The sequence below is a fragment of the Melozone crissalis genome, unplaced genomic scaffold, assembly GCF_028551555.1.
Source record: "Melozone crissalis strain CALT ecotype California unplaced genomic scaffold, PUWL_Pcris_2 ptg000026l_1, whole genome shotgun sequence".
Classification (NCBI taxonomy): Eukaryota; Metazoa; Chordata; class Aves; order Passeriformes; family Passerellidae; genus Melozone; species Melozone crissalis.
The window spans coordinates 11,623,669-11,694,697 of record NW_026535804.1 but is presented as its reverse complement, the minus strand read 5'-3'; the positions used below and the strand labels follow the sequence as shown (position 1 = coordinate 11,694,697).

Below are 71,029 nucleotides of genomic sequence, written 5' to 3'. Positions count from 1 at the left end.
AGTGCCATTGTGGGTTCAGGAGGAAATGCTGAGGTTCTGAGGCTTCCAAATTGCTTGGGAGAGTTGGAGGGAGATGGTGGGAAGAGGACAGGTCAGTGAAGGTGGTGGATTTACAGACAGCCTAATTTATGGGGATGAGGTGGGGGTGTGTGATTGTAAACCATCAGCAGGGAAACTTCCAGGTTTAATTTGCTCAGAGAACCAAATCAGCATTTCTGGAGTTTTATGATGTGGAGCATCACTTGAGATGGAGTTTAGGTGTCATTTAAACACAGTGGGGAATAAAATCTGTCCTGCCCAGCCCAGGAGCTGAGTTTGGAAGATGGGCAGAGGGCTGGAGGAGAAGCAGAGGGAAAGGAGGAGAAAATTCCCAGGGCTGGGATGCAAATATTTGTCCTGATCTGCAATTCCCTGTTCCTGCAGCTCCTCTCCCCTCTGCTTCTCCTCACAGGTACAGGTTTATTGTGCCAGAGAATGGTATTTTAATACGAGCAGTGCTGATTATTTGTTCTCAAACACATATGTTCTTCCCTCCCCGGAGAGCAGGGGGAGGAGGACAGCGATGAGAGCCGGCGAATGTTTCACCCTCGCTGCAGTGACAGCTTTGATTTGTGAAACAGCTTGGAATAAAACCCCGGTAATTTTTCATGGAAAAACCAGCGGACATAATTTTTGTGTGTCTCAAAGAGAACAGCAGAGAGCTGAAATGCCTGGACACACCATTGTGTGAGTGCCAGAATCCTGGATGGATATAAAACTCAGTGTTTTGAACCCAGAGAAATAACATTACAATCATCCCTGGTTAAGCAGATTCTGCTTGTTTATTGTTTTCCAGTATCTGCAGCTCTGCTCATCAATTTTTCACATTATTCCTTGGCTGTTTCCTCGTGTTCTGTCTCTTTGCTGGTTTGATGTTTTGTCCTCTGGAGATTTCTCCCATCAATTTTTATTATTTCCTCCGAGAAATCTTTTTTTATGATTCCCAGGAAGAGCTGGGACTGTGATATGGTGAAGGGAGAGCAGAAAGCCGGGCAGTGGAAACTCCTTTAACTTAATGCCATGGAAAAACCCCTCTGGCTCCCTGTCAGCCAAAGAAGGTCAAAGGCAGCCTGAGCTGCAGCTGTGCCAATGGATCCTAAATCCACTATTTAATATCGATCTCCAGCTTCATAAACACCACCCTGACAGTGCTGACAGCAGCCCTGACATCAGCGTGATGACACAGGGCACAAAAATGACTTCACACTGCCAGCTCTGCTCCCAGCCAGCACGGGAACAAGGCTGGGAAGGAGCTTTGGTTTAATTAATTAATTATTGGTGATGAGCTCTGCTTAAAGGGCGAGGTGGGACTGAGGGGAGCAGAGCTGGGCTGGCTCAGTGCTTGGGGAAGGGGTTTAAAGCAGATTTTGGGCTCACCTTGGCTTTTCCAGGCACTTCCAACACTCACCACTCAGTAATGGTGGTGATCATCAGCTTTGGAGGAGGTTTTTGGAGATTCATCTTCAGTTTTCCAAGAGATTTCTGGAGATTTATTTCCAGCTTTGAGGGAATGCTGTAATTTTGGAAATCTCTGTGATCTGGATGAGGAAGGATCCCAAGGAGCAGAGTCAGAGCCTTGGTGCTGCAATCTCAAGGAAAACCAGAGTTAGGCATTCCCAAAATTGCTGGGCACATCCAACACCAGCCCATCACTCAGGTGATGAGCCAAAATCTTCAGCTTTTGAGAAGGTTTTTGGAGATTCTTTTTCAGTTTTAGAGAACATTTACAGAGATTTATGTGTAGCTTTGAAGGAGATTTTGGAAATCCATCTGTCTGTGACCTGGATGAAACCAGATAACAGACCAACCCTACACAGGGGAACAGGAAGGTTCCCAAGGAGCAGAGCTGGGCTGAAATCACAAGAAAAAACAGACTTAGACATTCCCAAAATTGCTGGGCACATCCCTCTGAAGAATGATGGACATGGGGTGTGCTGCCATCACTGCCCTGCCAGTGCTGAGCCTGTGGGTGTCCTTTTTGAATTGGTTTAAAATCTAGAACCACCACCATTAAATCATCCAAAGCCCAACAGAAATATTTAGGAAAAGGGAATGTTCCAAGTGACCTCAGTGGGATTCAGAGAAATGGTTCTGAGCTGACAAGAGTTCACAGGGTAACTCCTTTTTTAATAGAATGAAGGGAGCAGGAAGAGAACCATTCAGACTTGACAAAATCAATTTTTACCTATCTCAATGATCCCCACCATCACTCCATCCATGAAAATCTGTGCCCACAGAATGAAAAAAAACCCAATCCAATGGGAACAGCATGAGGCAGAATTTGGGATTGTGTGGATAAATCACTGAGGTGGCATCACTGGGGCAGCAGGGATTTATACCAGCTGAGGATCAGGCCCATCAAGTGGGAATAACTCTTCCTGCCCTGTGATTTATGCTCCCCAGTTATTGACTGCTCCAGAATAAGCCTCTGTTATAAACAACCCGGGCAGCAAAGAAGGCAATTGTGCCTTAATGAGCCCATGGTTCAAAGCACTGCCCTGCTACATTGACCCTCCTATAGATCAGAAAGTCTCCTTGATTTAATTACCTCACAGAACCCCAGACTAGACAGCTCCAAACCTCATTTAGGCCCTGATCTTGCTATTTTTTTTTTTTTTTTGGTGCGCTTTATAGTGATTTACAATTCAGCCAAGGGACTCTTCAGGCGGCCGAGGAGAATTGTTTAGAGGGGTTTGTGTGCAATTACATTTTTCTGAAGGAAAGGAAAAGGAAAAACAAAGCACATTTTGAGACTCAAACGTCTTGTCTCCTCTCCCAAGCACAAATAATAAGCATTTCTGCCTTTTTAAGTGTAAAGGACTAGAAGCTTCAAGGGTAGAATTAAGGGAATTTAAATCAGGGGCCAGACACTGCACACACTGGAAATGTTCCCATTTGGAAGTTCCCAATCCAGTCGTGCAGGCAGCTTTCAGCAGATATTACAGGATTGTTCCACCAGGATTATCTCAGCTACCAGGGTATTTATTTTCCCCTTCCAATCTGTGGCACAGAGCAGTGGAAACAATCCAACCTTCCCTTGCATTCACCAACGCCTCATCCCTCCTCTCTCAGGATGAGATGAGCCTCAAAACATCCTCAAAAATTAATCCAGAATTAATCAAACGACCAAGATTACTTCTTAATTTCTTCTGGAGCAATGCTGAACTGCAAAGGTGCAGCAAACATCCCTGGCTCCTCTCTGCTGCTTCCCTAGCGTGGAGGATTCCATCTCCCATCCCACATTCCATCTTCCAGTGGGATTCCATCTCCCACTGCAGGGAGGGGTGGGAGATAAAATCACAGATGGAAACCACAGAATTATGGAGCAGTTTGAGTTGGAAAGGACTTTAAAGCCCATCGAATCCCACCCCTGGGATCTTCCATGATCTCACGATGCTCCAAACCTGAGCTCCAAACCTGCGACCAATCCAAACCTGGCTTGGACATTGCCGGGATGGGGCAGCCACAGCTTCTGTGGAAGTTCTGCTGCAGAGAGCACCAGTGCTGGTCATGGATGCTGCTTCAGGTCCAAAAAGGGACCAGGACAGGCTCTGCCAGGCTGGAGGTTGTGGCTGGGATGAGTTGGGACCTTGCATCCACCTGGCCCAGGCCAGAGCAGCTCTGGCACCTCCTGTGCTGTCATTGTGTCTGACATTTGGTGGTTGTGTTTCACCCTTCGCATTCTTGGTTTGTGACACAATTGCATCACTAAAAGTGCCACATTATTCCCTTTCTTCCCCTCCCTCCCTCCTTGATTAGTAGAGACAATTATTACAGCTTTAATAGGGAGAAACAAGTTCCCTCTGTCCTTTCCCAGTCCTAAAAATACGAAAGTGTTTTTTTCCAGAGGAGCTGGTGATTGAGGTTTAAATGTTCCACCAGAATACATTAAAATGCTTTAAACATCCAGGAGAAAAAGGGAGCCCTGATACCCAGAGGAAAGTGGGGTGCTTGAGCTGACTTACAGCACTGTAATTATTGGAGCTGTCAGAGCTTCAAATCTACATTATTTTTAGGCCCCCGTCCAATCCACAAAAAGATCTCTAAAATAATTGCAAAAAGACCTCACTTGAAGACTGTTTGTTTTGGAAAAATAGAAATCTTTGCTCCATTTCAGCATATTTCATCTTGGAGAGCAGTAATATTTTATTTGTGTTGAAAGAAGGCAGGGGCTTATTCAATATTAATAAATGGTTTACAGCACGGGTTAAAGTTCTTTTCTTATTCTGCTCTCCAACCCTGCCCAGGAGGCTCCACTCCTGGGGGAGAAGATGTTTCTGCTGAAGGGACTTGAAATTAAAAGTAAACAATATCCACAGGGTACAAATCTGCCCAAATTGAGATGTTTTCTGCTCAATATTCTGCCGCGTTTTGCACATTGGTGCTAATTAGTGGTGTCAGCTAATTAAGAGCAGAATGTTAATAGGACACCTGGCCAGGACAAAGGGACCTGACCCATTCCTGGTCCAGGCTCTTGGTTTGGAACACTCTGAGCCCCAGACAGAGCCTGGGAGCTGTGCCAAAGTCACTCTGTGACACCAAAGACTCAAAGTCCAACTGTCTGTGGTCAGAGACAGGAAAGGGATGGAAAAGAGGTGCCAGGAGAGAAGGGAAAGGGAAAAACCAGATCCTAAATCAGAGGATGCACTTGAATGGATGAACTTGAGGGTCCCTTCCAACTTTAAGGTTCTTTCCCTTTTTCCAAAGGGGAAAAAACAGATCCTAAATCAGAGGATGCACTTGAATGGATGAGCTTTAAATTGTGACCACAGGGGTTTAGGAACCAAAACCCTGCAGGGCTCTAAAACCCAACCAAAATCTGCTTTTTTTTGTACCACAAACGGGACAGAAGGAGCAAACCCCATGGAGATGGACACTACTGACCATGTACCTGGGTTTTGATTAATTACAAATCAACAGGAGCCAGGAGAATTTCATAAAACCAAATCAGTTTTGGTGTTGTTGCTTTGAACATTACCCAGGCCCTGCTGCAGAACCCAGAGATGCTGAGGGCAGAAAGCTCCTTCCCCTTGATCTTTTACCTCAATTTTTATTTTTTTTAAGTGCTGCTTTTCAGGGCTCCCAAGTGCTGGGGACTCCTCTGCAGGCAGCAGCTGAGCGGGGCTGTTTATTTATAAGAGTCAACCAGAGCCACACAAAAGGTTATGGCCATGGGCCAAATGTCTTTGACATCATAGCCTGTCATTAATGGCATAAATCCTCCGTGATTTCATTTCCCAGCTGAGCCAACCAGCATCTCTCCCAGATTATTTCAAAGGGAAAAAAAGTCTAAACATTTACCTTCAAACCCCAAACAGATCGTATCATTCCATTCTGCCTGCCCCATGTTAAATATATTCTCTTGCACATGGCATTTTTATGGCAGGTTGTGACCACTCCTGGAGCTCGTTTCAGAAGGAGATAGGCTCAGAAAGAGAAATTTTCTCATTGTTCCCTAAGGGCAAAAACAAAAAAATGACATTTAATTCAACAAAACCTTTTCTACCCACTGCACTTTGCTGTTTTAATGTATTTTTGTCCCCCAGTACTCTGTCTGAAGGAGAGAAATATTTAAAAGCTTGTTCTCTGTGCCACAGCCTCTTCAGTGTGAGAATATTTAATGTGGAGAGGCTGGAAAAGTTTTCCTTCACACCATTTTTGTCCCATTTATTCCATCATATCCATAATATGCACATTATTATGATATTATAATATTGTTATTATATATTGTGATATTATTATGATATTATCATGTTATATGATATTATCATATTATTATGATATTATAATATTAATATAATATTATCATATTATTATAATATTATCATATTATTTATGATGGAAAAAAGGGACAAAAATCATGAGGTTATGTGATAAAACATTAGGAAACCACTCTGAGCATGAAAGGTCTGACTATACCTATAATACCTGAATATTTTCATTTTAATCCTTTGGGGTTTTAAATCTTCCTCACCTTCTACTTGATAAAAAGCCAGGTGGAAAATATTTGATAAAAATATCAGATCATTTTTGACCAGTCACTGCTTTTTACTGAACTGGGCCTAAAATGCCCAAGAAAAGTTTTCCAAACCAGGACTGCCACTAAACCTGCTGGGATAAACCAGCAATTCTACACATATAAATAGTCAGGGGGTTGGGATTGCCCTCACTTTTTGGAATATTTGCTGAAATGGCTCCAGATTGAGATGAAAAGAGCCTGACTGCACTCCTGCCCCCCGGGGCAAATGTCCATAAAGTCAGGGAAGCTCCGATTTATCAGCTTCCCTGCCAGGAGAAGTTAATTATCTGCAATTACAGATCCAAATGAGCTCAAAGAAGGTGAACTTAGGCTCAGCCCAAGCCCAGGTCGGGTTTTAGGGGCACCATTGGAGGTGATTTGGTGCCAGCTCCTGGAGCTGCCTTTGCTCAGCCCCTGGAGGGCTCTGGGTCCCAAGGAAAGGAATCCCATGGAGCATCCACAGTGCCAAGGAGGATCCCCAGGCTGAGAGGATGAATGTGGATTTTCCCAGGGCAGGAAGAACCCTCAGGGGTGAGAGAGAGAGAAACAAGGTCCCCCCAGCCTCAAAAGGACAGAGCAGGGGCTGGACAGGACAGCACAAAGGTCCCCAATGAGCCACCACTCCTGCCTCCACCCCACCTCCACCCCACACCACCACAGAACGGCAGAAGGACCTCCAGCATACCTGAGGAAATAAAAATTGGCCGTTTCCCCCATTTTTTTTGGAGTTTTGGAGCGGGCTGGGATCTCAGGAGGCATCGTCGAGCGAGCGCTGCCGACAGCAGGGCTGTGTCAGAGCTGTCCTGCCAGAGCCAGAGTGAAAATAGCCCTGCAAAGCACCAGTAGCTTCATGCTTATGACTAACACATCCCAAAGGTGCCATAACATGCAGGGAGGCAGGGAATTCTGGGGTGCTGGAAGGAGTACAGCGAGAGGAGGAGCTGCAGGCCAGAGGTTCTGAGCAAAGCCAGCGAGTTTCTTTTTTTCCACAATTTATCATCCTACTTTTACTCTGCTCCTCTTGAGCGCACAGATGAAAAGTCCCACAACTCCAGCACGGGCTGAGCCAGCCAAGAAAAAGAAAAGCAGCTTGCTCTGCTTCCCCAGGGCACGGATTGTGGCTGTTTGTTAATGGGTTTTGATACGTGCAGGAGACAAATTTCAAGGAAGGAATGTGGTCATCTCCTATCAGAGACAGGATCTCCCATGCTGGAACTGAGCGTGTCTCCTCGTGCTGGGGGCAGGCAGGGCTTGGGGTGGAATGTGGGTGGTTTTTGGCACAAATCTCCCAGTGTAGGGCTCCTTTCTGGGCAGCTCCTGGGCTCTCACAGCGCTGGTGGGAATAGTCACGGAATGGTTTGGGTTGGAAGGGACGTTAAAGGTGATCTTGTTTCACCTCCTGCCATGGCAGGGACACTTCCACTGTCCCAGGGTGTTCCAGCCTGGCCTTGGGCACTGCCAGGGATCCAGAGGCAGCCCTGTGCTAGGATCTCACCCCCCTCACAGCCAGGAATTCCTTTCCAATATCTCATCCATCCCTTCTCTCTGGCAGTGGGAGCCATTCCCTGTGTCCTGTCCGTCCACACCTTGTCCCCAGTCCCTCTCCAGCTCTTCTGCATCCCCTTTAGGCCCTGGAATGCTGCAATAAAATCACCCAGGAGCCAAATTTGAGCCCTTCCTCACAGGAGAGGTTCTCCATCCCTCTGGTCGCCTTTGTGCCTGCTGTGGACTCTCTTTGTGTCCCTCCTGAGCTGGGGGCAGAGCAGCAGGAGGCAGATCCCAAATGCTCAGCTCACAGACATTCCCTTGGATGATCTGTCAGCGAAACTCCACCAGCCTTTAGAGTGGATAAAGTCACCTGTGAAAATGCTGGGCAGGTTCTCCTTGGGCACCCACCACCATCCCAACCAATGCAGTGACATGAAAATATCCATGGAGGGAAACCTGCCAGACTTGGAGAGTGTGCGGCTTTCAAGCACCACCTAATTAATTACACCTCAAACATATGTAAATGGTTTTAATGGGTAACAAAACCCCTAAGTGTGAAAACACAGGACACAACAGGAGTGTTTTATTCTTTCTGGAGCAGTGCCATTGATGGTGATGCCTTCAGTTTTAGCTTTTAGCTAAAACTTTTTTAGATAAAACTTTATTTTAGGTTTAGCTTTTGTATTTTTCAGCTCCTGTGCTGCAATAATGCAGGACTCTGAGCTCCATACAGAGGGTTAGCAAGCTCTCCTCACAATTTGGGCAGGCAGAACAATCCCTCCAGGCCTGAGACCCAAGGACCTCAGACCCCAAAAATATAAACAAAAATGAATCTGGGGGGGAGAAAAGTGGGGGAATGTGACTTCATTACTGAAGCTGTAATTGGACAATTAACACCTGATATGCAAATAGACCAAGCTGATATCTGCCCCAAAAACTGGTGACCATCATCCATCTTGGGTGTAGCCTCTGTGTGGGAAATGAATTTATAGAAAATTTATATTAATTTATTTATGCAAATAGACCAAACTTTATTTATGCAAACAAAATTTATTTATGCAAATAGAACAAAATTTATTTATGCAAATAGACCAAACTGTCCCACAAATTGGTGACCATCGTCCATGTTGGGTGTAGCCTCTGTGTGGGAAATGAATTTATAGAAAATCCTCAAAGCCTCTCATTCTCAAATTCTCACCTCTGCAAGGCTTTGCACTGCCCAAGATGTAGTTATTGAAGGCCTTTAATAAAAACTCACTTTATTCTCTAACTCTGCCCAGCCCCTGTTCGAGGTGCCCCTCCAAGGCATCAATGGCACGATTCCTGCAGAGGATAGAAAAGAGGGACCAGACATGCCAATGCTGCTCCCATCTCCTTTTCCCTGCTCTCTCCCAGTGGTTCCATTCGTGGCTGATGAGAGCACAGCCCTGAGCAGCAGGATGGCTCCCTGGGAAGGCCACTGGGGATGAGAGAGCTCTCATTATCCCCACAAAGCTGCGCCTCTGCCTCAGCCAGAGCTGTCACAACATGCTGAGCTCCAGGGATTCCTGGGGGAGCTGGGCTGACACAGCTCCTTCTGATTTACATGGATTCATGAGTCTCACAGAATCTTTTTGTCCAGAGGTTCTGAAGATGTTTAGTCAGTGCATACCTGGAGTTAATTTGACAGAAAATCTGTCAGAGACAATGGCAGGGGACAGGTGGTGTCTTTTGGACTACCTAAAAACAGAGGTCAGGCAGAATTAAGGGAATATAAAGCAGTTTTATTTATTGAAAGGCCTTCAGGTACATTTAGGGCAGACAAAGCCCACTCAAAATGGACAAGGTGTCACGGGTTTTGACACTTTTATAAGTTTGGTCTATTTGCATATTGGGGGTTCACCTTCCAATTACAGCTCCAGCTAATGAAGTCATTCACCCCAAGTTTGCTGCCCCCAAGTCCCTTTTGTTTCCAAAAAGCAGAACCCTAAGGCATCAGGGATGACCTGGACAATGGCACCGAGCTGCCCCTGTCCCTGCAGGGCCCAGGGGTGACAGCAGGGCCGGGCAAGGCCACGGTGCCTGAGGAGGTGCAGGGGAAGCTCTGCAGGACACATTGGGGGTTCATCTTCCAATTACAGCTTCAGGAAGTCATTCTCCCCAAGTCTGCTGCCCCAAGTCCCTTTTGTTTCCATCTCAGTGCCTGAGGCAGTGAGGTGTCCTTGATTGCCAGGCCTGGAGAGGAATTGTTGTGTCTGCCCCAAATGGGAAAGCAGCAGCTCCCACTGTACACGGAGTTTAGAGTTACACACTGAAGAGCTGCAGGATTACAGATAGATGAAAAATACAAAATTCAAAATCCTGAGGCATCACAGGCCCTGCAATGCTGGCAGGCCTGACCTGTTAAACACCCAGGGCAGGGGCTGCAACAGGATTTCATCCCAGCACTTAATGAGCCAGCAATAAATGCCAGCACGCTCCAACTGTGTGGAAATGTTACAGCTCTGAAGGTAAATAGCAGAGCCAGCAGGGTCCTGAGATCACAGCCTGCTGTCCCTGCCAGGAGGCAGGGCTGAGGGCACAAATGAACTCCAGAGAGCACTGGGAGAAAGCCTTGGAGCATTGGAGATAAATGCTCTAACAGAGCTCCGATATTGGCTCTAATTAGGATAAATCAGAGCTTCCCTAATTGCTTTTTATCCTTTGGTGTCTTGCTGACAGGAGTGACCATGGCCAGAATGTGGAGAAGAGGATCCATGGGGGGATCCACATCCTCTGTGTCCCACTGGCACTCCCAGAGCCCCATTCCCACCTGGATCAGAGCTGGGATTGGCCAGAACAGAGGGAAAAGGGAGCCCCAGGAGCCCAAATCTGCACCAGCACAGCCTCTGAAGGCAAAAGTTGGGGCATTCTGCCCTCTCCCATTGAATTATTTACTTCCTCCAAATCCTGCAGACAGAGGTCCTTCAAATTACAATTTTGAAATGCAGAGTGTGACTTTGAGCTGCTCCATGCTTCTGTTCACTTTATTTTTCCTTTAAAGCTTTCCTTCTTTATTTTTCAATCAGCTGAGGGGTTTTTTAGAGCACAGGCATCTCTTGCCAGACTCTCCTGCATAAGGCAGGATGGAATTCCCTCTGTTTCCATCCCAGAGGAATCCTGAATCACCTGCAGCAAGCAAAGCTCTCTTGCTTTAGGTGTAAACAGAGAAAAAATAACAACTTTTGATCTGCTTCCACCTTTCCAGCAGAAGTGAAGGCAGTGCAAGTATCAACATGGGAAAAAAAGGGGGGGAAAAAAGGATTTCTGGGCTGTCTTGAATTCTGTGAGTGCATGGGAAGGATCCCACAGAAAAACAAGGAACTTATCTCAGAGGTGACATTCACCCTCCCAAATCCAACAGCCACTGCCTCAGTTTTCACAACATTAAAAAGGCTTCAAAAAAGAACAGAGTAAAGGAAAAGAGGCTTCAAAAAAGAGCAGAGAAATAACCCAGAGTTATTTCTCTGGGTAACCTCCGTGCCCTGGGGTGAGATGCAGCCCTGCCATAAAGATCCTGTGCTGCTCAGCCACAGAAATCCATCCTTTCCTATTCCACATCAATTAAACTCTGCTAATTACCTCAGGGGAAGGAGGATTGTGGAGTTGGGCAGCAGCAGCAGCAGCAGCAGCCAGGTTTGTCTCAAATCTCAATAATCAGGAGATTTCTGAGTGGTGACCTCAAGGTGCTCTGGTTTGGTGTGTTCTTTATTTAATGCCTCTTCTGCCAGTTCTGTCAAACACAGTAGAAAAGGGAAAGCAGTGAAAATTATAGAAAAGTCAGGAATAAAATTACAGAAAACTCAAGACTAAAATTAAATTTTAGTCTTAAATGTCAAGACTAAAATTATAGAAAAGTCGAGAATAAAATTATAGAAAATAATATGAAAATTATTTTTTAAAAAATTATTTTCTTAAAAATTCTTTCCAAGTCTTGAAAAGATGTATTTTTTCCTCCTTCCAAACTTTTCACTAAAACACAGATTATAATCCAACAGCACGTTTTCAGCTTGTTTGGATATGTAAATCCAGGGTGTCACATGAAAACAAATGCAGCTTGGAGTTTTGGGTGGGCAGAACAAACACACCTGTTTCAGCAATTTATGCATTTTACATTATCCTTTAAAAATAAAAATGCTGTCCTTGCCTTTCCCTTCCCTGCTGGCTTGGATTTCAACCCACAACAGGTTTTATTTTAAAAAATACCCACTGAGGCTTGTGGAAATTGATATATCATTGAATATATTGAATATATCATTGTACAAATCTCATTAAATTGAGACATCTCTGCTGAATCTCTCTGCTTGGGAAGCTGTGTCAGGATGGGGTTGGATCCCCTCCTCCTTCCACATCCCAGCTGCAACAGATTTCAGGAGAACTCAGGAACTGAGGTCTAAATGAAATTTTAGGTCTCATCTGACCAAACCTGGCCTAATTCTGATTATTCTTTGTAGCAGGAACAACCAGATTTAATAAACCAGCCTAACTCTGGTTACTCCTTGTGGCAGGAGTAACCAGATTAAATGAACCAGCCTAGTTCTGGTTATTCCTTGGAGTAGGAATAGCCAGGTTTAATAAAATAGCCTAATTTATATTTAATAAACCAGCCTAATTCTGGTTACTCCTTGGAGCAGGAATAACCAGATTTAATAAACCTGGCCTAATTCTGGTTTGTCCAGTGTCATTGGAGAAGTGGCACTGTCACCTTCCAATCCGCTGTCACTTTTGGAAATCTATAAATGTTGGAGTCAGCAAATAAATAATTCCCTTTTTTTCACCTTGAGAACAGCAGTGTGTGCACATCTTTGTGTCCCATAGTGACAGGAGAGGGTGCTCATGATTTAGGGAAGGGCCAGGGAGGGGTCGCCAGGCTGTCCCTGAGGGAATCCAGGGCAGGGCGCTGAGCAGCTGTGCCCCAGGATGCCTTCAGCAGCAGGGAGAAGAGGCAGATGCAGGCAGTGGCAGCTAATCTGTGCCTCTAAATCCAGCCCTGTAATTATGATGATAAGCTTTCGATTGGATTCAAAAAGTAAATTTGAATGTACAAATAGAGTCCTGCTCAGCGGGGTCAGGGCTGCAGCCCAGGCGTGGATAAATGGCATTACAGGCTGATAAAAGGGTTGGGAATCAGCAGAGGGGTCAGAGCTGCACTGAAATGTTCCCCTCAGCTGGGGCAGCAGCGTTTGATCCCAGCTGGATCAAGCCTGGCAGCTGAGTCATGGTTGTGCTGATGCCTCAGGTTTGAGCTTTTCTATGTTTCAGGTTCTGTGCTGCTTCAGTGTGTGGGGCTGGGCTCACATCAGGGGATGCTGAGCTCTGTGCACAGAGCAGGGAGACAAAACAATTCCTGCTCCAGCTGGGCACCAAGGACAAATGATCCAAATCTCAGCCCAGGAGCACAAACACCGTGGGCTGGAGAGAGAAAAACAAGCAGGGTGGGACTGGATGGGCTAAAGCTGGAATGGGACAATGAACTGCAAGGTGCAAATGGAGCAGAACTGATCCAAGGGAGAGACCCCGTGCCCGGCCGTGCATTTTGGGACCATTTTGGTTCATCTGGGGTTCATTTTGTGACCATTTTGGTTCACCTTGGGTGCAGCCCTGGCTGGGCTCTTGTGCTGCCCAAGGTGGATCCATGGAGGAAATGCTTTGTAAATCCCTGCTTTATTCTGTAACTCTGCCCAGCCTCTACTCCAGCTCAGCCTTCTCAAGGCATCAGTGCAGCCTCAATATCTGCCCTGGAGGCCACACAAATCAGGATTTCACAGCTCCTTGTGGCTCCTGGAGGCTGTGCTCCCCTGTCCTGGTGACACAGGGCTCAGGGAAATGAGGGATGCAGATTACACCCAGCCTCTTTGGAGCTGAGCGTTCCAACAAGGAGATGTTTCAGGCAGACACGAAACACGGGGATTTCAAGATGACTTTCCTGCTTAATTTTTTAATCCCTTGCTGATGCTCTGGGTGCTTTCATCCCTCCCCCCTTCCCTGCTTTGGAGCTTTTCTTCCATTTCCACTCGGAGCAAGGAATGACCTGGAGCTCTGCAGTCCCAGGTGTGACCTCAGGAAAGCTCCTGGGGCAGATTTTCCCTGTCCAAGTCTCGTTTGTGTTCTCCCCTGGGAAATAACGCTGGGATCACCTTTCCTCCTGCCTTTTGTGGAGACAGAGAACGAGCTGTCTGTTCCTCAAGAGCTCCAGACAATGCCTGTGCTCAGACAACCATAAACACAGCTCAATATCCCCCTCCAGACCCATCTCCCTCCTCCTGTACACACACAGGCTGCACACACCGAGCTCATCCTCAATTTGTTGGTTTTTTTTCTCATTTTTTTCATTATTTATTTAGAAATAATAAAATAAGACATAATATATAAAAATCTGTACAATCCACAATTTGTGCAGTACATTAGGAAGACTTCGATACAAAAAGGCTGCAAACAGGAAAATAGTCATGGACAACTGTCTGATGCCGAGATTGTTCGTCTCACAAGAGCCGCAGGCCAAAAAAAGTCCTTACAAAATCAGCTTCTGATGGGCTCTGGGGTGGTCACTATGCAGCACCTTCTACTCCACAATGTGGTGAGCAGCCAGAATTAAAGACATTACAGTACTTCTCAGTTTTACCTTGTGTAATCCATCGTGACAAAGAAAAACTAACAGAACAAATTAAATACCTGAACCCTTTGTCTTTTTCCGAGGGCTTCCCCTAACACAGGAGTGTTTTCACCGTGAAATTCAATTAATTAAAGCCAGCTAATGAGGGAGGATTCCTACCCCCGCCACTTAACCCAGGAGAACTCACACGGAAGAGACGGAGGGAGGGAAACATCCCCAGCCACCTCTGCTCCTGTCACTGTACACAGAATTATGGGTCAGACAATGTGTCTCATTCAAGTATTTTCAGGGAAGGGCAGAAATAACATATTCCCCCCCAGCCCCTAAGCAAAAGACAGGATAAAAGCTTCCGTGTGAGAGCCGGGTGAGCCAATTTATCCTGGATAAAGAGGCTGAACCGAGGCCTGGGGGAGGCTGTGGGTAGAGCTTTGGCAGTTTAAAGTTTAAAACATAAGGTTTAAAGATTAAGGTTTAAAATGTGAAGTTTAAAGTTTAAGGTTTAAATTTCAAGGTTTAAAGTTAAAAGTTTAAGGTTTGAAGTCAGCCCAAGCTTGGCCCACGATCCACGGGAGCTGAAGGAAAGCTGTCAGTCATTGTCTAGTCCTTAAAAATAATTTTTTTTAAATTATTACTCCAATTTGCTGGTGAAAAAAGCCAAAATTGATGGGAAAAAGGAAAAGGGGCTTGCAGGGCTCTTCCCAGCAGCTTCCCAGCGCCAGGGCTGAAATGTGGGATTCCCTGGGCAAAGACAAAGGGTTGGGAAAGCGAGAACAAGCAGAGATTAGCAATGGATTACACCTGCACACCCCCTCCACACGGCTCTGGGAGCTCTGCAAAAACGCCAGTAACCAGAACGTGTTCTCAAATGAAAAGTCCATGCTTAAAAAATAAATAAAGAGAAGTTCAGAGCATTAGGAATCCTATAAGGCTTGCAAGTAACTTGCTAAAAATCATGCTAACCTGTAGCATCTAGTCCTAGAGAGCCGAGACTGCTGAGCTGAATTGATACTTTTTTTTTTTGTGGCCTTTTCGTTGTCTTCTCCTTGTCCTCCTTTACAGACTTCTATTTACATTTGGCTTTAAATATGAAAATACTTGATAAACTTTATAAAATGTACAATTTTTTAAAAATATTTCTGAAAAACCGACTTGAAAAACAAAACAAACAAACAAGAAAGAAGAAAAAAAAAGAAAAAAAAGAAAACAAACAAACCCAAAACCTCTGCACCAGTAATGTTAAAGGGGAGGGGATTTTTTTTTTTTTTTAACTCTCTGGATTTCTTGTGTGTCAAAGAAAAGAGACAAATCCTGCATTTTCCATCACTCCCCATCTCTCAAATATCTCAAGTATCATTGAGTGGGAGCGCTGTGCACCTGGGGATGCTGATGTGACACCAGGTCCCCTTTCTCTGCTCAGCCTCCCTTTCCCCGTTGTGTTTTCATGCCCTCTCTGTGTCACTGAATACTCTTTGGTTTGGTTTTTCTCCTTCTGCAGGAACATCACCCTTAGCAGCACTAGCAGCACCCCGTTGTCTCCACCACTGTTGACCCAGAAACTGCAACCAGACCACCTTTAAATGTCCACCCTTCCCTTCCTCTTCCATCCTCCCACCCCAGAAACAGCCTAACAGGACTTGCACTTCATCCTCCGCCCTCTCCAGGAGCCAAATCTGTGTTTACACCATGGAAATTCCCCCAGTTTCCAACCCTATAGACAGCATCTTATCAGAAACCAGTTCATTGCAGGCATTTCTTCCAGGCAGGGCTGCCAGGGGCCAGAGGCCTTCACAGACATCCACGTGCAGAAGACACCAGACCTAGAACAAGCTGTTTTTTAATGGCATACAGTGATCCAATACTGCAAGAGTCATCTGGGATTGCCATCCCCACCGCCCCCACGAGCAGGGGCCAAGCACAGCTTTGCTGTCTCCTTGAGCTTAGAGGCACAGAGAATTTAAAACCCTCTGGGTGAAGGAGCCAAAACACCACCAGAGCTTTGCTGAAGGTGACAAAATCTGCTTGGTGACGAGTGATGGGCGAGTGTCACCCGCTGAGCTGGGTGATGCTGGGGAGGGAGGCAGGAGATGGAGCTCCCTTTGCAGCCTCGTGCTCCCCAAAGCATCCCTCTCTCTCCACCAGATGGAAATCCACCTCCCTCACAGCCCTGCCCTGCTGGAGAGAAGCATTTTACACAAAAAACATCCCTCTGCCACTCCTGAGTGCTGTGCTGCCAAGGCCCTTTCCTCCTCTTCCTTCCTCCTCAAAAAACCCTTCTGGGGGTTTCTCTGCTGCTCGGCTCATCCGTGGCCAAGCTCCAGCAGCCTCTGGCATCAGCGTGTCCGTGGCACAGTTTCAGGAAAGCTCCTCTGCTCAGAGCTTGGGAGGCCAGGGAGGACACACAGAGGATGCTGGTTTGCTTCCCCCAGTTGAGTTTTTTCTCCTACAAGAAAAGAGGGATTTTGTTCCCCACACAGAAGAGCAGGGGGAAAGAGAAGGAGGCCCAGCGTGCTTTAGATCCGAGCCTTAAGCCTTTAGAATAAGGTGCAAAATAAAGGTCTTAAAAAGAAAAGGAAAAAAAAAAAGAAAAAAGTCAAAACCAAAAAAGTGTCTGAGGTTTGATTTTTTTGTTGTTGTTGTTGTTGTTTAAAGCAGCCTGTTCCTTTTTTTTTCCTTTTTTTTCTCTTTTTTTTAAATAAACTCCACTGTGCAAAACTGTGCATTTTCTTTGGTATCCACTTAGGTAGTTTGAACTTAGTACTTTTTCCTATGCATACATAACTTTTGTCTCGTTTTTCCTTTAGACAGAGAATTAAATTCTCCCCCCAAAAAAATCATAATTTTGCTGGAGGCTACTGATTGGCCTGATATTACATAATGCCCCTTATGTAATTGGAAAGAGAGAAATTGATTCTAGCTATCAACTACTGGCCTCAAAAGGAGTTTAAACTTTCTGGCAACATTGGCCTCTCTGAACTGATCATGAGCTTTTCAACCCAAAAAGTTCAACACTGACTTTTTTTTTTTCTTTTTAAATTACACAAGAGAAAATAAAAACTACACTGCAACAAAAATAACCATTTGTGTTCATGTAGTTAGCAGCAGCTTTTTAAAAAATAATTATAATAATAATAATAAGGCAGATTCTTGCCTTTGTTATGCCATTAAAAACATTCTTGTTCCCTAGAGAGAAGCATTCTGGAAAAAGTTGAAAACAAAAAATAATAATAACCCAACCAAAGCTTGCCTGCAAGTTCAAGTTTTGTAAAAAAATATATACATAATTTATTCTACAACATATGTGCCTTCTGTTCATACTTAGACATGTTTAGTGCTTTGTGTTTAGAGTTCATTTCCTGTCGTCCCTCCTCTGAGGACAGCCCTAAAACCAGCCTGGGTTCCTCGGGTCTGCTGCCTTCACACCACTCTTCCACAGTACCGTTGTCTGCAAACTCTTCTGGGCCAACTTCTCAGGTCAAGGAGCCCTTGCCCGACGGACACGGTGGGCGTTTGTCCTTCCAGCCCCGCGGCAGAGGCAGAGCCTTGCCAGTCATATCTCCGACTCCCGCCGCAGCGGCCGCGGCTCCAGGGGCACCCCCGCCTGGTTGTGGTGCTCCATGTCCGGGTGCGTGTCCGTGCTCATGCTCTCGGGCACGCCCGTGTCGATCTCGTCCTCCTCCTTGCTGCTGAGGGCCACCTCGTTCTCGTAGCAGAAGGAGTTGGCGTTGGAGAGGATGTATTTCTTCTCCGCTAAGTCCCTGGCACTGCAGATGGGTGTGTTGGGCACTTCGTAGGTTTTGTGGAACCTCGAGTAGTCCACCTTGTAGTAGTTCTTCTCCTCGAAGAGCACGGGCTCGTAGCGGTGGCCCCAGAGGATCTCGTTGGCCAGATACGAGCTACGGCACTGCGTGGTCATGGCGGTGGCCTCCACCATGCCCTCCAAGATGACCACGATCTCGAAGTCAGCGTTGTCCATGTCCTGTTTGCTCAGGTCGTACAGGGGACTGTCCTCGTCGATCTCGTGCACTATTGTAATGGGGGACACCAGGAAGATGCGGTCGATGCCGCTGTCGAAGCCCACGTTGATGTCGATCTGATCCAGGGGGATGTACTCCCCTTCCGACGTGATCCTGGATTTCAGGAGCTGCGCCCGCACGTGCGCCTCCACCAGGTGGCTTTTCCTCAGGTTCCCCACGCGCCACATCAGGCACAGCTTCCCGTCCCTCATGGCCACCACGGCGTTGTGGCTGAAGACCAGAGTTTCGTTCCTCTTTTTTGGCTTAGCCATCTTTGCCATGACGGCACCAATGATGAAGGCATCGATGATGCAGCCCACGATGGACTGGAAAACCACCATGAACACGGCGATGGGACACTCATCCGTGACGCACCTGAAGCCGTAGCCGATCGTGGTCTGGGTCTCGATGGAGAACAGGAAGGCTGCGGTGAAGCTGCTCACCTGAGACACGCAAGGCTTGCTGTTCTCTTGGTTCTCCAGATCCCCGTGCAACAGCGCGATCAACCAAAACACACAGCCAAAAAAAAGCCAGGAGAGGATGAACGTCAGGCAGAAGATCACCAGCATCCACCTCCAGCGGATGTCCACGCACGTGGTGAAGATGTCGGCCAGGTAGCGCTGCCCCTTCTCGCCCACGTTGATGAACTGGACGTTGCAGTGCCCGTCCTTCTTGACGAAGCGGCTCCGGCACTGCTGCCGGGTGTGGACCTTGCCCTTGCCGTTGCCGAAGCCGTTGGCCACGGCCATGGTGGACAGCTTCATGCCGTCCTCCTCCGAGGACACGATGCTGTAGCGGTTGGTTCGCACGCTGCCCATCACTACTGCCGGGGACTGAGGTGCTTCTGCTTTAGAAAACAGTCTGAGTTTCTGCAAAACCCTTTGGAGAAACAGTTTTGAAAGTTCTACAGGAACACACACACGCGGAAAAGCCGGGCGGAGGCCGGAGTCCCCAGAAGCCCTCGGATCGACCAAGGACGCTCTTCTGGCATGCAGGGTGAGCTCAGCAAGCCACCGTCATAGAGAGGGCATGGTCTGCAAGAGAAAGAGAAGTGGCACTTTAGATCCTGGAGGAAAAGCATGGGGGATCAAGGAGAATGACACCTGAGGGCCTGCAGGAAGTTTCCTCTTTTTAATGACATTTTCAGCGATGCTCAACGTTTGCAGCTGTGCATGGACAGGGGTCACACGTGGTTACTGCAAGGAAGGAATTGCCCTTCCCGAAGGAAAGCACTGAAGGGGACGTGTCACACCAGCCTGAGCAATGTTCACTTTAGAGCTGGGCACGCAAAGGATCTCTCTGCTATTTATAACTGTGATTTCTGCTTATTTTGAAACAAACAACTCCCTTGAACATCCTTCTGCTGTTCAAACACAAATGCTGAAGTGGTTTATAGCGACTAATGATGTGTCTCGTGGACTGTCTGACCCATGACAAAGCAGGGAGTGAGCAAAAGGGAAGGTGGAGGCAGGGAATAAACTTGGGGAGCGCAGATAGCGGTGATTACATTAAAATTAAAGCACATACAATTGTTTTAATTAAGCTAACAGAAGGAGTTGTGCATTCTCAGCAAATTTCAAGAACAAGGGCTGCAGTAGCTTCTGTCTAACTCCATAAACCCATCGGGATCTCTGTAGTTTTCACGCTCAAGTTTGGCCTGAGTTGTACATTAAACCTTTCAAACCTCTCATCTGCTCCTTCTAAAGCCACCAGAAAAACTGAGCAGGATCAGCTGAGTGCCCTCCTAACACCTTTAGGAGCCTTCCCAGCACCTTCCCTTCAGGAGCCTGAAGCAGCCCCTTCCATCTCCAGCAGGTCACAGCCCTGAGAGTCCCGTGGGTCTGAAATGTCACCAATCAAGACTCAGCAGAAAAGCTACAAAATCTCCTTCCTGCGGGGAGAAGGCACCAAAAACTTGTTTCAGGGAGGTCTGGCTTAGACCCAGGTCTAGCTTTTAACAAGTGCGTCATCCATTAAGTCATGTACTGCATATCAGGAAATGGAATTGAAATACTGCAGAGGAGAAGAGATGCATTAAAGCAACTGCTGCAGCCACACATGGCCCACGGAGGGAATAAAGCTGAACCCGGGTGGGGAGGAATGTCTGCTGTCCCTCTGGCATGGCACGGGAGGCTCCAGAACCATTTACAGTAGCAGGAGATTAAATCACGGCACTCTTCCTAAATTAATGTTATCAAAACTCATCTGAGCCTGTCCAAAAGCCAACAAAACTGCAGCCACTGTGGAGCACAACCCCTGCCCGGCAGGACCTCTGCTCCTCTCTGCCTGGAATCTCACAACAGCTGGAGATGTTATCTCCTTTCCCAACAACAGCAGCCCCTCAAGCCCAGCTGATGTGCTCCAAGCACTTGAGCGATTTCAAGCAACTCCTCAAGCCCTCCCACATCCTTCAGCCACATTACAGAGGCTTGAGCTCAGCAAACACTTGTTAGGAAAAGAGCAGGTGACAAACAGCAACATCATCAGCTGTGTGTGTGTGCAGGCTGCTTTTCCCTCCAGGATCTCCTCAGGGTTTACTTTCACCTCCTCTTTTCCCCTCGCTCCTGTTTGTTGTGCAAGAATGTGTCCTGCTGCCTCCTTGCCAAAGATTAGTCATCTGTGACTTCAGCTCAGACAAGACATTTTGGCAGCTCCTGGGTTCTGTAATGCCCCTTTGAGTGCAGCTCTCAGCACTGAACACTTCTGCCCTCGTGCTTATTCTGGGCGCTTATTCTTACTTTTACAATCCTCACTGTGTAAGGATCCACTTTTCCTCCCCTTACACCTTTTTGTTCCCAGGGTCTCTCATTCCCGCCAGGATATCGTGCTCAAAAATACAAAAGAATTCTTTAAACGCTCACTTAAATGATTTGTTTTGGCCAAAACCCCGCTTTTATTAGAAACCTGAACACGGCGGGGAAGTGAAATTACTGTTAATACATCCCACATAAAAAAACTTCTTGAAAAGCCATTGCACTGCTCTGCAAATCGATCACTTTCACAAACCACATCCTATAATCACAGTCATGTTCGACTTCCTCAGTCAAAGCCTGGTTTGTTCCAGGCTGATGGAAACACACAGCCTAGGAAACAGTTTATTCTGGAGTTTGCTTTTTTTTTTTTTTCCTTTTCTTTCCTGGATTTTAGATGAAAACTTTTGGTGGAGGGAAAGGTAAGCTGCAACACTGAAAGTGTCTGAATACTCAGCTTCTCCCGCGAAAGTCTCGACCTGAGGACACTTGTTTGGGTCCCACAAATCCCTGAAATCCTAACACCAGCGTCCTGTGGCTGCATTTACAAGTTTGGGACCTGAATTTGTCGCATTCTCCCCTGCAGGACTGAGCACCTCTCCCCTTCTGTCCCTTGCTTGGATCTCTCCTCGCTGGCCGTGCTGTGGGAGTGCAGCTGCACCCCTTTGGTTCCAAGGACCCCAAATGAGCCTGGGGCAGCTCTGGAGCCTGCTGGAAGTTCACAGCACAAAGTTCTGGCACGCTGCAGGGCAGCAGAGCTGTGTGCCTGCTTTTCCAGCACAAACTGCCTCTCTTCCTGTGAGTGCTGGGGCAGGCAGGATGGGATGGGAGCAGGAGCAGCACCACGCACAGGGATCAGCCAGAGGGGCTGAAATCACTCCTGCTCGTGGAAACACAGGTCCTGTGAAATGCCCTGTGCATGCACTGGCTGTCCCAGCACCTGCTCCGTGCTCACCCAGATCCTCAACACCAAAAGTTCCCCAAAAATCCCAGGAACAAAGCAGCAGGAAAACCAAATGCTACTTCTTGTTGTGCCAATCCACCTGCTGCTCAAAGGCTGCTGCTCCTCATTCCACCCCAGCATCAGCTGCTGGTGGCACCAAAAACTCCAGGCTGGCGTGGGAACAGCCCTGCAACCCTCACTGGGCAGAGGGAGCCAACCCAGCACCAAAAACCCAGCCCAGGATTCCCAGTATTTACCTAACTGGGCCCAGTGCAGTGCAGCCAGACACAGAACTGTAAAATCAATCATCACCAGGCATGTTGTCATTATTATTATTACTATATTTATTATTATTATTATTAGTCCAGGTGACCTTTCCTCCTGGAAGGGAAGATAAGCAACTCAGCTTGGAATTACCAGCAGTGGCGGGGACACGGGATTACTGGGCAGGGATGAGATGGGATGGGAGAGCCTGGCTGGCTCTGCTGTGAGGGGATGAGATGGGAGAGCCTGGCTGGCTCTGCTGCGAGGGGATGAGATGGGATGGGATGGGAGAGCCTGGCTGGCTCTGCTGCGAGGGGATGCCTGGGGAAGGGAGGAAAACAACGGGGCTGTGCTGCATCTGCAGCATTTGGGGAAATGCCACCATGAGGAGCCCAAACCCTCCCATTCCGCTGAGCATCCCCTGCAGACCTTCCCGGGGGAAGGACGCGCACATCGCAAGGCACAGCAGGAGGGGAATTCGGGCAGAAGTTAAAGTCCTTCGGAGGGATAACTCCGGAGCGCAGAAGGGTCGGGAGGAGCGGCAGGCAGCGCTCGGAGCGGTTATTCATTCCCCGGCTGACGCCACCGAGCCCAGCCGGGCACATGTTGCCAAGAGAGCACCAGCAGCACCTCAGCCAAGCGCACCCTCCTCCCTGCTGCCCTCGGAAAGCAGAACAAAGCGGCGGCCGAGCCTGTTCCCGCATTCCTGCTCCCTCGCAGCCCCTCTGTAACCTTTTCTCCTTAAAAGTCATTCCCCAGGGCTCCTCCGCTGCTCCGGCCGCGACTCAAGTTACGCGGAGCTGCCTTGGGGAGAAGGATCTGACCTTCAGCGACAGGCAGCGAGCAGGGGGTGGGAGAAAAAATTTAAAAAGAGCACATGATGCGGGGAAATGGGTGCGAAGAAATAGGAGAAAGGGAAAGACAAGTGGCGCTCGCATCTGCTGTCCTGCCAAGGAGACGGGAGCGGGGACAAAGCAGCTCCGAGCGGAGCAGCCATCACCAGGGGGTGTACGCGGAGCACCGGCGGCGGGGATGGAAAAGCAAACAAGTGTAAAGGTAAGGCTGAGCCACGGAGACAAGTGCGGGGTGGGGACGGAGCTGCGGGGACAGAGCTGCGGCACCTGCGGGTCCCCAGCGCCCCCGCCCCGCTCACTGACCCCCCAAACCCATCTGCATTCGCTTATCAGTATTTTTTCCTTTCACTGTCATGAGCTAAGCTGAAACAATACAGCTCTTCGCTGCCTTTCCAAATGCTTTTTTTTTCCCTGCTTCGCATTTTTTTGGCAGGACGGTCAGAAAGAAAGAAGCCCTCCCGCTTGCACCGTGCCGATGAATGAAGCTACAGGTTCATCTCACGCCCCTCCAAACCATCCCGGGCGCTCAAACCCACGCACCCGAGCCGAGATTCGCCGCTTCTGCAGGAAACAACAGGCGAGAAGAAGGCGAAGGGATGGAGCGGTGCGCTTTGTGCGACGCGGAGTTGTCATGCGAACTTCCAGCCCTTCCCCAGGATAAAATATCCCGAGGGGGGAGGAAAAAAAAAGGGGGGGAGCAGCTGGTGCATGGAAAGTTATGAGCACAAACAGATGCTGCAAGCAGATGCTCGGGCGCTCCAGCCATACCTATCGAATTATTTTAGGCGCTGAGAATAGCTCCGTGAGAAACGCAGGAGTTCCCCCTCTTCTCCAAGCCGGCGCTTTTATCGCGGGGGTATCGCGACAGCGCCCGTGCCGCGCATCGCCTCCGCTGCTCGGGGAGAGACGCGGGGAAGGAGGCGAGCCTTACCTGCGGCGGCCGCGAGGGAGGTGCCGGTGCGGAGAAGGGGTGAGAAAGATCCGTGGCGAGGCCGTGCCCGGTGCCCGCTCCGCTCGCACTGCGCTCCCGCCCGCCCGCGGCCCCTTTTTGCGGGCGGCCATGGCACGTTTAATACGGCCCCGCCGGACACGCCCCCCGCGCGGGGACAGCCAATCACAGCGCGGGGCGGGGATCAGGGGGGCGGGGCCTCGCAGCGGGACCGGGAGCGGAGCGGGGACGGAGCCGGGATGCTCCGGGAACGGAGCGGGGACGCTCCGGAGCGCTGCTCGGAGCCGCGGTTCCCGCTGCTAAGAAGGCTCTGGATTCCCCCGGTGCCCGCTGCGGAGGCTCCTCGGGTTCCCGGCACGGAGGATCCTGGGATAAAGCACCGGCTCCCTGGATCTCCGGGTCCCTGGGAGAAGGCACCGGCTCCCGGGATCCCCGGGAGAAGGCAGCAGGTCCCTGGATTCCTGGGTCCCTGGTGCGGAGGGTCCCTGGATCCTCGGTGCAAAGGGTGCCAAGAGAAGGCGCTGGGTCCCTGAATCCCGGGATCCCCGGTGCGGAGGGTCCCTGGATCCTCTGTGCAAAGGGTGCCAGGAGAAGGCGCTGGGTCCCTGAATCCCGGGATCCCCGGTGCGGAGGGTCCCGGGAGAAGGCACCGGGTCCCCGAGTCCCCTCTGCGGAGGGTCCCGGGAGAAGGCACCAGGTCCCCGGCTCCGCGATGCAGAGGATCCCCGGGTGCCCGGTGCAGAGTGTGCCAGGAGAAGGCACCGGGGCCCCCGCTGCGGAGGGTCCCCGGCTCTTCGGGTACTCGGTGCAGAGGGTCCCGGGAGAAGGCGCCGGGTCCCTGGATCCCCATGCGGAGGGTCTCCGCCGGGTCTCCGGGACCCCCTGTCCGGTGTAAAGGGTCCCGGGAGAAGGCGGCGCGTTCCCCGCTGCAGAGGGGGCAGGAGAAGGCTTCGGCTCCGCGGGTTCCCGGTGCGGAGGCTCCCGGAGAAGCCGCGGTGCCGAACGGGCACGGCCGCGCTGCGGGGAGGCAGCGCCGCTGCGGGTTCGTTCCGCGGCTCCGGGACGCTCCGGTTGCGCTCCCGAGCAGCCGGCACCTGCCGCCGGCATGACCTCACCCTCCCCTGGCAGAGATAAAGGGACTTTATCTTTGAGGGACTTCAGCGGGAGTTTGGGATGGTCCCGTTGGGAGCCGGCTGCCCGCTCGCTGCCGTTCCCGGCTGATGGCCGAGGCACCGGGTAGTGAGGAAAAATAGCGCAGACAGAAAAGTTTTGTTCCTTTTGTCCCTTTATTTTAGTGAAGGGAAATAAAATGCTAAGGTGCAGGGGTCCCATCCCAAACTCCCGACCCTAGCAGGCAAGCACAGCGCAACACTGCTCCTGAAGCAAAAATCCTTCTCTTTAACTTCCAAAATCTCTTCCAAAACAAGAGCTTTGATCCCCGGACTAAGATCTTTTGGAGCAAGGGAAGGACGAGGCTGGCTGCAGTGCGTGGGATCCACGGCTCTGCTCCCTGAGTCACCTGTGGCAGCTCGGTCAGGCTGGCCAGGCTTGAAATATGCAGAAATCCAAATGGTTTTTAACAGCTTGTCCTCCCTACGGTGGACGTGGCCTAAGACAAAGAAAATAAGGATGAAATGCCTGGCTGGGAGCCTTGCAGGAACAAAAACAGCCCTGTAAGCACAGTCTGAAGTTTGGCAAGCCCCGGCTCTGCTGGACAGTGCAGGGTGTTGGGTTCCAGGGCAGGTGTCCGCAGCAGGACACTGTCCCTGCCCTGGGGAGGGACAGCAGCTGAAATCCACGGGTGGTGTGCTGGGAAAACAAGGTGACTGCTGAGTGCAGCGGGGCAGAGCCCCCCAGGCTTTAGGAATTGCCACAAACACCTTGAATTGCACCCAGCACTGCGACAACACCCAGAAATGAGAGCTGGGGATGCTCCCGGGAAAGGCAGCGGCCACCAGCAGCAGGGATGGACTGCTCCAGGCAGCTCGGCCTCCAGAGAGCTCCTCACAATGTCCAGAGCAGGCTGTAAAGATGATTCCTTACTTTCCACAGCAATGCCAGCGCCCTGCAGTCACTCCTCGTTAAACTCTCCTCCTCCTCCTCATTTGTTTGCTAAGTTTCCAAGTCTGCCATGAGCTCTGGGTGGGAAAGCTTTGCCCAAACGTCTCTCCTGGCCTGGCAGAGGTGCAGGATCAGCCTCCCCGCGCTGCTGCTGCTCCATCCCAGCGATGCCGCGCCTGGCAGCGCCGCTGTTTGCCGAGCTCCCGCAGCCCCGGTGAGGAAGTGCCGCATTGTTGCAGCAATAAACACAACGGCCGAGGGCAGCTGGTTCACCAGAGCCACGTTTGTGAGGGCAGAAGGAGCAGAATTGGCGTGCTGGGGAGGGGGAAGCGAGGACAAGCGCTTCTGCTCCTTGGGCAATCTGGAGAGTTGGGCAATCGCTGGTTGTGAGTTGAGCTTGGGTGGTTCTGTTCGTCTGAAGGGGGAAGAGAAGCACAAAACTTGTGGGTGATGGGTGTTTGTCACAGACATCTTTTATGAAGGATTTTTCCTCCTGAGAAGCTGAGAGGCCTCAGGAACAAAATGCAAACCATGGTTATCTGCTGCTGTGGAATGCAACAGGTGCATCTGTGATTGTTCTCATGTGGTTGTTTCTAATTAATGGCCAATCACAGTCAACTGGCTCGGACTCTCTGCCGAAGCCACAAACCTTTGTTATCATTCTTTCTTTTTCTGTTCTTAGCTAGCCCTCTGATGAAATCCTTTCTTCTATTCTTTTAGTATGGTTTTAATATAATATATATCATAAAATAATAAATCAAGCCTTCTGAAACATGGAGTCAGATCCTCATCTCTTCCCTCATCCTCAGACTGCTGTGAACATGGTCACAGGCATGGGAAGTGAAATCTATAAGGGGGATGACTGCAATTAATTTATCCATTTGGCAGAGGAAGATAATTCAATCCACAGGGTTTGAAAGACACGGGCACAGTTCATGTACCTGCATCAGAGAAAAAATATCCCTCATGTTTCTCTTTGTGTACGTCCCGTGAACTGCTAAAACAGCAACAATTTGAAGTATTGTTTTTATTTATTATTCCTGTTGGAATGCCAGGAGTTGGAACTAGAGTTCCACCATTTGCCCATCTACGTGTCAGTGAAACAAAGAGCTGTGATGCACTCCTGCTAAGAGATGCTCTGCCGGGGGGTGGGTGCAGCAATTCCCTGTGCAAAACCTCCAAGATATTCCAGATTGCAGCACGGCTTTGGAGCCTCTTACTCAGCCTTTACTCATGATAAAAAATCCAGCCCTACTACAGATTTATCTGCCCAGATGAGTAAGGCTTACTCAGCCATTCAGCATTTCACACCAGGCAGGGCAGAGCAGATCCATCACCACATTTTCACAGCCTTCTCGGAGTCAGGGCAAAGAGCTCTTCTTTGAATGAAATATCGATTCCCAACCTATTGCACAGATAATGAAAACCATAACGGAGCTGCCTGCCTTCCAAACTCCCAAACAGGGAAGCTGAAGTTACAAGAGAAGTTTCTAAAAAACCCTTTCCTGTTGTAACAAGCCAGGACAAAGAGGGTGAGACAGCTGAAAACTTAACCCTCAGCACTGAGCGAGGGGTTCCTTTTCCGTCTCTCTGTGAATGGTTTTCCAGTCTGACCCAGCCTTTCCTTGGAAATCTCTCACTGAAATATTAGAAAAGCCACGTGAAATGGTCACGGGCTGACATTTTCAAGGCAAGATCCTTTATCTGCAGGAAAAATGAGGGAGAGGAAGGGATTTGGGAAGGAAGAACATTTGAGAATTTTTCTCCCCTGTTTCTGTCACAGTTCTCCCTTAGTTTGTCACCACAGTGAGGGGTTCCTTTTCCTTCTCTCCCCAAATAGTTTTCCAGTCTGACCCAGCCTTGCCTTGGAAATCTCTCACTGAAATATTAGAAAAGCCACATGAAATGGTCATGAGCTGAGAGATTTTCAAGGCAAGACCCTTTATCTGCAGGAAAAATGAGGGAGAGGAAGGGGTCTAGGAGGGAAGAATATTCAAGAATTTTTCTCCCCTTTTTCTGTCACAGTTCCCACCACAGCCACCCCTGTCCCTCATCCTGCAGATTCCCCCTGGAAGGAAATTTGGGAGTTGTGCTGCAGGCCCAGAGCTTGGAGCAGAGGCTTCAGCCCCTGTCTCACTCCAGTTATTAAATTGCTTTTTCTGTCTTGGCGCTGAAAGGACCTAATTATCAGATTGCATTAGTCCTCATCTCTTCAAGTGGCCAAATCTGCTTTGGTTCTCAAGGATTTTATTGCCAGCTGAAAATGGCTTAATTGTATTGTGCTTGCAAAGAAAACACGGGCTGGGGGAATCAAAGCTTTCCACAAGAGGAGAAGAAATGCCATAAATAACACGCTGGGGTTTTGTTTTTTTGGGTCTCACCATTTCCATGCATGTAAACTGGCATGGGTTTGCCTTTCTTCCCTAAGCATGAAGTCAACTGGAAAAAATTCCTCAGGAAAAGGTGGTTTCCCCATTCCCAGTAAGCTCCTGGGGTTTGGGCATGAACTGGATCTTTATGGGTCTAATGCTGGGATCTCCAAGGGAAAATGAACCCACCTTGGTAACAGAGAAAATGGGCAAATCCAGGGGAAATTCCACTGAGAGAAGCTTGCACGCTTGATAAGGCCTGAGAGAGCAAATAAAGAGATTTGCAAGAAAAGGGGATCTACAGATGTGCAGTTCTGCTGGAAAAAAAATGGATTTGTCCATGGGAGGGATGAAATTGGACGAGGAAATTGAATTTAGGCTTTATGTACCTGAGAAGAGTGGAACTCACAGCCTCCAACCACATTTGTAAGTGTATATTTTGTCCAAAATCTTAATTTGAGATTTCAGGATGTCTTAGTTGGGCTTATCCTGAAGGCAAGTCACCAGCCAGTCACCGTATATTTTGTGTCCACATTTGTAACTGTATTATTTTGTGTCCAAAATCTTAATTTAAGATTTCAGGCTGCTTTAGTTGGGCTTATCCTACCGGCAAGTCACCAGCCAGTCACTGTATATTTTGTGTCCACATTTTTAAGTGTATATTTTTTGTCCAAAATCTTCACTTAAGATTTCAGGATGTCTTAGTTAGGCTTATCCTAAAGGCAAATCACCAGCCAGTCACTCTATTTTGGGAAAAAGTAAATATATTTTCATATATATATATATGAAATGCTTGCTGCTGCAGGAGGTGGATGTGGGGAGCAAGGTGAAGAAATCCTGAATTACTGAATCCCAAACAGAAATCCACTTCTAGCAGGAGCTGTGTCGACCTCCCAATCCAACAGCAACCCACAAATTCTGCCAAGGAAAACTCCTTTCCAAGGCCAGATTCCATGTGGCTCAATTCTCACCAAATTAAGGTGCCTAATTTAAAGCATCTTTAGCTCCCAGCTGAATTTTCAGACCCAATAAAATGTGGTGTTGGTAAAAAGGGAGCTCTGAGCTCTCAGAGCAGGGTCAAAGGCCTTCAAATGTTCAGGAAATGTTTCTGATATTTAATGTACACCTGGCACATTCCCTGGTTTCTCCAGGCAGGCAGGTCCAGCGCCACGCAGGGACCCAGGATTGGGGATAATCTTCCAGAAATTATAAAATTAATATGCAAGGACCCAGGATTGGATATGATCTTCCAGAAATGTCAGGGACATCAATCTGTCATTGTCTGGGACACAGCAATATTCCAGATTTTCCTTCTCAAGCCATCAGTCAGCTTTGTGCTCAAAGACAGCAGTGGGGAGGTGGCTTCAGATAAATGAGGAGGAATTTTCAGGTTAATGAGGAAGAATTTTCAGATTAACAAGGAAGATTAATGAGGAGGAATTTTCAGATTAACAAAGAGGAATTTGCAGATTAATGGGAAGGAATGTTTAGATTAATGAGGAGGAATTTTCAAATTAACGAGGACGAATTTTCAAATTAATGGAAAGAATTTTCAGATTAATGGGGAAGAATTTTCAAATTAATGAGGAGAAATTTTCAGATTTGTGGGAAGAAATTTTCAGATTAACAAGGAGGAATTTGCAGATTAATGAAGAGGAATTTTTGTATTAACAAGGAGGAATTTTCAAATTAATGGAAGGAATTTTCAGATTATTGAGGATAAGTTTTCAGATTAATGAAGAGGAAATTTCAGATTAATGAGGAGAAATTTTCAGATTAATGAGGAGGAATTTTCAAATTATTGAGGAGGAATTTTCAGATTAGTGGGAAGGAATTTGCATATTAACAAGGAGGAATTTGCAGATTAACAAAGAGGAATTTTCAGATTAATGAGGAAGAATTGTCAGATGAACAAGGAGGAATTTTCAGATTTATGGGAAGGAATTTTCAGATTATTGAGGAGAAATTTTCAAATTAACGAGGAAGAATTTTCAGATTAATGAGGAGGAATTAGTGTGAGTGATCAAAGTGACCAAGCTTTATTCCTAAAGCTGAGATTTTCCTGTTAATTTCCCACTTATCTGCTGCTCTCCCACAGCTCCCATTCTTTGGAGATCTCCAGGGACAGGGAGTTAATGGTTAATAAAACTCACCAGAGGTGTGAGAACTTGTGGAGCTGCCATGGGGATGTTGACAATTCCTGGAAGGAAAAGGGTTAAGAGCCAGCAGCTCTCACACACACACACAAATGTGGGGCTGCACTTGCATTCTCTCCCTTTCAGCTCCAGCTGCTCAGTGCCAAATTTCCCAAAATTTCCCAAAACACAGCAGGGTGAGGAGATCCTGGTGGTTTTAAACCAAGTTTAGAACATCTGGGTTTTTTAAAACCAAGTTTAAAACTTCTCCTGGGTTTAAAACCTTTATGGATCTTGCCCGTGAGCAGGGGGCTCTCAAGGACATCCTTTGGGTTTTTAGTGGGCAGTCAGATCAGAGGGATTGCTCAGCCAATTTTAGGAGAAAAGGCAACGAGAATTGGGATTGTTCAGCCAATTTTAGGAGAAAAGGCAAAGAAAATGGGATGGCTAAGGCAAACAAGATGGGATATTGGGAAAAATCCCTGAATAAAGTCAGTTTTATTCTATTCCCCTTGTCCAAAATCTCTTTCCATCTTTTCTGTCACCTCCCTCAAGCCCCGCAAGGCCACAACGAGGTCACCACAAAACTTCACTTCTCCAGCCTGAAAAACCCCAAATCTCTCATCTTTTCCAACCCCAATTCTTCTCTTTTAGGAGAAAATGCAACGAGAATTGGGATTTTTCAGCCAATTTTAGGAGAAAAGGCAACGAGAATTGGGATTTTTCAATATTAGCAGAAAAGGCAAGGAGGATTGGGATTTTTCAGCCAATTTTAGGAGAAAAGGCAACGAGAATTGGGATTTTTCAGTTTAAGATAAAAGGCAAAGGGAATTGGGATTGTTGAGCCAAGCCGAGTCACCTGCTTGCCCCAAAGCCGTCGTGGGGCTCAGACAAGTCCCAGCTTTGCCCTGCAGAGCCCAGGGGGCTCAGGGAGAGGGGCTGGGCTGTGTTTTGTGTTTTCCTGGCTGCAGCAGGCTGGGATAAAGCAGAGCCCTGAGAGTGGCACCAGGGGCAGAGCCGTGGAAAGTTTCCAATGGGAAAGGGAGTGGCGAGAGAGAACAAGAACTCGGTGGCAGCAGAAAGAGCTGGAAGGATTCTGAATGGTTTCTGGAAGGTTTCTGGGAGGTTTCTGGGAGGTTTATGGAATGGTTTCTATCTTTTCTGAGCAATATGATTGCAAATCTCCTGCCCTTTCTGCACCTCTGCTCCTGAGCTGTTTGCATCCACACCTCAGGATCCAAGGACTGGGCAGCTTCACCTCCCCAGGTGGGGTTTGGTGGCTCCTGAGGGATTCGCTGTGGGATTTGTGGGCACAGGATGGAGCCTCTGGCAAACCCTGAGTGGGTTTTCCCTTCCCTGGGTTGCTCCCCTCTGGGCTGGCACCCACAATTTTGAGCAGGAATCCAAAATCCCATCACAGGTCTATGGCTCCAAAGAAGCCAAGGCTGATCCCAGAAGTTCCCACCCCTCCTCAGAGCACAAACCTCTACTCAGAGCACAGCTAAATATTGAATTTTAATTTCATTTCATTTTCGTTTGGGGGGCCAAATGCCTCCTGAGGGACACCCAGCACCCTGAGTGGTTTCCCTGCTGCATTTCTGCTGCTGAGCATTCATTACCACTGCAATTTATTCCCTATCAGGGCACACACTCCAGTGAAAACTGCATTTCTAAACCTGAAAGTATCTGATTTCTGCTAACACCACATAAATGACTGCTCTCCTCCCTTTCTCACACTTTTTCCCCCACTAGATTAGCTGAGATCAAATGTCCTCAGTGTTTTCCATCACTTTGTACCAGAGCCTGGAGTCTGTGGCCACAACATAAATGACAATATCAGAGTTTATTTTCTCTCCTGGAAAGCAAATAAACTGTGCTAAAAACAGAGAGAATTAGATCACTGGCCATTGTGGAAGGAAAACCACAGCAGCAAACAGGCTGGAGTTTCCTGAGGAGGCAGCTCTGGGCTTTTTGCATCCACTGGGAACTTCCATACCCATAGCACTGCAGAGACTCTGGGTGGGTTTGGATGTGTTTGTGCTGCATCTGCCCATCAAAAATTACTGGATTTCTCCACCAGGTGCACCAGGGATGGTCCTGGAGATGCTGGAGCTGGTGGGGAGCAGTCCCAGCTTTTTTGGGAGCTTTTTTGGGAGCCTTCACAGCATCTTTTCCCTGCTCAGGAAGCCGAGGAGATGCTGGCACAGGTGGGGCTCAGCCCTTCCCAGAACTCCTGCAGGGCTGGGAAAGAGGAGCACAAGTTAAATCAGCTGGCACCTCTCGGAATGTAAAACTGAACAGATGAGTACAAACCAACCCAAGCTCAGAAGTGTTGCTTGAACTTCCTGAGATTGTTTTGGGCTGATTACTTGGACCAGCCCTCCAAGGCCCACCCGTTCAAACACCTCTGCCACTTGAAAAATCTGTCGTCAGAGGGGAAATTATCCTCAGCCAGCAAAGGCCACGGCTTCCTCTGCCCTGCTATCACCATCTTGTGCTGCTTATTTTGCTTTTCTGGTGCCATTTTGTGCCTCCAGGCCCAGCTCTGCCCTTCACTTACGCACAGGGGAAGGATTCCCCACCCAGCCCGGGCATCCTGAGCTGGAATTGGGGCCAGACTGAATGTCCTGTGCTCTGAGCTGCTGCCAGGAGGGGAAGGATGGTGGCAGGAGGAGGAGGAGGCTCTCTCCTGGTTTTTCACACTGGGAAATGCTGTGCCTCAGCGTGAGTTTCTTTGTAATCTCCCTAACTCTTCAGGAGTTGGCTTTGATCCCCTGGTTTTATTTGAGCTGGTGCCCAAACCCTATTAAAGAGCCTTGTGACAGGGGCTGGAGGGGGAAAGGTTGTGCTTTTTCCCATCAGATGTTGTGCAATCAGCCTGGAAAGCTGATCAGTGTCACAGCTGGTGGCACTGAGGCCTGGTGACGTCGCGCTGCTGTGGTGGCAGCCAGGCCCCAGGGTTCCTGTGGGCCCACAGGGCTGGGATTGATCCCCACAGGTGGGATGGGAGCTGCAGGAGCATCCTGGGTGCCTTCCCTGATCCCTTCCCTGGTTTCCTCTCTGGATGCTTTCCTTGAGTCCTTCCCTGGATCCCTTCTCCGGGTCCCTTCCCAGGATCCTTTCCCTGAGTCCTTTCCTTGAATCCTTTCACTGGATCCCTTCCCCTCATCCCTTTCCTGGATCCCCTCCCTCAATCCTTCCCTGGATCCTTTCCCTGGATCCCTTCTCTGATCTCTTCCCTGGTTTCCCTCCTGGATCCTTTCCCTGAGTCCTTCCCTGGATCCCTTCTCTGGATCCCCTTCCTGGTTCCCTCCCCTGAATCCCTCCCTGGATCCCTTTTCTGGATCCCTTCCTTGGATCCTTCCCTGGATCCCTTCTCTGATCCCTTTCCTGGATCCTTCCCCTGGATTCCTTCCCTGGTTCCTTTCCCTGAGTCCTTTCCCTGAATTCCTTCCCTGACCCCTTCTCTGGATCCCTTCTCTAATCCCTCCCCTGGATCCCTCCCCTGGATCCCTCCCTGGGTCCTTTCCCTGAGTTGTTCCCTGGGTCCCCTCCCTGAGTCCTTTCCTGGATCCCTTCATTGAACCCCCTCCCCTCCCTTCCCTGATCCCTTCTCTGGATTTCCTTCCTGGATCCCCTCCCTGGATCCCTATCCTGATTTCTTCCCTGGTTCCCTCCCTGGATCCTTTCCCTGAATCCCTTTCCTGACCCCTTTTCTGGATCCCCTCCTGGTTCCCTTCCCTGATCCCTCCCTGTTCCCTCCCTGTGTCCCTGGATCCCCAATTTCGGGCAGCTCTCCAGGGTCCCCCACAGCTCTGTGGCCAGAAGAAGCCCAGGCTGATCCCAGAGGTTCCTGTCCCTCCTCAGAGCACGAAGTCTGCTCACAGCTCTGCTTTGGTAGATACTACATTTTAATTTAATTTAATTTTCATTTTCAAATGCCTCCTGAGGTCACCTGTGGCAGCAGAGGGGACACCCAGCACCCAGCCTGGGCCTGTCTTGGTGTGACAAAGGGCAGGGATCACATGTGGGGACAGTCAGAGGGGCAGACAAAGGGACAGAGAGAACGAGCAGGGGCTCACCCCATCACCTGTGACAGCACTGGAAGGTGCTTGTGCTCTCTGCCACCAAGGGTGACACAAAAAAACCTGTGCAGAACAGCCCAGAGCAGGGGACAACGGGCTGGTTTTGTGCCCCTGGCGTGGTGGGGTGACCCCAGAGCTGGGGATCGAGTGCCAGCAGTGCCAATCAATTCTGGCTTTTTTGTAAAAAAAAAAAAAAAAAAAAAAATCAACAAAAAACAAACAAACAAACAAAAAACAAACAAAACCCCCACAAAACAAAACAAAAATCCAAATCCAAAACAAAAAAAATCCAATCAAGCAAAAAAAACCCAAAAAACCCAAAAAACCCCAAAAAACCCACAAAACATGAAACAAAAAAACCAAAACAAAAAATGCAAACAAAACCCAAATAAAAAAAAACAAACCCAAAAACCCCCCCCAAAAAATCTAAACAAAAACTAAAAAAACCAAAACCGACAAAAATACCACAAAACCCCCCCAAAAAATCCTCAAAAAACAAAACCCACCAAAGCAGACCAACCCACAAATCCATCCTCCAGCCTTCCAGAACCTTCCCAGCCCAGCTTTCCTCCCTCCCCACCTGCGCTGGGCTCCAGGGAGGGCAGGCTGGGTGCCCAGGGCAGGTTTCACCCTGCACAGAGCTCTTTGCTTTGCATTATTCACACTCACATTGCTTCCCCTCTGACCCTTCCCCAACTGTAATTTTTTCAAGCTGAAGAAGTGTCTGTTCTGAATCTCCATCTGAAATGGCAATTGGCTTTGAATCTTTTTTGGAAGGCCCAGAAAGGAATGAAAGGTTTCCAAGCACCTTTTGTGCTGTTTGGTGTCTGGAAGTGGCTCCTCTCGGAGGGGAGCAAAGAGAAGAAGCAGATCTGGGTGAGTAATTGAATCTGCAGCAGGTAATTTTCTGTCAGGCAGCACCTCAGCCCTCAAAGCTTTTGGTTTCCCAGCACACAACATCCCTGAGCTGGCTCTGCTCTGCCCTCAATGTGCTGCAGATAACTCTGGGAAGGAGAAACCTCCCCAAGGAGCAAATCCCTGAGTAAAATCCCTGATCAAACAAGGCTCAGGAGGATGGGGCAGGGTGTGGATCCTCCCTCGATGTGGAGAGGCTGCTTTCATCATCATCATCTCAGGTAAAATTAGCACTGTGCTAATTGCCCCAGCTGGGGGAAGTGCAGATGTTTCAGAGGGGTGAGACTGGAGCTGGACCATCCCCTTTTATCAATGTGAGGAAAGGGATGGAGCTGTTCCAGCCCAAATCCACGTGGATTCACATGTGACACCTCCCTGCTGGAGCTGCCCACCCCAAATCCCGAGCATTTCTCTCCCCAGAGTTTTTCCAAATCATTCTCCCCATTTTTGTTCCATAGCAAAGGAATTCTGTGGGTTTGGGATTCTGTGCTAGCAGGGTTTGCTGGAGGGCATAAGAACCACTGCTTTACTTCTCCAAAAAGAAGGATAAAATGGGAGGAAAGACAAAAAACCACCTTCTGACAGAGTGACTCCCTGTGGAAAAAGGGAGAGAAGTTTAATCAGTGCAGTGAGTAATTGCAGGAACTGCCATAAAACACTTCCCAAATTTCATTTCTCACTTCACACCCCACCACAGGTCACTCTGGAAAGCCTCCCATGGAATTGCTGAGGTCACATTTACTTGTTATGAGTAAGGGCAAGGAAGGTTTCCCCTTGGAGACACTCCCTGGGTTCTTTCTGATTCCCACTTGGAATTCTGAAGGCCTGGATGCAGAATTCCTATTTCTCCTGCCCCACTCAGAGCATGGCTACCCCAAGGAGGCATTTCCCAGCCAAAATTCCTGCTGGAAAACCTGGCACAGCCACTCCAGAGCAGAGCAGTAGGACTGGGGGGTTCAACCTGGAGAAAAGGAGGCCCAGGGGTGCCCCCATCGCTCTGCACAGCCCTGAAAGGGGCCTGTGCTCAGCTGGGGCTGGGCTCTGTCTCCAGCAGCACTGACACAACCAGAGCACACAGCCTCGAGCTGCACCAAGGGAAATACAGGCTGGAGAGCAGGAAAAGTGTTTGACAGAAAGGGGGATAAAGTTCTGGAATGTTCTGCCCGGGGAGGGGGTGGAGTCCCCATCCCTGGGTGTGTTTGACAAAGCCTGGATGTGGCACTGGGGGCCAGGGCTTGGGTGAGGGGCTGGGGCTGGGCTGGACTCGATGGGCTTGGAGGGCTCTGACAACCTGGGGATTCTGGGAATTCTGTGATTGAGTCTGTGAATTCTGTGGATTCTGTGATTTTGTGATTGATTCTGTGATTCTGTGAATTCTGTGATTGATTATTTGGATTCTGGGATTCTGAGATTCTGGGATTCTGTAATTCTGTGATTGATTCTGTGATTGATTCTGTGATTCTGTAAATACTGTGAATTCTGTGAATTCTGTGAATTCTGTGAATTCTGTGATGAATTCTGTGATTCTGTGGATTCTGTGATTCTGAGATTCTACGATTCTGTGATTGATTCTGTGGATTCTGTGGATTCTCTGATTCTGTGACTCAGTGGATTCTGTGATTCTGTGATTGATTCTGTGGATTCTGTGGATTCTGTGATTCTGTGACTCAGTGGATTCTGTGATTCTGTGATTGATTCTGTGATTGATTCTGTGATTCTGTAAATTCTGTGAATTCTGTTACTTCTGTGCCTGGGGAGGCTCTGGGGCAGCCTCCTCCCTGCTGCTGCTCTGCACCACGGTCACCCAGAGGCCACCAGCAGCTCCTTTTGGCACCTGGGCCAAGCCAGGATCGTGACAGACCAAAAATATCCCGTGCTGCCCTGTCAGGCGAGGCGGGGAGACACCCTGTGATCAAAGATGGGAAGCAGAGCAACCAAAGCACTGCCCAGTAGCCGCAGCAGAGCAGCTGCCTGACACTTGTGGAGCTTCCTAGAGCCCAGAGAAAGGATGTGAAGGAGGAGGAGGAGGATGATATGGAGGGCTCAGCAGATGTTTCATTGGAGCTGCTCCCGTGCGTGAGAGAACGCACGGAGCCTCTCCATGGAAAATGTGCATGCAGAAGTGGACATGGCACTGGAGATGAGATAATTATTAAGGCATTTCTATCCTGGAGCTTTTCTGTGTGGAGTTTTACACGAGAATAAACGCTAGCCTTGCCTTTCTACACGCACACACGTTCCCTGGCTCTTGGTCACTGATATGTCCCCAGGTCTGTCCCTTTGGCCACAAATAGCTCATTGCCCTATTTGAAAGGTTCCTGGTGGAGTGCAGCCAGGTTTGCCCGGCTATATTTACCTAAGCTGGCAAATTGGGCCACGGCCCTCCCAGCTCTGCTGCTATATATAAAGGGGAACGACACAAAATAAACCAGCAAACACCCGATCCATTCAAAAACAAAATGTGTTCTGCACTGCCTGACGGTGCTGAGTGTGAGAGCTGCGCCCAGGTAGTCTGGGGATGGTCAGGAAATAAACTGGGGATACTGGGAATTCACTGGGGATACTGGGAACTCACTGGCAACAGGTTGCCGGGTTATAACCCCGCTGGTTTTGGGGTGACATTTCGGGACGGGCCCCGGGAGGTGCAGAGCGGCCCCGAGGGGCGGCGGGGGCTGAGCGTGGCGCGTCGCGGGCCGCTGTCGCCGCTGTCGCCGCTGTCCCGCGGATGCTCCGGGGACCGCTCGGCGCTGCCGCAGCTCCGGGCGCTGCCGCCAGGTGGCGGCCGAGGGACCGGGACCGGGATGGGATCGGGATGGGGATTGATCGGGATCGGGATGGGATCAGCACCCGGATCGGGATCAGGATCAGGATTGGAACGGGATCAGAACGGGATTGGGACGGGGATCAGGATCAGCACCGGGACCGGGATTGGGATTGGAATTGGGATCAGGATCAGGATCAGCATTGATATCAGGATCAGTATGCGGACTGGAATCGGGACTGGGATCAGGACAAGGATTAGGATCAGAATTGGGATTGGGATCAGGATTGGGATCAGCACTGGAATTGGGATCAGGATTGAGATTGGGATCAGCACAGGGACTGGGATGGGATCGGGATCAGCACTGGGATCAGAATCAGGATCGGGATTGGGATCAGGATTGGGATTGGGATTGGGATTGGGATTGGGATTGGGATCGGGACCAGGATCAGGATCAGGATCAGGATCAGGATCAGAATCAGGATCAGGATCAGGACTAGGATCAGGACAGGGATTGGGATTGGGATTGGGATTGGATGGATCAGGATCAGAATCAGCACAGGGATCGGGATCAGGATTGGGATAGAGATGGGGATCTGGAATGGCACAGGGATAGGGACCAGGACTGGGATTGGGACAGGGATCAGGATGGTATTTCGGATTGAGATGGGTCCAGACTGTAAAGGGAGATGGTGAAAAATAGGGAGAGTTGCTTGTAGCACGGGAAGACAGTGATAGGAAAAGAGGTAAAGGTTTAAAACTGAAAGAGGGGAGATTTAGACGATTTGGGACAAACCCCCCATGAGCTGCAGCTGCCCCATCCCTGGAAGGGCCCAGTAGTAGCACCAGTCCCACCCTGCTTGTTTTTCTCTCTCCAGCCCACGGTGTTTGTGCTCCTGGGCTGAGATTTGGATCATTTGTCCTTGGTGCCCAGCTGGAGCAGGAATTGTTTTGTCTCCCTGCTCTGTGCACAGAGCTCAGCATCCCCTGATGTGAGCCCAGCCCCACACACTAAAGCAGCACAGAACCTGGAACATAGAAAAGCTCAAACCTGAAGCATCAAAAACACCAATCCACATTTTTCAGCCCAGATGAAAACTTTCAACTTCTTGTTTCAGCCTGGTTCTGTCACACTTCCCCTTGTCTGCCTGGAAGTGACTCTGTTGTCAGATGCTTCTTCCTTTTCCCTGCTTTGGGCCTCTCCTGCCCACCACAGCCACCAACTCCTTCTGTTCGCAGGTTCACAGTTCCAACCAGCAAAGATAGGTTTAAGAGACAAAAAAAGCTTACAAACAATATTTTTTCACTCCTACACAACATTTCTGATGCCCTGAAAGGTACCTGCTATTTCCTGAAGTGAGCTCAGACCTCCTGCACAGGGTGTGAGAAACAAGGGATAAACAAGGAGATATACCCTGTCCCACATCTGAAACCCAACTTCACAAAAACCAAGCACTAAATGACACATGATAACGGGGAAGGAGATGCCAGCTGCCCTAATGAATGGTGGTGAGCAAGGCTGGAAAAATAAATGATATAATAATCTCTTATTATACCCCCTTTGACATAAATGAATCCTGACCCGGAACAATGGCGCTGCTTTCCAAGGGAAAATAACCAGGGTGAAGTTTTAATCATGAGTCAGGAGGCCGCTGCAGGGTGGTTTGTTAGAATTTTGCTTCAGCTGGTAAATTTTGTGGAAAGTCGGGGATGGGGTGAGCGACTTTCACACAGAAATTCCAATTCCTGCCTCTTAGGGGTGGCTGGGAAGGAGCTGCTGAACTTCAGCTTCGGGAATTGGCTTTTGGAAGAAGCCCCAAGGAGATGTTCAAGGCTCTGGAAGAGCAGGAAGGTCCTGTTGTTTCACCATGGAACTGCCCAAAATATATCCAGGTTATTCCATTTGGGCTGGTGGGAACTTTCCTCCAGTTTATTGGGAATGACTGGAGGCTCAGGTTCCTGCTGGGGATGCACTTTTTGTTCCTTTGGATGGGTTTTTGGGAGTCTTCTTTGCTTTTTTATTGCTCAGCCCTACAATGGGCATGGAAAAAAAATCCCTGGGTAATCCTCATTGAGAAAGAGGAGATGGGGGAGGAAGAGCCTCCCTCTCATTGATCCTATTTATCTATTTATCCCATTTTTCCTTTGTTTCCAGCGTCCTGCAGGAGCCCTTCCTAGGGGGGAAGGGTTAAGAACTGGTTCTACCAGAACACAGGGCCCACTTAAATATAAACCTGGAGAGGAGAAGCTTCCAGAGAAACCTCAGAGCCCCTTAGCCCAGGGCCTAAAGGGGCTCCAGGAGAGCTGGAGAGGGATTTGGGACCAGGAATGGAGGGACAGGACACAGGGAATGGTTTTCCACTGCCAGAGGGCAGGGATGGATGAGGAATTAGGAAGAAATTATTCCCTATGAAGTTGATGAGCTCCTGGCACAGGTTGCCCAGAAAAACTGAATATGGAAGCTTAAAACTTGTAGCTGAAGAGAAGAAAAGCCCAATGTGCTCTCACAAGGTGTGTGGCAGAGGAATGTTCTTTATTTTGATGTCTTTATTCATAAAAAAAGAAAAAAAAAAAAAAAGGAAGAACTGCATGCATTGCTATTCATCATTATTATACATTGTGTTTGTAGTGGGATAAATGAAATTAAAGTAACAAGCAAACAAAAAAAGCCAGGCTGGTTGAGAGCAGCATGGGCTGGGATCAGAGGCTGGAGATAAAAGTGGAAGAAGATATAAAATGTTTTTTGATGAATTAACATGCCTGGGAGAGAAGTTTCTTCCTGACCCAGGCACAACTTAGCAGCCACACTCACGTGTTTGTATTTATCATTTGCATCTCTCTGTGCCAGAAGGACAAATCCCTAAATCAGGCTCCTGGTGCTTCCACTTCAGCAAAGCCATTCCAAATGAAGATTTTTATTTTCCAGAGGATCACAGGGAAGAGAACCTGGGGAGGGAAAGGCAGCTGAGCTCCTGAGCTTCACAGGGGGAGCTGCACCTGGAATTGGCACCTTGCGAAGGAACTGGGGGCATTTTGGTCTCAATTGGCACCTTGGGAAGGGATGGGGGAATTTTGGACACAATTGGCACCTTGGGAAGGAATTGGGGGCATTTTGGTCACAATTGGCACCTTGGGAAGGAATGGGGGCATTTTGGTCACAATTGGCATCTTGGGAAGGAGCAATTGCTCCCCATCTTTCCCAAAAATGGGAAGGCATTAAATAAAAGCATCCCAGTCAGGATCTGAGGGCAGTGGAAGGGTTAATTCCCATGTCTGGAAGGTGATATTCTATTTTACTCAATCCCAATGGTGTTTTTTTCCAACACCACAGAAAAGTACTGAGACCCTTCCACATTTTCCTACATTTTCCTACATTCCTTTCCATTTTTTCCTAGACTATTTCCCCCATGTCTGCCAGTGTTTAAATCCAGGATACAAGAAGCTGGTTTTTACTGCACTTATAAGTGGTTGCTGCTGATGAATCAGCACATAAAAGAGGCTAATTAATGACTGTTGGAATAACTAACACCCCCCAGGCTTCAGTTTTACCTAAAGGGATCATATTTATCCAGAGACAAGTGCTAGCAAAAGAGAAATACATTAAAATAATCCAGCAATCCTACTACTGCATGGAGTAAATTGCAGGGGAAAAAAAACCCCAACAAAACACTTAGCAAGCTATTTTTTCTTCATTAAACGTGATGAGCTCATAAAAACCCAATTAATTAGTCAGAGTGATGTGAGTGACTCGTCAGAGCTAATTTTAGCTGCCTAAAGTTAGCCAGCATTTCCACAGCAGCCGTTTCATCTCCTTCAGCAATAAATGGAGAGGGATGAACACTTCCAGGAAAAACTCATCCTGCTGCCCTCAGCTCCCCAAAAACCTGGGGAAGGTGGAGTGAAGTCCCCTGTGGAGACAGAAGAGCTCCAGGAGCCACAGAGAGCAGCCAAACACTGAAATTTTTGGCTGTTAAGAGCAGGTGAGACCAACCCCCCAAGCTCCAATATGATTATTTTACGTTTGCAGGGTAATTAAACACAATGCAAATGAACTGCAATCATCAGGGGGCAAAAAGCATGATGAGGCATTGCTCACTGGATAATTACAGAGATGTGCAGAGCAGGAACTTCCACGTCACAGACACCTTCAGAGAGTTTTCCTTTTTTTCCCAGTTTGAGCCCACAGAGGAGTTGTTGGATTTCTCCATGAAGGATCATTTTCACACAGCCAACTGAGACAAACATTTTTCATTTTGACAAAATCACCCTGCTTGTTCTCCAGATTGATCCTTGTCTTTGCAAGGAAGTGCAATACGCTAAAAAGAAAAGCGAAATGAAATGAAATGAAAGAGGATTTGATACAAAATATTGCACAGCTCACTCCAGACATGATCTTCTCCTCAAGGCTCAACCTGATTTGGCTGATTTAAAACCAGAGGTCTTGTTTTGATTTTTTTTTTCCTGACCTCCTGCATCCCTCCAGCTGCTGAGGGAGCAGCACCTCAAGGAATGGCTCATGATTAGGGAATGAAAGCTCTCCAGGATTTTATTGTGGATCCCACAGGACTGGGCAGGGTGTGAACATGTGTCCAAAGCCACCCAGGAACACTGGGGTCACTTATTCCCTTGTCCTACAAAGAACATCCCCATAGATTCCACAGAGGAGCTCTGGGACTCCTGCACCTGAGGAATCATTTGTTGGGATAATGGAGCTTCAGAGCTTCCTGGAGAAACTGGGAATGGGCTTTCCAAACCTGTGAGGCAGCTTTGAAACCCCTACCCAGAGGGCCCAGGGCATGGTTTGTGTGTCCTGCTGAAGTCATTCTGGGCATGGCCAACCCTGGTCCCTGCAGGGGAAGAAAGTTCACAGAGGGTTTGCTCGAGGGGCTCTCTGGGCATCCCAAGTGGCAGCTGCTCCCTTGTGCCCACAGCTGTCCCTGGCAGCCCAGCAGGGTGTGACAGGGTCTGACAATGTGTGACAGTGTGGGCACGCTGTCAGCGAGGTCTGGGACACAAATACTGCTGCACACGAGTTCATTGTTTGCATCCAAGGAGCTACGAGGGGACAGTTTGTTGGGAGGGATTCCAACGGCAGGAAAAGTCAGATTTGGGACTCTATGGAGAGCCTGTTCAAGGTCACAGCTGCTTTCCTGTAGGAAACATCTCCAGGAGGCTGGCTGGGAGCTGTCACCGGCTCTTCAGGCTCCTCATAGCTGGTGACGAGGGCAACAGCGCTGTGGGACTTTTGGCTGTACTTGATCTCCAGGGCTGACTTCTCCGCTTGCTTCTCCCGCGTCTTCTCGGCGCGGTTCCATTCCTGCTCCTTCTGCTCCAGCTGCATAGCGCTGCAGTGAGGGGCGTACACCTCCGTGGTCTCCTCGAACTGCAAGCAGTCCACCTTGTAGTACTTCTTCTTGACGTGCAGCACGTCGTTGAACCTGTGGCCCCACAGGATCTCCCTGGGCACGTAGGAGCTGCGCGACTGGTGGGAGGTGCCCGTGGAGTCGCCCGTGTAGACGAACGTCACCAAGATCTCAAAGTTGTCCTTGGCCAGAGCTTTGCGGTCCAGGCCGTACAAGGGGCTGTCGCTGTCGATCTCGTGGACGACGGTGACGGGTGTGACCAGGATGATCTGGTCGTTGAGCAGCTTCAGGTCGCGGTACTCCATGGTCATCCTGCCCTCCTTGTCCTCCCTGTAGCGCAGCAGCTGCGCACGCACCGAGCCCTCCACCATGTGGTTGGGCCGGAAGTCCCCGATGCGCCACATCAGGCAGAATTTGTCATCCCTCAGCCCGACCACGGCGTAGTAGCTGAAACGGATGGTCTGGGCCCTCTTGCGGGCCGTGGCCATCTTGGCCAAGGCCGCCCCGATGATGAAGGTGTCGATGATGCAGCTCAGCACCGACTGCAGGATCACCATGAGGATGGCGAGCGAGCACTCCTCGGTCACACAGCGGTAGCCGTACCTGTGGGGGCAATTTGAGTTAAATGGAAACTTTTGTAACCTTTGGAAACCAATGGAAACCTTTGTAAAGGTTTCTTTTTAAGTGAACTGAGAGGAGGAATTGTGGGAATCCATAAAATCAGTGGAGTTTGGGAAAGCTGCAAAAGGCACACCTCAGAGACAGCAGAACTGTGATTGGAGCTAAGCAGTAGCTATGAGATTGGTCAGCAGAAAAATTATGTAAGAAGTAGAAAAGGACAAATCGAATGGTAGAAAAAATTTGTAAGAAGTAGAGAAGTAAGGACAAATATTCTGTATATTAATGCTTGTCTAGAATAACTAGACAAGTGAACCAAGAGGGGGAATTGTGAGAATCCGTAAAATCAGAGGGGTTTGTGTCACAGACATGTTTTATGGAAAATCCTTTCCTTAGGATTTTTTTCTCCTGAGAAGCTGAGAGGCCTCAGGAACAAAATGCAAATAATAATTATCTGCTGCTGTGGAATGCAACAGGTGCATCCTTGATTGGTCCATGTTGGTTGTTTCTAATTAATGGCCAATCAGTTAGCTGGCTCGGACTCTCTGAGATGGCATCTTCCCATTGCCATAACCATGTAATGAGACTGATGCTGAAAAATAAAACATCTCAAGGCTGTTCCTAGCAGTCCCATCCCATTTGTGATTTGTACAGAGCCCCTGGCCAGCAATGGAAAATGTAAAATTTATTCCAAGCCTGTGATCCTCCCCTGAAGTATCATGGATCTGCAATCCCATTGGCTCAAGTCTTATATTTGCACTTACTTTGAATCTCCCTGTTAAGCTGTGGGAGGCAGACCAGGCTCTCTTGGCCCTTTTCTCCCTCTCTCTCCCTCCTTCCCCCTTCCCCTCTTCTCCCTCAGAACCCCAATATTGGGATGGGACCCCCAATAAACCCTCATCTAATGAGCCCCCTCAGAAGCCGTGTGTAGTCTCCTTGCCTGCCTGCTGCTACCAGCGAACAAACAGCTTATGGGGCCAACCAAGGACCCTCAAACGAACAACAGCTCGTACCCGATGGTGGTCTGGGTCTCCAGGGAGAACAGGAAGGCTCCTGTGAAGCTGTGCACATTTGCCACACAGGGGGTGACCTCCTCCTCATCGCTGAACACGTCCCCGTGCTGGATGGCAATCAGCCAGAACACCAGGCCGAAGAACAGCCACGAGAGCACGTAGGACAGGGAGAAAATCACAAACATGTGGCGCCACTTGATGTCCACCAGCGTGGTGAAAATGTCCACCACGTAGCTCTCCCACTCCCCGAAGATGTGCTTGAAGTAGACGTTGCAGCTGCCATCCTTGTGCAGGAATCTCCTCTGCAGCCTTTTCACCTCCTTTTCCGCGCTGTCCCCGCAGGAGCCGCGGTAGCTGACTTTGTTCCCCTGGATATTTACGGGCCTGTAGCAGCCACTTTGGTCATTCATCCTCCTCATCTCTGCCTCAGCTTACAGAAGGTCTCAGGGGTTGTTTGCTTTGTTCATTGGAAATCTGTGAAATAAAGGAGAAAGTCTGGTTTTAGTTGGATTTCCAGACCTGATCCCATTTACACCTGGAGCTGGATGGAGCAAAAAAGAACCACTGCAGACACAAGGATTGCTCCCAGGACTTGAGTTAACCTCTCTTGGTTTTGTTAAAACTTGTATTTCTCAGAGCCATTTGGCATTGCTCGGTGGACACTGCCCCAGGTGACCTTAAAATCACCATCACAGGTAATTTTTGGAAGGGTACAGGCTGTGACATCCATCACACAATTTTGCTCAAAACCAGGCCTGGAAATGTGGCACAGCTACAAATTCAACCAGTTAGAAATGTCCTTATCAACCCTAAAATTTGGTTTGAAATGAAAAGAGAAATCCAATCCTTTGTGGTTACCATATTGTGAGTAACGCCTTTAATGCTCCCATGAAGCAACATTAAAAGCATGACGAGCTCCCCTGAGAAGTCACAAATGGCACCAAACACTTAAATTTGGCCAAATATTGGAGGTAATTAATTGTTTTTTCCAATTTTCCTTATTTTCCTCCATTAGGAAAAAAAATAATTGGGAAAATCCCCTTATTTAGAGGTAAAACTTCAGTCACATGGGCAGGAAAATTAAGTGCTGGTGTGTTTTAACCAAAAAATGTTTCAAACACACGATCATCCATCATTATTTATGTTCCAGAAAAACCTGCTCTTGTGAAGTGAACTTGACTGAGCTGGTGCTACAGAGACATGTTTGTTCAATTTGGAGAAAATTATTTACATTTCAAATGAAAAAAAGAAACCCCTCTGAGGTCCTGGAAAGCCTCTGAAATCCTTCCTTAAAGCAAACAAAAAATATCCGGCTGCCAAAAATATTTAAATCTTGATTAATGAGTTTGGAACAAACAGGGAGGGTGTTCATGGAAGTTGTGGGTGACACAAATTTAGGAAGTGATGTGGATTAGGAGATTCCTCTGTCAGAGCAGAGAGAACTGAGCAGTGCCAGTCCTAGGCCATATTCAGTGACCAAGAACAAGAATTATGTTAGAAATTGAGACCTCATCACCTGAAATCCAATAAAAACTATGACATTTAAAAAGGCAAATCCTTTTTCTTCAAGTCTCCAGCTCATTTCATGACATCCCAGCCATTAACACACTAACCAGCCAGAAGTGATGGGGACACAGCAGAAAAATTCCAATTTTTTGCTAGTTTCATGCTTCTAACTCATATTCTGAAAGGAAAATAAAAAAAAAAAAAAAAAAGAAAAACCAAACCTAATATTTTTGTGGGAAACCTGTCATTATTCTTCCAGAAACTGCAAGTTTTTGATGGAAAAATGACAAGCCCTTTTCCCATCTTTAAGCTGGTTTCAGAGTTTGGATGTAGGTTTTCAGTGGAGCCAAGAAATCCACGGAAAATGAATTTAAGAAAAGCGAATTTCAGAAAAACCAACTTTCCTAGGGGAATTCCTTTCCTCAGGTCTTCACTCCCTTCAGCTGAGCAGAAATGACTGCACACACTTCCAGGCAGAGGAGAGTCAGGCCCAGGAGTGTAAAATATATTGGATGGACTGGATTAACAACCCAAAAACTCTCCCCTCATCCAAGGAACAATGACAAGCATGCAGAGACATTCATCCAAAAACACTTAAAAGCCAAACATAGTTTCCATTTCTTTTTTTTTTTCTCTTTTTTTTCCCCCCCCTTTTTTTTTTTTCCAGTCCAGAAATGAATGTGACATATGGTGTCGTAGCCTCAGAATGTGGCCTTCATTAAAAAACACAACATTAATGTTTCCAAAAATACTTCTTGGAATAGGGTCTTTGGAAACATTCATATGACTTGCTTTGCTCAGAGTTTTAAACAAACACTGCAGCCTGCTCTATTGAAGACCCAACATTTTCAAAAGTCGTCTTTAACAACAAACAAAAACTGGAAACTGTTGAGGGTTTGGTTCTTTGGTTGTTTTTTTTTTTTGTAAGGACCTCATAATGTGAGGTGTGAAAATGAAGGGAACTGCAATCAGGAGCCAATGTGACCTTCAATAAAAATATTTGTGGGGCTTTGTGTTGAGGGGCAGCTCCAACCTCTCTTGTCTGACAGGGGCAGGACCCAGGGAATGCTGGAGCTGGGTCAGGGGAGGTTTTGTTGGATTTTGGGAACAGGTTCTTCTCCCAGAGGGTCCCCAAGGAATGGGCACAACCCCAAGGATGCCAGAGCTCCAGAAGGGTTTGGACACCTCTGCCAATGATGCCCAGGGAATGGGCACAACCCCAAGGGTGCCAGAGCTCCAGGAATGTTTGGACAGCACTCCCAAGGATGCCCAGGGTGGGATTTTGGGGTATCATGGCCCCAAAATCATCACTAGACGATCTTTCATCCTCCCAACTCATTATCCCATGATTGTCCTGCTTTTCTTATTGACTGCTTCAAACCAGAGTTCCTTGAAAATACTCCCAAACACCCCAGGACTCTAAAAGGGACTCAAATTTACGAGTCAAATACTCCTGAGTGGATCCCACCCTCTGCTGTCACCATCAGAAAATCTTCACATTTCCAAAATTGTGTTTCACTTTGGGTTTTGGTGGGGAGAACCTTGGATGGTGGCACACACAGCAATGGGGTAAAGGCCACTCTGGTTTTCTGGTCATCTGCCACAACCAGGAGACAATTTTGATGTGGAGATGACTTTTGGGAATTCTGACTTTACACAAGCACAATTCTGACTTTCTCCTAAGCACAAGTTGTATTTATTGAAATACTCCAGTGGGTGTCTGAGATGGGTTTTTGGCTGGTACAGGAAGCCATGGAACAGGCTGGGACTTTCCAAAACCATCCAAAGTAAGTGGGCAATAAGAAAGGAGATGTGATGTAGAGCTCCCTAAACCAAAATCAAAAATCCAGCCCTGGAGATGCATGGAGCAAAAAAGAACCAGTGCAGAGTAGGTCTAAGAGACAAGGATTGCTCCCAGGACCTGAGATAGGCTTTCTTGGTTTTGTTAAAACTTGGATTTCTCAGAGGCATTTGGCATTGCACAGTGGGGACTTCTCCAGGTAACTTAAAACCCCAAATTACGCAGTGGACATTGCCCCACACCACCTAAAACCCCAAACTGCTCCATGGGAACTACCCCAGGTGACCTAAACCCCCAAATTACACATTGAACACTGCCCCAGGTGACCCAAAATCCCAAATTATACAGTGGACACTGCCCCAAGTGACCCAAAACCCCAAACTGCACAGTGGACACTGCCCCAGGTCACCCAAAATCTCTGGAAAGAGCCTCCTCAGCCACTCCTACCCAGTATTTTGGATGTGCTTAAACATAATCCAAACCTGCACTTTTCCAGGCCACCTCTTTGAGTCTCTCAAGTGGAATAATAATAATAATAATAATAATAATAATAATAATAATAATGAAAAATAATCATGCATCATAATTAGTAACTCCCTGACATTGATGTTGCTCAGAACATTCAGGTCCAGGCCCACCCTTGGGTGCTCCTGGATTATGTGAATCAAATTATGCTCCTGGATTATGGAAATCAGTTTCAGGGTCTGTCCCTCGTTCCTGGGGACACCATGGAGCAGAAATGTGATTTCCCTGTCCCAGAGCAGTTTGGGAACTCAGCTGTTTGTCCCTCCATCCCTCTGACTTCTGCAGAACACTCACCAAAATCTGATTATCACCAAATTATTACCAAGGGCCACAGAGTCCCAACCAGACTGATGACCTCCAACCTCACAGTCGTTTCAAAAGCTTGATTTTCCAAACTGGGAAATATTTGACACATCCCCAAGAAAGCCCCACGATTCCATGAGAGGTCCTGTTACCTGGTAAAGATTAACAACGGGGGTGGGGGAGGATTTAAAAGCATTCTCTACTCACTAAAGCTCAGGGATCTGTTGTTGCAAATGACTCTCAGATGTTGCCAGGAAGCGTTTTCACCTTCCTCTAACACTGACACATAAACCCTCCCCCTTTTCTGCCTTGCTTTTACTTTCTCTGGGCTTTTTCCTGATTTCTGGGCATGTTTGTGCACATCATGAGCCTCCCCTTGCATTGCAGCACAGCTGAAATGGTTTTTTTTTTTTTTTTCCTCTCTGTTCTTATAAATGTATTTCGCCCCTTCAAATGAAAGTTTTTCAGAGATGAAAATAAAGCAGCCAAGCCAGGCAGGATGGTAGGAAGGCAGAAACAGAGAAATCTCAGAAGATTTATTTAAATGGCAGAGAGTTGTTCTAAAGAATAAATGTATCAGAGTTCTGAAACCAGAATAATTGTTAATTATCTAAGCCAAGGCCAGGGTTTTACTGTGCTGGATCCTGAAATGCTCAGGGAGATACAGAAGTGCTCCAGAGATCTGTGTTCAGGGGCCTCCACACTGAACCCCCAAACTGATAACACTTTAAAAACTTCACCCCAATCAGACACGGGAGGAAATTCCTGTATTTCAAAGGTCATAAAGGAGTGCAGTGGCATAACCAGGAACAAACCCGGCACCGACTTTTACCCATTGAAGAGCTGCCACAAAGCAAACACCAGCAGGAGCAGATTTTCTTATCACATTTCTATTTTCATGTAGGTCCTCTTGAGCTGTGCCAGAGGAACCTTCTGTGCCAGAACAACTCCAGCTCCTGATTGTCAGAACAGTCAATCCAAAGCCTCGAGCATCAAGCTGAGCCTTTCAAAGACTTTCACTGGATGTAATTGTCAATTTAATCCCGATATTTGGAGTTCAGGGCTCAGTGTTTTGTGAGGATAATCCCTCTTGCACCGTAACCTAATACCTAACAAATTGCTGCTACACCCCTTTTATGACTCCCTTTTCCCATTGTGTAAACAATAGGGGTGAATTTTTGTTCGGTGACAACTTCACTCAACAGCCTGTTTGTAAAACATTAAGCAAAACAATGTGAAGATCTGGCTTCCAGGATAATTCTGTTCTGAGATCAAATCAAAAAGAAAACAACCCCAAACCTCCAAATTAAACTGGGTCTCTCTTAAATTGGTAATAATCCCTCTCACCCCACACTCAAAGTGGTGCCTCTCTCTCTTTGCAGCGTTGCTTTAGCAATCACCTCAGATTTCTGCTTCATTTTGGAAATGATCTGAAAGGTTTCCAGTTTTAGTCATTGTTGTGTAACCCTGGAAGGGTTTCAGCTCCGAGACCACAAATGTGACAAGTCAGAACCTTCAGGGCTGCTTTGGGATTGGCTCCAAGGCTTGTTCCTTAAAAAAAAAAATCCACCACCCACAAAACCTAAATAAATCCATTGTAGGGCAGCATTAAGGCCGGCCCTTCCTTCCTTCCTTCCTTCCTTCCTTCCTTCCTTCCTTCCTTCCTTCCTTCCTTCCTTCCTTCCTTCCGTCCTTTCGTCCTTCCGTCCTTCCTTCCCTCCTTCCTTCCGCCACTTCCGCCACTTCCGCCACTTCCGCCACTTCCTTCCACCACTTCCTTCCGCCACTTCCTTCCTTCCTTCTGCCACTTCCTTCCTTCCACCACTTCCTTCCGCCACTTCCTTCCTTCCTTCCGCCACTTCCTTCCGCCACTTCCTTCCGCCACTTCCTTCCGCCACTTCCTCTCACTCTTTTTGCTGCAAAGGGACTTTTCCTGCTGCTCACAGCCAATCCTTCTGCTTCTGACCTGTCCTCCCACTGTCCCAGGCTGCTCCAAGCCCTGTCCAGCCTGGCCTTGGACATTCCAGGGATCCAGGGGCAGCCACGGCTGCTCTGGGCACCTGTGCCAGGGCCTCCTCATCCCACAGCCAGGAATTCCTTCCCCAGATCCCATCCAACCCTGCTCTTGGCCAGTTTGAGATATTCCAATATTCCTGTGCCCCTTATCCTGGGATATTCCAATATTCCTATGTCCCTTTATCCAGGGATATTCCAACATTCCCTGTGCCCTTTATCCAGAAATATTCCTGCGCCCTTTATCCAGGGATATGCCAATATTCCTGTGCCCCTTATCCATGAATATTTCAATATTCCCATGTCACTTATTCAGGGATATTCCAATATTCCTGTGCCCCTTATCCAGGAATATTCCAACATTCCTGTGCCCCTTATCCAAGAATATTCCAATATTCCTGTGTCCCTTATCCATGAATTTTCCAACATTCCTCTGCCCCTTATCCAGGTGTGTAGATGTGAGCAATGTATATATCTAGAAATTGCCTCTAATAAAATAAATTAAACATAGAGGTTGTCTCAAACAGGATTTTCCCCCCTGTGACTCGCACAGAGGCCGAATTGTGCCCCTCAAGGCCCGGGACAGAGCTCTGAGTGTGGAACTCTTAATGGAATTCTTAGTGTGGAATTTTCCCCCAGCCCTGCTTGTGAAAGAGCTCCTGGATGGGAATCCCGAGCTGTTTGCCACCAGGCTGCTCAGCCAGCCGTGTTTTTCCTGTTCTACCTCTCCAGGCAAACAGGGTGAGAGAGGGAGCAGATCTTATCAGGGCCCATGTTAACAAAAATACATCAAATACAAACCTGCTACACTGCGAGTGTCAACACTCCACACACACGCACACAAAAATAATATCTAAACTGCACTCGCGTTGATTTTATTGCCAAAGCAATTCCCAAAGATTGTTTTGAGAGACAACTTCTCTGTTTGGCCTCACAGGTGCTGAGGGCCTGTAAAATAAATCTCTCTTATTTATTCCACAATGTCATTACAGGGGTGCTGTCACCAGAGAGAAGAGCGTGGCTAAAGAGAATTTCACCCTCTGGTTTGAAATTTACTGCCGTGATTCAGGGCAGTTGGATAAATAATCGGCCATCAAAATTAAATTAAATTCAAGAGTGATGTCCACGGCCTCAGTAGGAGATTTATCTTATCCTATTTTGTATCCTGTATTTTTCAGGGTCGTTTTTACTCCTGTTTTCACTGAATAAAATGGAATTACAGCATGACTTGCTCAGAGCCAGATTCAAACACAAATCCAAAGGTGATCAATGAAAGCCCCAAATCACTCCCAAGGCCTCCCCAGCCCCAAATCATGAACTTAAGCTGGTGGCATTCCTCTTCTGGAACATTCTGTATGGTGCTAAGCTCCATCACCTCAGGATGACAGGAACTTTGGGAAGTGAAGTCTTTGAAGAACAAAAAGTAGTGTTTCCCACAGGAAAAAAAAGAGCAACAACAACCCCCCCAAAAAAGGAAAAAAACCAAAACATCACTTGGGTGTCTTAATTTGGGAGCAACCTCAAGGCTGATCAAGGGAGGGAAAGAAAGTTTGAATTAAGGAGAATAAAAAGAGACCTCAGAGGTGCTGGAACAATGCCAGGAGTTCTGGAACAAAGGGAAAGTGATCTGAACAAAATAATGGCCCCAAAAAGCCCTGAGGATGGGCTGATGCCTCTTTGGGACTACCTAGAACAGAGGTCAGACAAAATTAAGATAATAAAAAGTGGTTATGATTATTGAAGGGCCTTCAGGTGCATTTAGGGCAGACAAAGCCCACTCAAAATGGACGACAGGTCATGGGTTTTCACACTTTTATAAGTTTGGTCCATTTTGGGAGTTAATTTTCCAATTACAACTCCAGCTAATGAAGTCATTGACCCCAAGTTTGCTGCCCCAAATTCACTTTTGTTTCCATCTCAGTGCCTGAGGCAGTGAGGTGTCCTTGATTGCCAGGCCTGCAGAGAAATTGTTGTATCTGCCCAAAATGGGAAAGCAGCAGCTCCCACTGTACATGGAGTTTAGAGTTACACACTGAAGAGCTGCAGGGTTACAAATATATTTTATATAAAAAAGATATAAAATATAGAAAATATAGAAAAATTATATTTATATATAAAATATAATATATAAAAATAATATATAATATATAATATATAATATATAATATATAATACATAATCTATCATCTATAATATATAATATATAATATATAATATATAATATATAATATATATATAATATATAATATATAATATATAATATATAATATATAATATATTTTATCTTTATATAATATATATTTATATATAATAAAAATATTTTATATCTTTTATACTTTATATATTTTCTATATAAAATATAGAAAATATATAAAATACATAAAATAAATAAAATATATAAAAATTATAGAATATATAAAAATATGTAAAAATATATAAAATATATAAAATATATGAAATATATAAAATATATAAAATATATAAAATATATAAAATATATAAAATATGTAAAATGTATAGAAGCCAAAATCCTGAGGAATCAGAGCCTGCAGCCCATTCCAGGGATGCAGGGATGTCCCTGCTGCTCTCTGCACTCACCAGGACTCTGCTCCCGGTGTCTGCAGGAGCTGCCAGGGGCTCCTCCACACCCTGACGTGTGTTGATCATTATGATCTTGTGCCCTGGGTTTGCTCTGGGGGTGTTTTTCCAATCAGGCTGGGAGATCTCTTTGTTCTGCCGTGTACAACGCGGCTCTGAGGTCACCGCTCACCCTCCACACCCTTGGCTGTTTATGGACAGAGCTCCGAGCCCATTTCCCGCTGGGGAGGACACAGAGCTGGCTGTGTCATTGTCAGCCTCGATTGTTCTCCAGGATAATTCCAAGGAATGGAGCAGCTCACCAGCCTGAGCTGTATTGTGGTAAAAGCATCTTATCAACAATGAAAGGATGTGCAGGGTACCAGGAGTGTGGCTGAGGACAAAAATCTGCTTTTCCTATTAAAGCATGAATGGGAACCAGCTCCATTGATTCAAAAGGAAAACTGGTTAAAGGTTCAGGGCCACCTAATTAAAATGAGTATTCCAACATGCCTGTGCCTCATATCCAGGAATATTCCATAATTCCTGTGCTCCTCATCCAGGAATAATCCAATATTCCTGTGTCCCTTATCCATGAATATTTCAATATTCCTGTGCCCTTTTTTTCAGGGATATTCCAAAGTTCCTGTGCCCCTTATCCAGGCATATTCCAATATTTCTGTTCCTCACATCCATGAATATTCCATAATTCCTGTGTTCCTTATCCAGGAATATTCCAACATTCCTGTGCCACTTATCCACAAATATTCCAAAATTCCTATACCCCTTTATCCATGGACATTCCAATATTCCTGTGCCCCATATCCAGGAATATTCCAAAATTCCTGTACCCCTTATCCATGAATATTCCAGCATTCCTGGGCCCCTTATCCAGGAATATTTCAATATTCCTGTGTCCCATATCCATGAATGTTCCAAAATTCCTGTGCCTGTTATTCATGGGTATTCCAACATTCCTGTGCCCATTATCCAGGAATAATCCAACATTCCTGTGCCTCTCATCCATGAATATTCCAATTCTAAAGGCCATTTCTGATGCCACCAAAGCAGGTGGCTCTGGATTTCTGTGTGTGACAGAGGTCAGTAGGGACATCCCAAGGGATGCCAACCTTTCCGTGTGTTTATATTAGGAGGCTGAATTATTTAGAATTGAAATTTTAAAATAATCTCCATTTAATAATTGAAAATTGAATTATTTAAAACCTGTGCTTTTGGTTCAGGGCAGATTTTGGCACCCTAATCTGCATTTCCTTAAAGCTGCAGGCTGCATATTCTCCTGTCCCAGTCCTGGGTATTGCATTTATTTAGAGAGAACTCTGGGATCCTCCAGAATAAAAGGATCCTTATTGCAGAATTTGGAAAAATATCCAGGAGGAGGGATGAAATATTGCCCCTCCACACTGAACAGGGAACCTTTTCTTCCTGTGCTGCTTCAGGACCTGCTCCTGCAAGGTCTCATCTGTCAGCGGCTGCAATCAGCTCTAAGAGCCTGAATTACCATCCTGGAAATCGCTGGGATTGTTTTGGTGACACAAAACCCAGCCAGGGCGGAAGCTCTCGGGCAGGTTTGGGGCAGCACCTGCAGAAAGGAGGGAGAGGAACGGCAGAGTTGTCTTTAAAACCTGCTGGGAGATAAAACCAGCACTGGGGGATAAAAGAAACAATGGGAAGGATTCCACTGATTGATGAATGGTAAAGGATATTTGCTTTTACAAAAAAATATTAGGTTGGCTGATAAATGAAATTGGATATTGAAAGATGAAAGAAACAATGGGGAAAACTCATAAATTCCATAAGAAAAATTAAAAGGGAGGGTTATACATTAGAGAGGAGTCTCTGGTGTGAGGTGTTTTGGGGAGTCTGAACGTCTCAAGTACCTCAGAAATGGGGAAAGAGAGAGGAAAATTGGGATGAAAAGGAGATCATCATCATCATCACCATCTTCATCATCAAAACCTCTTGCTTTAAGAGGAATGGCAGAGTTGTCTTTCCAAACCAGCTCTGGGTCTGCTGGGAGATAAAACCAGCACTGGGAGATAAATAAGCAATGGGAAGGATTCCACTGACTGATGAATGGAAAAAGATATTTGTTTTTACAAATAAACTTTAGGGTTGCTGATAAATGGAATTAGGCATTGAAAGGTGAAAGAAACAACGGGGAATTAAAAGCCCTAAATTCTACAAGAATTAAAGATTAAAAGGGAGGGTTGTACATTAGAGGGGAATCTTTAGGATCAGGTGTTTTGGGAAGTCTGAACCTCTCAAGTACCTCAGAAATGGGGAAAGAGGGAGGGAAATATAGCCAGGAAATTGGGATAAAAAGAAGGCTGCATCCTCCAAAAATTGGAGACACCCCAGGGGATGCCCCATGGCCTCTGCCTTTATTAGAATAAAGTTACAGGAATCCTCTGCCTCCTTTTTGGACATAAACCTCTGGTGTCTGTGGATGAATTTTCCTGACAGAATCCTTTCTCAGACCCATTCCTGGTGCCCAGGCTCTCCTTAGGGCTCTGTGCAGGGAGCTTGGGTTTCACTCTATTCCCCCCAACCCCTGGGACACACAGCCTCAGCCTGATTTGGAAAACAAAAAGATTTAATGGCATTTTTTAAGTTTTTCCACTGATTTCAGCGAGGTCTGTGACAAGCTGAAGAATTTGCAGGAATGGTGTTAATCTGATGTCACAGTGGCAATAAATCCAATTGTGCTGGATCGCACTCTGCCCATTAAAACGCTGTGACCCATTGTCATCCAAGTGGAACCACATTCCACTGGCTGCTCCAAAGGTTCTGATTTCACTCCCGATTGTTGCCAGGGCAACTGCACCTCCATCCAAAACTGCCTCACCAACCTCTGAACTCCATTTGAACGGGCTGGAGATAAAGCAAAGCACTAATTACTTATTGCCATTGAAAAAAATCCAAATCGAGCCTTTCTGTAATTACTTATTCCCACTGAAAAAGTTCAAATGAAACCTTTTTTGGAGGCCTGCATACCAGAAACTCAAAGAACTCTTGGAGGGTCACTTGGGTTTTTTTGTTGGTTTTTTTTTTTTTTTTTGCCTAATTTCTTTGTGGAATAACTGGTTGTGGTGACAAAATACCATGAAAAGATTAATAGAGCAAGCTTGCACTGGAAATCTCACCACAGGCCGCTCCTGGAAAGAGTCCTCACTCCTTCTGAAGAGGATTTTCATGAATAGCCAAACAGCTGGTGAAGGATTGTGGGTGGAAATAGAAATATTTGAATTTCTCCCGTTGAGATTTCTGGTGGAAAGTGGCCTTTGCTTTATGGCCTCTGCTTTCATGAAGTGAATGTCATCTCTGTGGCTCAGATTTGTCCTAATCTGCATTTGAGAGGGACAAAGCCAGGTAGGGAATTGCTCTTTCTCCCAGGGCTGATGGGGATCAGCATTTCCTGGAGAGCAAAAGGAGCCATCCAAAATCGGGTCTGGGGGGTCAGGAGTGAGCAGGGCCAGGTGCTGCAGGTTCTGCCACCCCAGAACAGTGCCCTGGTGCACAGCATTCAGTGCCAACTTCAAACCAGTTTGGGAGAGAATATTTTAAATGGAACTGGATGTTTTGTGAAGTTGTCTCAAGAATGGAGATGCCTTCATTAAACATGGAAATCTTCCAGTAAATTTTTACTCTTTTATCCAGGTGAGTCCTTTCACACAGCTCTGTGAGCCCGTCTTGGTTTTCCCCTGAAGAAAACTTGTCTGAAAAAAGGGCCAAAATTACCCTTTATTTTCAGTTTGTTTGCCAGACAAATTGAAATATCAGCCCTTAGATCTTCTGTGGGAAGTGCTGACCCACTCTCCCAGCAAGGAGAATCCCAAAATTCAATCTGCTGAACCTTTCCACAGCTTCCAATTCTCCCAATTCTCCCAGTTCTCCAGCCCATCATGTCACCACAAAGTTGAGAAGTTGAAGATTCTCCTCCCCTGGATGCACCCTCAGAACATGAATTTATCTGCTTCAAAAAGAGGAACCAATTATGGAATCCTGACTGGAAAACGCAAGAAATGAAACAGTTCCTTGTGAAATTCATCACGGCCACTTCTTGAGTTCCAGCCTTGCCTCCTGCCAGGCAGGACAGACAAGTTCTCTTTTACAAGAGAAGATGAAAAATGAAGAATCAAATCAAGGCCTTGTCCCTTGGTTTGAAAGCAAACAGAAATGGGAGGTGGTGTTTGCACGCTGCGCTCGTTTGTATTTATCACACAGTGGTTTAATTGCACAATGAATTACTGGGAAGGGGAGTTCTCTTACCAAACTTTCCCACCAGAGGCTCAGGGTGAGAATATTGGGCAAGAAAGGTGACTAAGAGCAGAAAAAGGGGCAGAGAATCTCCAGAATTTCAGTCATGCCAGGGAGCACTCGGGTCAGGGAGCAGCACCCTGGTGTAAGGTTTGTGCTGTCTTAAAAAACCAAACCCCTTCTAAAATATATCCCATAAATCCGTCTAAGGGAAAATACTTTAAAATAAAAAGATGTCACACTATTCATTAGAGCCTGTCATTAGAACATCTTTGTTAAATATGCTAATTTGCAAGGTCTACAAAACCACATATGCAGTCTACCTACATGTGCATTTCAGTGTATTACACCATAACAAACTGTTGCACCTTAAAAATCCTTATCAAGAACTGAAATAAAAGCCCTTTACCCCTTAACTGTGTCTAGATCTTCATTTTGAAACTGCAACCAATTGTTGCACCATAAAATTCCTTATCAAACACTGAAATAAAAGCCCTTTATCCCTTAACTGTGTCCAGATGTTAATTTTCAAACTGAGGTGAGGGAGCAGCAGAAACTTCCTCAGTGTGGAGGTTTCCCACCTGACCTTTCCAGGGGGTGTTCAAAACCTCTGCTGGCAGAGGGGCTGCTCAGATTTCAACCTTTTTGTCTGGGAACTTGTCCTTAGCTGAAGATTTTGTTCTTTAGGAGAATCTCCCTGGTCTAATGGCTCATCCATCAGTCCCTAAGTGACAGGCACAGAAATCCTGGCGAGGATTTCGCTGGTAATTCCAACACTTCCAGGGGAGTTTTTGCTACACTTTTGGAGCCCATCTAACATATGGATTGCCTGGGTATCACCTGAATTTAGAGAATTTGCAGCTGGTTAACTCTGATTGATCAGCTGGCATTTGCTCAGCGCTGCCAAACCATCCATCAGCAGGAGCTGAAATAATCATGGTTTTGTCAGAAATGAATCAACTGCCCCAGCTCTGCAGCACCCATCTCCTTATCTCACTGCATTCACACCTTTTCAGAGCAGGAATTAGGAGAGAGCAGCAGAATGTGGGTCCAGAAAAACATCCTGGAGTTTGGCATGGAGGTGAGAGGAAAGAGAAGAGAAGAGAAGAGAAGAGAAGAGAAGAGAAGAGAAGAGAAGAGAAGAGAAGAGAAGAGAAGAGAAGAGAAGAGAAGAGAAGAGAAGAGAAGAGAAGAGAAGAGAAGAGAAGAGAGAAACAAAAAGATGCAAAACTGCTGTGAGGTTCATTCCTTTGCAGATCAGGAAAATTAATCTTCCTCCTTTCCTTCTTTCAGTGACTAATTTCTGTTACTGTAACAAGGAGTAAAAAAGTTGATCTCCACCAAAACTTAAATATTCACTTCCTCTTCTCCACCCACTCTGTTCACTTGATAAAGCACTTCCCTCTCCATTCCAGCTCCGGCAAGAAAGCTCACAACAATATTACAGCAAACACTCTAAAAAAAGGTTTTTCTGTCAATTAGATGTTTATAATCACACTCTGCATCACCATCCCCAGAGAATGACTCAGGGCTCCCAGGAGAGCACGATCCCAGAAGGAAGGAAAATGATGTAACACCAGGACTTTGCAAAAGTTTTTATCCAGACAGAGCAGCCTGGATCCCCTCAGGATTTCAGGTTTTCCCAGTCTGGATCCCCTCTGCATTTCCAGCCCTTCCACCCTGGATCCTCTCTGAATTTCAGGCTCTCCCATCCTGGATCCCCTCTGTATTCCAGCCTTGTGGTGCCCACTGCCTGGAGAAGAGCTTTAATCCCAGCACAGGCACAAGGATTTGAGGAAGTTTGGCAGCAAGGAAGGTGCAGAAGCCAGGACTGTGTAAGCAAAGCCCTGCCAAAGGCACCCCAAGCCTTCCAGGGACAGTGAATTGTCTCTGCCACCTCTCAGCTTGCCCAGGTGAGCTGCTCTGGACAGGTACCTGCCCCTTGCTGCAGCAGTGAAACCCCAGAGACAGCAAGGAGAGGAAATCCTGTCCCCATTCAGCCTCAGGGGTGACATTCCCAGATCCTCAGCCTGCTCTCAAAGGGATCTCAGAGTTTTCTGGACAGCTTAAAATGTTTGTTCAGGGTTTAGAAATAGAAGAATGGAGGGATTTCTAAGGGGGATGAGCAGAATTCTTGCTCTCTCATTTTTTTGTGGATTTTCATGGTGTAGGAGGGGGCAAAATCTCTCAGCAGGCTCCTTGCACAGGTAGGAGTTCACACAGGTTGTCAGGCACACTCAGATCCAACAAATTGTGAATATTCCTGTTTGTTCCTCAGCCCACACTCACCCAATCGTCCCAACAAACCCTGAGCAGAGTTTTCAAAACTTTTATTCCATTTTCAGTCTCGTATGAAAGATGAGACAACACAGATGTTATAATTCACTCCATCACAATCAGAAGCCAATTATTTCTTAATTACAATATACTAAAAGTGTTTCTTGGTCTATTAACTTCAGCCATCCCATACTGCAAATGCTTTAAAGCAAATAATCTAAAATGATTGATGCAGATCCTACTACAATGCATCTTTCACAGTTCTATTTCTCTAAACTATTTAATCTTATTTGTAAGGCCATCCTCTGGAACTCGTTTCTAGTTTCACTTCTCTCTCACCAATGTTTCTCCTATTCCATGGCATTTCTAAGTCAGCACTTCTTATCTCAAAGTTCATATACAGATGCACAGGGTGCGAGCCTCCTGTCAAGCTTTAAAAATTTCCTACAATTCCATTTTCCACAGTCTCCCTACAGTTCCATTTCCCACATTTTCTCTACAATTCCATTTCCCACATTCTCTGAGGAGTTCTCACCCTGACCCGCGGTGTTTGGAGCCTGGCTCAGCCCTGCAATTACCCAGCTCAGCACCCTCCCTAAACATGGGCTCCAACAAGCTCTGCCTCTCTTTAATATTCAAATTAACGCGAATTCCAGCCACTCAAACCGTGTTTCCAAACAACAACCATCGGGCTGCCAGGTTACACTCAAAACTGAACCGTGAGCAGGTTATTCCCACCCGGGGTGTTTAGTTGCTTCAGAGCTCTCTAAGGCAACAGAATTTCTGTTTATGTGAATAAACACAGGGGAAAGAGTAATTAAGGAAGTGAGAAATGGGTTTTACCTGAACGTCCTGCTGAGGTTTGAAAGGATCTCTGCTTCACTCCCTCCTTTCTCTGGCTCTGTCTCTCTCTCCTCGCATGGCTGGACTGACAGGTTGGCAGGGCTGAGAACGACAGGTTGGGTTTGTTTTTTTAGACACAACTCCTCCCCTTCTAAAAGAAAAGGAAAAAAAAAAAAAAGAAGGAAAAAGAAGGCAAGACTGTTTGAGAAAAGTTCGCAGAAAATCCTGTCCTTTCAGCACATTGGAGCTGGTGAGAAAAACGCTGCTTTGGGGAGCCCAGCAGTTTTCCAAGGGTTTTTCTCAAAAAGGTTCAAGGTTTGCTTTGCAAGAAGTGTGGAGCAGCCAAAGGATTTACACCAGGAGCAGACCTGACCCCAAACCTTCCCCATTTCCCTGAGAGCTGATCCTGAGGTGATTGCAGCCCTGACAAGAGGACAGGCTGGAAAGGGGCCTTGGATTTTATCCTTGCATCCCAGCGCCATTATTTCTGGGGAATAAATGTCACCCAGAGGTGTCTGAAGACCTGATTTGTTTCCCCTCAGATCCCAGTGCTGCTCATCTGCCCTCACTGCAGGTTATTTTAAATTCCTGCTTTGCTCTGTATTGGCTGCACAGAGACCAGCTCCGCTCTCTGTCCCTGTCCCCTTAGAGGGTCCCAGAGAGCTGGGGGAGGATTTTACACAGTTTTTACACAGGTTTTTCACAGTGACCACAAAATGGGGTCAGTGTGAAAAGCTTCCACTTCCAGGGGCTTTTCCAGGTGTTCTGGCTCAGGTAGGCAGAACTCATCCCTGGGAATGCTCTACCACAATTCTTTTAGAACCAAGATGCAGACACTGATTTGACACCAGGTTTATCAATAAATTCTTAATTAGGGCTGTGTCAAACTAATTCAGGGCTGCCTGTGCCCTGCCATGGAGCTTTGCTCCTGGCAACCCATGGCATGATTTTCTGCTAATAAATGCCAGAACAGAGCAGTCAAGGGGTTGGTGAAACAACTTCCACCCTCCCACTCCCCTGCAAACTCCAAAAGAACTGACAGTCAGCCTCCTTCAGTCTCTAAAGCTTTTTTAAGTTGGCAGTTTGGGCACAAATCTGCAAGTTCCAGGCCTGTGCTCTGCAGAGTCGTTGCCTCTTCCTTCCCCAGCAAGCAGAAAAACAAACGGGCAGTAAACTAATGACTGTCATCTGCATAAATTTGCATCACAGACTCCTTGAGTAGAGCCCCATCTCCTCTGGGTCAGATTTCCACCTGAGTTGGAACAATGAGGATTCAGAGGCTTCCTTTACCTGCCTCATGGTGTCACAGCTCTGCAGAGCCAAAAAGGTTCCAAAACTTGGAAAAAACCACCAGGCAGTTTAATTTGACATTATAACGAGCTAGATTAGAGGTGAAACCAGCGCATCTCATGATGCCTTGTGAAGGCTGAGCTGGAGCAGAGCTGGACAGGGTTACAGAATAAAGCAGGGATTTATTCAAAGCATCTCCTCCATGGATCCACCTTGGGCAGCACAAGAGCCCAGCCAGGGCTGCACCCAAGATGAACAAAAATGGTCCCAAAATGAACCCAAGATGAACCAAAATGGCCCCAAAATGCACGGCCGGGCACGGGGTCTCTCCCTTGGATCAGTTCTGCTCCATTTGCACCTTGCAGTTCATTGTCCCATTCCAGCTTTAGCCCATCCAGTGCCACCCTGCTTGTTTTTCTCTCTCCAGCCCACGGTGTTTGTGCTCCTGGGCTGAGATTTGGATCATTTGTCCTTGGTGCCCAGCTGGAGCAGGAATTGTTTTGTCTCCCTGCTCTGTGCACAGAGCTCAGCATCCCCTGGTGTGAGCCCAGCCCCACACACTAAAGCAGCACAGAACCTGGAACATAGAAAAGCTGAACCTGAGGCATCACTCACACAGAGTCAGTGTAACATCACATGCAAAAATGTCTCCTTGCAAGCTCAGCTCTATCTCCTATACCAGGGGAGAGCCACATCCATGGACTCCATCAATTCCATCCCTTCCATGCCTCCTTTCCATCCCTCCTGCATTCACACCCTGCCTCTCTCATCAGGAACTGCTCTCAGCCCAGCTCCCCTCTGAAGATGGACACAGAGATAACACAAACAGCTCAGCAATCCCTGCTGCCAGTGGAACCAGTTCCTCGAATCCAGACAAAACCAAACCGGGCAAAGTTCAGAGCTCAGGGGTGGTGCTGGAGGCACCACTGCCTGTGAGGGAGGAGAGGAGCTGCTCTTCAGGTCTCAGCACCGTCACACATGGCAGCTTTCTGCATTTCCAGCCTGAATTCCCAGTGCAGAAGGATGGGGATAAGAATTTAGTGGCATTCAGCACATGCCAGTGCTGTATCAAAGGGATATTTCCCATCAGAGATCCAACTGCAACTCCCTTGGGCACTGATTTAGGTTTTTCTCAGTCCTCCCTCCTCAGAATTACGGCGTGGAGATCCAGAGTCTTCCAAAGATTTGCAGCTTGAAGAATCTTTAAGATCTTTTATCAAAGAGGTTTATTCTCTTTATTGATTGCCCTGGCACCAAGAAATCACTGAAAACCTGCCCAGCATGATGCTCTTGCTTTACCTCTGGCACTTCCATCCCTCATGGGACTCCTGGAGGGGGAGAGAAGCTGAACAGCATCACCAGGAGAGGAAATCTCCAATCTCCAGCTTCCATCCCAATCCCAGCCCATGCCTGGAGTGTGACAGGTTTCTTTCTGCTAAGGGTGAATTAAAGCCAAGGGCCCTCATTTCTCAGCAAACACAGTTGCTAGAAGAGCTTTAAAGCAGTCAATAAATGCACTTCAATTAAGCACTGCAGTGAGGTCGGATTTCTTGTTTTTCCTGTTTCACCAGCAAGTTTCAAGACAGCCTCATAATGAACCCTGGGAGCACAGCTCGTTACAGCATCAGAGAAATTGCAAAATTACAGTAAACTTTGGGTTGTTATGTTCTCTGGTGTTGTTGGGTTCCCAGGATGAGGTCAGAGATGAGAATCTAAGATTTCAGAAGGCTGATTTATTATTACATTATATTATATTATATTATATTATATTATATTATATTATATCATATCATATCATATCATATCATATCATATTTTATTATATTGCATTATATTGCATTATATTGCATTGTGTTATATTATATACTAAAACTACACTAAACTATAGAGAAAGGATACAGACAGAAGGCTAAAAAAGAAGAAAATAAAAACCTGTGACAGACTCAGAGAGTCCGGCACAGCTGGACTGGGATTGGTCATTAATTAAAAATAATTCACATAGAACTAATTAAAGATGCACCTGTTGGTAAACAACCTCCAGACCACATTCCAAGCAATCAGATAATTATTTTGCATTTCTTTTCTGAGGCTTCTCAGCTTCTCAGGAGAAAAATCCTGGCGAAGGGATTTTTCAGAAAATATCATAATAGCAATGTTCTGGTAGCTGCACTCGCTAAAGGAAAAAAAATCAAAGAGGAAGGAACGTGTCTCAAAATGTAGGAATTTCATCCCAAATGCCTTGGTGCAGTGACCAGGATTCCCATGGTTTCAGAGGGCTGGGGATCAATACTAATGTGTGGAAAATTAAATGACTCAAACTGCTGTCTGCAAATAGATGACAGTGGAAAAGTGGTGAAACAAATCTTCCCTTGTGAGGAAGGCACCTAGCAGAGTCGAGACCTCCCTGAAGAAACAGAGATAAACAAACTATAAAAATCCTCAGGGAGAAAACTAAAACAAGGAAAAAAAGGAAAAAAACCCTCAAAAATCCCTAAAGACTAGTAAAACTAAAACCAAAACTGGTGACTACAAGTCAATCACAGAACAGAGGAGCTGAAGAAGAGAAACCAACAACAAAAGTCAAATACACCTCAGAGTTAATCAAATATAGTTATAAGAAATGCAATATCCAGACCACAAAGAGACACCTTACATCTCAATGACCAAGAATATCCCATGACTGCCCCAAAAGACCAACTAAAAAATCTTCTACACTAAGAACTCAAACAATTTCCAAATACAGAGCCAAGGACTCTTTTCAATCCCTTTCTCTGAGACTCTGTGAATCTAAGATTATTTTTTTATAGATATATAAAATATATATATAGATAGATAGATAGATAGATAGATATGTATATATAGATATACAGATATATATAGATATGTAGATATCTATACATACATACATAGGTATATATATATAGATATATACCTCTCTCTATATATGATATATATATGTGTGTGTATATATATCTATCCATCTATCTATCTATGTATATACATTTATATATATGTATATATATATAAGCAATTTCCAAATACAGAGCCACGGACTCTTTTCAATCTAAGTTTATTTTATATATATATATATATTTACATATATCTATGTCTATGTCTATATCTATATCTATATCTATATCTGTATCTATATCTATATCTATATCTATGTATGGACTGAACCCTCTGGTGTTTGTGGATTAATTTTCCTGACACTAAGATAAATCCCATGTTCCAAGGGGATCTGTGTTCCCTCATTCCCTCTCTCAATGCCTGCACACATCCCTTGTCTCCACAGGTTCCTTGGGCTGCTCCAGGCACTGGAGCCATCTGTGTATTGCAAAGGGAGAAAGGGGAAAAAACCCACAATTAATTCCCCACATTTTATCCTTTGGGAGTGTGGATCCCTCAGCCCACCCTGCAGTGGCCACTGATCCCAGCCCATCACCTCAAACACCTGCAGAACCCTTTCTGTGACCTGGCTGAGGCTGTTGCTCTGAATTTCCACCCATTCCAAGCTCAAACTCTCTTTTAATCCCATAAAATCCGCAGGTGCTGAGTGTTGGACTGGGCAGGGAGAGCTCCCTGCAGAGAACAGCAGCTCACAGAGTGGTGTTCCCACAAAAATCAGCACAAAATCCCATTTTTAGGGGGGCCTGGGGGTGTCCCAGAGCCTCTGGCACATCTGAGAGGTTGTTCAGGGTGTTGAGAGGGCTCCAGTCCTTTTCCATGTGCACAGGGACTGAATAATTCACCAAGAAATCAGCTGGCCAGCGTGGAAATAATGTGAAGTTACCTGAGCCCTTAGGTATTATATTAAGTGGATCTCTAGGGGAGGATGTGGATTACTGCAGCTGAATAGAGCCCTTATTTATCAGCTGGAAAAGCTAAATGTCATTTCCTTTCCTTTCCTCCATGGTTTCCCTCCCCACATCCCCGTTTCTGGCGAGCAGGAGGTGCAGACAGTGTAGGAACATGTGCTTGATTGTTTAAATCACCAGAGCTGTTACTTGGGGCAGGGAGGGGGGAGAAGAAATTAAGATTTCTGCTGGTTTCCTGGGGAGAATTACAGGGCTAGGAAACATAAAACACCGAGGAAAGGAAATGGGTTGTGGAGCACCTGGGCTTTGATTTGACATCCCAGAGTCCCAACTCAGGGAGGGAATTTGTGCATTCTCATCTACTGTGGTGCTTAATAGGAACCAGGATCAAACTAATCTAATATTCCTATTCCATACTTTATAAAGCAAGACTGCATTAAGAAGGATCATTTGTTTTTACTCCTTAATGAAGTTTGAATACTGTTAAATTAAGTTCTACTAATAAAGAGCCTTTGCTTTTTTCCTAATTTGCCTCTGGAGTCTCAAGGGCTGTTGACCTAAAGATAAATAAATATCAGAGCAGTTCAGCTACCTGTTATGTGCTCTGCTAATGATGTCAACAAGTTAATTCTAATATCAACATGCCAGGACTTAGCTTGGGCTAAGAGGGGGAAAAAAAGCTTTTTTTGTGGTAAAAGCTCAAGACACTCAGGTGGTTTTCCATGTCTCTGGCACAGGATAATTGTAGGGATATTCCTCCTCTGCAGTAACTGAGATGGACCTAAACCCACTGAATTGAGACTTGAAGAGAAGGAGAAATGGTTCTGACCATTTGGGAACGTCAGAAAAAATGTTCCTGATTATTTGGGAATGTCAGGACAAATGTCCCTGACCATTTGGGATGTCAGGATAAATGGTTGTATTTGGGAATATCAGGATTAATGGTTGTATTTGGGAATGTCAGGATTCCCAGTGTCTGTCCATGAGGAAGGGTGAGTGTGGCACTGGGCTTTGCTGCTGACCCCAGCTTTTCTCCCCCAGGTTCTCCAGGTGCTCTCTGGGCATCTCCTGCACATTTCTGCTCACCTTGCCAGAGGTCAGGGATGCTCTGAGCTCCTCACCACCCTCTTTTTCCAAACCCTTTTAATTCCATTCCTTGATTCCAGCTAGGCCCCGTCAAAAGGCACCTGAATGCAGCTGCTGGTCTCTGTGACCACACAAGATGTGAAATTCCCTCCTAATGTCCAGCTCCAGCTGCTCTCCTGCACCCAGCTCCAAGCTGGGACAAACCCCGGGCTCATTCCTTCCCCCTCTCCACATCCCACCGCCCATGGGGACAAACCCAGACTGCAGGGACAGTGAGGACCAGGACTTTTGGGTGATTCTGAGGTCACCTCCCCATCCTTCCATCCCTGACCTGAGTCTATGCCTTTACCTTACCTTGCAGAGGTGCCTTGAGGACAAAAAAATTCCATATTTCAGGGCATGGCAGCGGGGCTGGCTAATTCCAGCTCTGCAGGGAACGGGGACAGAGCTGCCCATTGACTCATGTGGGATTTACAATGAGCCCTTATCCATTTTAGGGATTTACAATGAGCCCTTATTCATTTTACATTGGCCCTGAGCAGCCATCTGAGGATAGCAGGGCCTGACTATTAATTCCTCAGTGGGTAAACAATCAGCATCCCTGTTAGAGTGGAGTAAATTAATGGAGGTAGCCAAGGCAACTCCAGTGTGGCTCCTGGGGTGCCTTCGTGGGCTATTTGCAGGCTATGAAAAGAGCTGAGTGCATTTGCTCTCATTTTTCTTTTATTTTTATTTTTTTTTTGTGCTCCTCCATAAAGGAAAAGCTTTCCTGGACAACCAGGCAGCGAGGATAAAGTAAATAGCTTTTCCCAGAAAGCCAACCTTGACTTTGTTATAATTGCTGTGTAAATATAATCCCACTCATCAATTAAATGCTGCTCTCCAGGGCTGGAACATTATCCATGTTCATGGGGATGGAATCCCTGTCAACTCTGGCTCCCCATTCATGGGCATTAGCCTTGGCAAGGAGAAAGTGATTGCTTGAATAAATTCAGCTGCCACCTCCAGCACCCCTGGATCAGCTGACAAGCCCCAGTCTGGCTGCAAGAGGGGCTCAGAAATATGTTAGCACGGAAATCCTAAATATTCAGCCCTCAGTGGGGAGTTCAGATGGGTTATTGATAAACAGAAATAGCCCAGCCCTTGCTGACCCCTTGGTCCTGCAGATGATACTGAGGAAAGGTTGTTTTTTTTTTTCAAAAGTGGTTGAGCAAGAAGAATTCTGAATTTTCACCAACAAATATTTTGCCATGGAAATCCCAAATATTCAACAGGGGGTTGAGATGGAATATTGATAAATAGAAATAGCCCAGCCCTTGCCAGCCTCAGAGCTGACCCCTTGGTCCTACAGGTGTTAGAATCAGAAAGTTGGGTTTTTTCCAAAAGTGTTTGAGCAAGAAAAATTCTGAATTTTCACCAACAAATATGTTACCATGGAAATCCTAAATATTCAGCCCTCAACAGGGGGTTCAGATGGGATGTTGATAAATAGAAATAGCCCAGCCCTTGCCTACCTCAGAGCTGACCCTCTTCGATGTTAGAATCACAAAGATGTGGTTTTTTCTAAAAGTGTTGGAGTAAGAAAAATTCTGAATTTTTACCAACAAATATATTGTCTTGGAAATCCTAAATATTCAACTGGGGATTGAAATGGGATATTGATAAATAGAAATAGCCCAGCCCTTGCCAGCCTCAGAGCTGACCCCTGGGTCCTACTGAACCCCTGGTCCCTATTCTCAGGTGTTACTGAGGAACAGAAAGTTGGGTTTTTTTCCAAAAATGTTTGAGCAAGAAAAATTCTGAATTTTCCCCAACACTCACAATTCCAGGTCCTGCATTCCTTGCAGATCTCTCCCACAACCTCCCACTGCCCGTGCCCAGCCTCTGCAGGTGGGGGTTACATGATTTTTGAGCGGTCTGGATGCAGGCGGTTGCACATGCCAGAGGGCAGTTGCTAATTAATAAAATGCTAATGAAGGGCTCAGCAGCAGCCCATGCCCTGGGGGTGCCCTGTGCCCCTGTCCCTGCCCAGCCAGCACCTGACCCCTGCCTTTATGTCCTTGTTCTGTGTGACTGAACATGGTGAATAATTCAGAGCAGCTCCGTGGCTCTGCTGTTCCCCCAGCACGGTTGGAAACTTTACAACCCCAAACACAACCTGGGGGTGGATTTCCCTCTGGGGCAGCTGTTCAACAACAGCCAACACCCCCCTGCAGCAGGTCAGCTCCAGGGCCAACGTGTGTCCCACCTCATTAGCTGAGGCAGTTCAGGTTGGACATGAATTCTTGGCAAAGGAGCTCAGGAGCCCAATTCTGGGGACATGAAGAACTCCTGGTGTTTAAAAATGGGTTTAAAATCTCAGTGTTTTTCACACAGGAGGAGAAACTGAGCTCCATGGAGCGTAGTGGATATTATCCATGGATATTGGGGTGCTGGAGTGACCCCAAAGAAGAACAATTGAGGTGGGGAAGGGTCTGGAGCACCAGGAGAGGCTGAGGGAGCTGGGAAAGGGGCTGTTGGGTTAATGGTTGGACTCAGCAAGATCAGAGGTCTTTTCCAACCTCAACACTTCTGTAAATCTATCCTAAAAGCAGCTTTGGGGCAGGAATGTTGTTCTGAACAACTTTTGTTCCAGAAAGCAGCGTTGGAGCACTTGGGCACTGCTTCCCTTGGTGGGAAATGACTGGGAAATAGGGCAGGAGGTGGGGTCGGGGTCAGGTGTGTATTGGACACGGGATGGACACAGGATGGGTGCAGATTGGACACGGTGTGGACACGGGTCGGACATGGGATGGAAATGGGATGGATACAGGATGGGTGCAGGATGGACACAGATGGACATGGGTTGGACACGGGATGGACACAGGATGGACACGGGATGGATACAGATGGACATGGATGGATATGGGATGGACATGGATGGACACAGAGGGACATGTGTTGGAAATGGGATGGACACAGGATGGACACAGGATGGACACGGATGGGCATGGAGGGACACGGGATGGACACAGGATGAACATGGGTTGGAAATGGGATTTACACAGGTTGGACACGGGATGGACACGGATGGACATGGATGGACAAGGGATGGGCACAGGATGAACACGGGTCAGACATGGGATGGACGCAGATGAACACAGATGGGCATGGATAGACACAGGTCACATACAGATGGACACAGATGGACACAGGTTGGACACAGATGGATATGGGATGGACGTGGATGGACACGGGACAGGTGCAGGATGGACATGGATGGACATGGGTTGGAAATGGGATAGGACACAGATGGACACAGGATGGACATGGATGGAGACGAATGGACACGGGATGGACACAGATGGACAAGGGATGTACACGGATGGACACGGATGGATATGGCTGGACACAGATGGGCACAGATGGGCACAGATGGGCACAGATGGACACGTGATGAACA

General features: G+C 47.0%; 2 protein-coding genes across 3 annotated transcripts; both read right to left on the bottom strand.

Annotated features, from left to right (window-relative positions):
* Positions 1-17,282: 17,282 nt before the first annotated feature.
* On the bottom strand, positions 17,283-24,029 carry KCNJ2 (potassium inwardly rectifying channel subfamily J member 2). Its single transcript, XM_054278771.1, has 2 exons — positions 23,933-24,029; positions 17,283-19,224 (listed from the first exon to the last, which is right to left on the bottom strand). The coding sequence occupies exon 2, from the start codon at positions 19,006-19,008 to the stop codon at positions 17,725-17,727; it is 1,284 nt and encodes a 427-aa protein (XP_054134746.1). The 5' UTR covers positions 19,009-19,224; positions 23,933-24,029; the 3' UTR covers positions 17,283-17,724.
* A 19,048-nt stretch (positions 24,030-43,077) lies between these two features.
* On the bottom strand, positions 43,078-68,017 carry KCNJ16 (potassium inwardly rectifying channel subfamily J member 16). Of its 2 annotated transcripts, none has more exons than XM_054278768.1 (3): positions 67,942-68,017; positions 45,271-45,744; positions 43,078-44,242 (listed from the first exon to the last, which is right to left on the bottom strand). In XM_054278768.1, exons 2-3 carry the CDS (start codon positions 45,687-45,689, stop codon positions 43,378-43,380), a joined length of 1,284 nt encoding a protein of 427 aa, XP_054134743.1. In that variant the 5' UTR covers positions 45,690-45,744; positions 67,942-68,017; the 3' UTR covers positions 43,078-43,377. The 2 variants fall into 2 exon arrangements, with proteins under 2 accessions (XP_054134743.1, XP_054134744.1); XM_054278769.1 differs by lacking the exon at positions 67,942-68,017 and adding an exon at positions 61,394-61,443.
* Positions 68,018-71,029: the final 3,012 nt, after the last annotated feature.

What these genes read in the sequence shown, in the direction of transcription:
- KCNJ2 (XM_054278771.1), bottom strand. Translation starts at nt 19,008, where the DNA reads ATGGGCAGCGTGCGAACCAACCGCTACAGCATCGTGTCCTCGGAGGAG.
- KCNJ16 (XM_054278768.1), bottom strand. Translation starts at nt 45,689, where the DNA reads ATGAGGAGGATGAATGACCAAAGTGGCTGCTACAGGCCCGTAAATATC. An exon ending in GAGACCCAGACCACCATCGG is followed by an intron (nt 44,243 to 45,270) that starts GTACGAGCTGTT and finishes TTGCCCCCACAG; the next exon opens with GTACGGCTACCGCTGTGTGA.